The sequence below is a fragment of the Capra hircus genome, chromosome 14 (genome assembly GCF_001704415.2).
Source record: "Capra hircus breed San Clemente chromosome 14, ASM170441v1, whole genome shotgun sequence".
Taxonomy (NCBI): Eukaryota; Metazoa; Chordata; class Mammalia; order Artiodactyla; family Bovidae; genus Capra; species Capra hircus.
The window spans coordinates 81,782,546-81,843,493 of record NC_030821.1 but is presented as its reverse complement, the minus strand read 5'-3'; the positions used below and the strand labels follow the sequence as shown (position 1 = coordinate 81,843,493).

The 60,948-nt window shown below is 44.2% G+C and overlaps 1 protein-coding gene across 1 annotated transcript; it reads right to left on the bottom strand.

Annotated features, from left to right (window-relative positions):
* Positions 1,793-28,146, bottom strand: LOC108637540 (sarcalumenin-like). The gene is made up of 4 exons (XM_018058800.1): positions 26,266-28,146; positions 25,455-25,865; positions 2,051-2,165; positions 1,793-1,893 (listed from the first exon to the last, which is right to left on the bottom strand). The coding sequence occupies exons 1-3, from the start codon at positions 26,618-26,620 to the stop codon at positions 2,056-2,058; spliced, it is 876 nt and encodes a 291-aa protein (XP_017914289.1). The 5' UTR covers positions 26,621-28,146; the 3' UTR covers positions 1,793-1,893; positions 2,051-2,055.

Genomic DNA, 60,948 nt, shown 5'->3' with positions numbered 1-60,948 from the left:
GTGAACAGCAGCAAGATTTCTATTATGCTGTAAAATGCTTTCATTGTGTTTGAATTTTAAGACAAAGTCTACTGAGGCAAATTTTGCTTTACTGTGTTATTTTAAACTGATTACCAAAAAAAAAAAAACTTTAAGTGGGGGAAAATATTTGGAAAATGTTTTACCTTTAACAAGTTGCAGTGTTATCACGAATACCAGCCATAAACACATAAAGGAATGCTTTACTCTCCAATACTTGAGAAATACCATGATTTAAAGTGAAATCTTAAACAATTTCATTCCTTCAGAATACTTTCACTCAGGGAAGGCTGGAGCTTCCAAAGACAGAGAACTGAGCCCACCTGTGAGAGTGGAGGGAGTTCCTGGCCGGGCTGCAGAGGCCGGACTTCACATCCTTCCTGAAAGAGCAGGAGGGGCAGCTCCCCAGGCATAGCTGCAACCCCGCTGAGCAGCTCCCCGGGGCTGAGCGCGGGAGATCCCGAGGTGCACCTGTTGAACCAAGCAGTCACCAGCACAAGTGAACACCCTTGCTGGGTGTCAAACATGACCTGACCCTCCTAGCCGGATCTCAGAACCCGGGGTCCTGGAGGGCTCAGGGCTCCAGGCCTGCTTCCTCCCAGGCCCACTTGCACTCACCCAGCTCCCCCTGCTGGGCACTGGGTCTCCTTCCTCCTCTGCCCACCCCCAGTGGCACACATTCCCTGAGCCCATGTAAACAGCCAGTCCTCCTATCACTTCACTCCCCACAGGCCTTCATTTCCTGTGGGCTCGGAGCCTAACATCCACTCCCACGCACGTTCTAATGGGAAAACCTTCCTTCTGGGGTAGAAGGGTGGCTAGCAGACAGATCTCTGCCCTTTCTGGGGGCACCAACTTTTTTCACCCCCGCCCCCTGACTCGGGTTTGGAATTGTTTTTCCATGGTTACAGGGCCTCATGGACACTATTCATATCAGAGAATGTTTAACAGGAGGATTCCTAGGTACTGGTTCTCACAAGTCCTTTGTTTCTTTTTAAGGGGAACAGCACGCTGCTCCCAGGAACTGGGGTCATCATGTGAGACAGGCTTGAATCTCCTTTAGTAAACATTCTCTTTATGACAAAACTGTTAGTCTCGATCCCCTTTCTTGAGATGTGGATTGTCTCCCGACCTTGTGACCATCATCATCCCTTGTTCCCTTGGTAACGGTTTCTATACCTTTGGTTTTCTGATCCTTATCATTGACCAAAGAAACTTCTTGTACTACTGCCTATATATATATATACTCACAGAAGAATCATTAAAGCACATTTGCTCCATCAGAGCTTGGGTTCCTGTGTCTGTCTTTCTTTCTTTCTTTCTCTCTCTCTCTCTCTCCCCGGCTGATTCCTTGGAGCGCAGAGACCCAACTTGCTCACTCTCCTGCCCAGGCTTCTAAGACTCTCTCGAGAAGGCACCCTATGCCTTCACCCATCCTCGAGAGGGAGCCCGGTGCCTTCATGAGAGACGCAAGTCCTGTCTCAAATACTTTATTGGTTGGTTTTCTGCATAAACCAGGGAGTATCAGCCTCTTTCTTTCTTTCACTTTCTTATCGTCACCTCCGGACCGCCAGGTCCTGGTCCATTAAAGGACCTCAACAATTCAGTTTACCTATTTACATACTGTTGTAAATAAAACACTTGCAGATTAAAAAAAAATGCTTCACAAACATTTGATAAATAAAGCTAGCTGACTGATACCTTGTTCCTGGCTTCTATACAGGCGTTATAGGAAAGCAGCTTTGCTGCGAGTGATAAATCCTGGGAAAAGACAGCGTGGTGGAGAGCGGTGTTCCCACTGGCGTCTGTGACGTTCGGGCCGGCGCCGTGCTTCAGGAGGAGAGTCACACACTTCCCCTCTTGGCATTCTACGGCCTGTCAGTGTTGCACCAAGAAACAGAGTGTAAATTCTAGGAATTCAAAGTAAACGGTCCACAAGCTTCACCAGTTTGCTATATTTCAATGAGATAAATTCACTTTTAGTCTCAGGAAATCACACCCATTCATGTGGCCATGGTTCGCTGCCCCATACCTCGATCAGCGCTGTCCTGTTTTCATTGTCACAGAGGTTAAGCTGGCATTTTCTCTCCAGGAGCAGAGTGACCACCACTGCATGGCCATTGGCACAGGCCAAGTGGAGCGCAGCCCTACAAAAGCAAGAGCAGTTTTGAGGAAACTGTAATGTTGCTGTTGCAAAACAAACAATCGTTCATGTGATTGAAAAAATTCAATAGCATGCTATTCCTATCGCTCTAAAGCAAATATTTTGTTTTCTTCTGCAGAAAGAACAGTCTATATTCACTTTAGCTCCTCTTACCACAGTAATGAAAGAACAATCTACTTGAATAGAACGAGCATGACCTTGAGATTCAGCTCAACTTGGGTTTGTATTTGACTTTCACTCTGTCACTCATTAGCCGTTGCTCAGCCTCTCTGTGCCTCAATTTCCTCATCAACAAAATGGAGAGGTTGTAGCAGTTATCTCATAGGACAGCCCTGCGATGCTTACGTGAGAGCCATGCCAAGGGTTCGGAACCACTCCTGACACAGGTAACAGCTCAGTAACTGTTAGGTCATATTACCATACTTATTACTAGTACTACTAGTTTACAAGGACAACATCTCAATGAAGTCAAAGGATATGACACCTCCTTTGCAGATAAATTTTGAGGATTAGAGACAACATTTTACTTCAATGATTCTAATATGCTCATTTTCTCACATTTTAACGTCTCTGACATTGGACTATAATTTATAATTCACAGTCTTCACAAATTGTAGCATTTTTGCTTGTTCATTTCCCTTTTTTCCTATTGGGCTAATTCCCATGAGGTGTTTTCATCTAAGTTTGTTTTAGAGATGATGTATGTTATATATTATTATATAATACAGACGTACAACATAGTGATCCACAATTGTTAAAGGTTATACTGCATTTAAAGTGACTATAAAATATTAGCTATATTTCCCATGTTGTACAATCTATCTTTATAGCTTGCAGGATTTTAGTTCCCTCACCAGAGATCGAACCCTGGGCCCAGAGCAGTGAGTCTTAACCACTGGACTGCCACGAAATTCCCAAGATTCCCTTGACTTCTGAAAAAGCTGAAAGTTGTCACAGGATAACAATCCTCACAAAAAATTCAAAAATAAATTGAAAGTGACAAATTATTTTTGTCTGTGCCACATTCCTATGGAATACGGAATGAAACAGGGCAAAGGCTAATAGAGTTTTGCCAAGAGAATGCACTGGTCATAGCAAACACCCTCTTCCAACAACACAAGAAAAGACTCTACACATGGACGTAACCAGATGGTCAACACAGAAATCAGACTGATTCTATTCTTCGCAGCCAAAGATGGAAAAGCTCTATATAGTCAGCAAAAACAAGACTGGGAGCTGACTGTGGCTCAGATCATGAACTCCTGATTGCCAAATTCAGACTTAAATTGAAGAAAGTCGGGAAAACCGCTAGACCATTTAGGTCTGAGCTAAATCAAATCCGTTATGATTATACAGTGGAGGTGAGAAATAGATTTAAGGGACTAGATCTGATAGATAGAGTGCCTGATGAACTATGGACTGAGGTTCGTGACACTGTACAGGAGACAGGGATCAAGACCATCCTCATGGAAAAGAAATGCAAAAAAGCAAAATGGCTGTCTGGGGAGGCCTTACAAATAGCTGTGAAAAGAAGAGAGGCAAAAAGCAAAGGAGAAGAGGAAAGATGTAAGCATCTGAATGCAGAGTTCCAAAGAATAGCAAGAAGAGATAAGAAAGCCTTTCTCAGCGATCAATGCAAAGAAATAGAGGAAAACAACAGAATGGGAAAGACTAGAGATCTCTGCAAGAAAATTAGAGATACCAAGGGAACATTTCATGCAAAGATGGGCTCAATAAAGGACAGAAATGGTATGGACCTAACAGAATCAGAAGATATTAAGAAGAGGTGGCAAGAATACGCAGAAGAACTGCACAAAAAAGATATTCACAACAAAATAATCACCATGGAGTGATCACTCACCTAGAGCCAGACATCCTGGAATGTGAAGTTAAGTGGGCCTTAGAAAGCATCACTACAAACAAAGCTAGTGGAGGTGATGGAATTCCAGTTGAGCTGTTTCAAATCCTGAAAGATGATGCTGTGAAAGTGCTGCACTCAATATGCCAGCAAATTTGGAAGACTCAGCAGTGCCCATGGGACTGGAAACGGTCAGTTTTCATTCCAATTCCAAAGAAAGGCAATGCCAAAGAATGCTCAAACTACCACACAATTGCACTCATCTCACATGCTAGTAAAGAAATGCTCAAAATTCTCCAAGCCAGACTTCAGAAATACGTGAACTGTGAACTTCCAGATGTTCAAGCTGGTTTTAGAAAAGGCAGAGGAACCAGATCAAATTGCCAACATCCTCTGGATCATTAAAAAAGCAAGAGAGTTCCAGAAACACATCTACTTCTGCTTTGTTGACTATGCCAAAGCCTTTGACTGTGTGGATCACAATAAACTGTGGAAAGTTCTGAGAGAGATGGGAATACCAGACCACCTGACCTGCCCCTTGAGAAACCTGTATGCAGGTCAGGAAGCAACAGTTAGAACTGGACATGGAACAACAGACTGGTTCCAAATAGGGAAAGGAGCACATCAAGGCTGTATATTGTCGTCATGCTTATTTAACTTCTATGCAGAGTACATCATAAGAAACACTGGGCTGGAAGAAACACAAGCTGGAATCAAGATTGCCAGGAAAAATATCAATAACCTCAGATATGCAGATGATACCACCCTTATGGCAGAAAGTGAAGCGGAACTAAGAAGCCTCTTGATGAAAGTGAAAGAGGAGAGTGAAAAAGTTGGCTTAAAGCTCAACATTCAGAAAACGAAGATCATGGCATCTGGTCCCATTACTTCATGGGAAATAGATGGGGAACAGTGTCAGACTTTATTTTTGAGGGCTCCAAAATCACTGCAGATGGTGATTGCAGCGATGAAATTAAAAGACACTTACTCCTTAGAAGGAAAGTTATGACCAAACTAGACAGCATATTGAAAAGCAGAGACATTATTTTGCCAACTAAGGTCCATCTAGTCAAGGCTATGGTTTCTCCAGTAGTCATGTATGGATGTGAGAACTGGACTGTGAAGAAAGCTGAGCGCTGAAGAATTGATGCTTTTGAACTGTGGTGTTGGAGAAGACTCTTGAGAGTCCCTTGGACTGCAAGGAGATCCAACCAGTCCATCCTAAGGGAAATCAGTCCTGGATTTCTTTGGAAGGACTGATGCTAAAGCTGAAACTCCAGTACTTTGGCCACCTCATGCGAAGTGTTGACTCATTGGAAAAGACTCTGATGCTGGGAGGGATTGAGGGCAGGAAGAGAAGGGGATGACAGAGGATGAGATGGCTGGATGGCATCACCGACTTGATGGACGTGAGTATGAGTGAACTCCAGGAGTTGGTGATGGACAGGGAGGCCTGGCGTGCTGCAGTCCATGGGGTCGCAAAGAGTCAGACATGACTGAGCTCCTGAACTGAACTGAACTGACTGAAATGAACTTTCAGATTTTTTTTCTTTTCTTTTTTTGGTGCCGAAACCCAGGAAACTCCAGAATTGTTGCCTTTGAAATCATTCTTAGAAAGGTCTCTGGGGTGGGACATATGTATACTTACAACTGACTTATAATGTTGTACAGCAGAAACCAACACAACATGGTACAGCAATTACCATCCAATTAAAAAATATTAAGGTTAATGAACAGCAGAACTAGAAAAATAAGGTCTTTGTCAGCACACAAAAAAAATGTATAGATAGGAATTTCAGTTTTCTTCTGGTACTTTTCTCACCCTGTATATTTACAATTTTTGATCCATACTCCATCTGAAACTTTTGGTGAGATAAAAATCTAGTTACTTTTCTCTAAATAGTTACCAGGTTATTTCTCCACCATCTACACATAATGTATCTTTTCTAATAGAAAATGTCATCAAGCAAATTTTTATCTCTAAAAGGTCAAAGCTTTGTCTACTATACAAAACTTTCAATTTCATCACAATTAAAGACAGCAAGTGTAACCCAAAATCTTTAAACCACAATATGTTTATTTGGTTTAAATATGGAAAGACAACAGATCCTAAGAAAACATCCTCTTAGTCAAGGACCTAAGAAAACATCCTCTTAGTCAAGGACACAGCCAGCTTATTTCAGTTCTGTGATTACTGACATTCATTTACATAACTTTAAAACGACCAGTAAAGTGCTCTATAAGGGGAATTATAAGCGGGTCCAAAACCAGCTAAGGCTTTTGCAGCCTATCAAGTCTGTGGGGCGCTGGATCCCACAAAGGTGTCAGCGAGCCTTGGAGGGGAAACTCACAGGGAGGACCCCTGCCAGGCCCTTCCTCCCCACTTACCTGTTCCTCTTGTCCCTGTCATTCAGGCCATTCTCTCCCAGCCACAGAACCTGGTGCACTTTGGCTACATTACCTACGCTGGCAGCTTTGTGGATTTTTCTAAGCCCTCTGTCTCGGATGTGGTACCAGGGCTGGAAGTTGGTCCTATGATGACCTCTGTCTCTCCCCTGGCTGATGGAGGAGCCTAAGAGCGACTCGCCCTTCTTACAGATCTTCTTCATCGCAGAGCCTATGGGCTCCAAACACACCTCACCTCCCCCTAGGCTCTTCACAGTCCCCTAAACCCAACACAAACACTACAGGTAAGCCAGAGCCGTCCAGCCACAACCTCCCAGTTGGGAAGCTCAACGGTTTGGTTTGGAATCTGTCCGGCCACAACCTCCCAGCTGGGAAGCTCAACGGTTTAGAATCTTTGATCCCAGAATGATCGTTGCTAAGCAACAGCGAGCCGAGCGCAGGCGGCTGCGACCGCGACCGCGACCGCGACCGGCGCGCGGAGCGCAGCCGAGAGGAGCTACCCCACGTCCGAGGTCAGTTCGGTTCAGTTCAGTCGCTCAGTCGTGTCCGACTCTTTGCGACTCCATGAATCGCAGCACGCCAGGCCTCCCTGTCCATCACCAACTCCCGGAGTTCACTCAGACTCGCGTCCACCGAGTCGGTGATGCCATCCAGCCATCTCATCCTCTGTCGTCCCCTTCTCTTCCTGCCCCCAACCCCTCCCAGCAGCAGAGTCTTTTCCAATGAGTCAACTCTTCTCATGAGGTGGCCAAAGTACTGGAGTTTCAGCTTTAGCATCATTCCTTTCAAAGAAATCCCAGGGTTGATCTCCTTCAGAATGGACTGTTGGATCTCCTTGCAGTCCAAGGGACACTCAAGAGTCTTCTCCAACACCACAGGTCAAAAGCATCAATTCTTCAGCGCTCAGCCTTCTTCACAGTCCAACTCTCACATCCATACATGAGCAAAGGAAAAACCATAGCCTTGACTAGATGGGCCTTAGTCAGCAAAGTAATTAATTATTATTATTTTTTAATTATGCATTTGGCTGTGCTGGGTCTTAGTTGAGGCACGTGGGATCTTCGGTCTTCATTGTGGCACTCAGGATCTTTAGTTGTGGCATGTGGGATCTAGTTCCCTGACCAGGGATCGAACCTGGGTCCCCTGTATTGGGAGCTCAGAGTCTTAGCCACTAGACCACCTGGGAAGTCCCTACGCGAGAAACTGGCCTCAGAAGTACTTTGGGAAAAGAAGTGCATGGTCTAAGGCACAGGCTGGAGGAATGGCATTTTAAAGGGAGCCGTGCACTGACGGCCACGGGTGTCCCGACTTCTCTGAGCATCTGTGTCCCTAATCGGTGGCCTGTGAGCAACAGCAGGGAAGGTATTTTCTCATCACCTTTACGATGAGAGACACTTTATGTATAACTGATCAGTAGCTGGGCTGGGTCTCCAATGCCGCACGCAGGCTTTCTCTTTGTGGCAACCAAGGGCTACTCTTCACTGCAGGGTGGGGCTGGTCCTGTTGCAGAGCACAGGCTCCGGGTGCGTGGGTCTCAGCAGTTACAGCTCGCGGGCTCAGCTGCCCCTCGGCATGCGGGATCCTCCTGGACCAGGAATCAAACTCGTGTCCCCTGCAATGGCAGGCAGATTCTCACCCACTGTACCACCAGGGAAGTCCAGTGAGAGACAGCTTTCAAAAAAAGAATCATCCCATGGCAAAGATACTTCCCTCTGATTCAGTGGCAGTGCAAACTGGCCTCAAGTAAATCCAGGTGGGTTTGCACGAAAACATGGGTCATGAGGAAAGCCAGGTTAAGACCTCAATCTTTTAAAGAAAAACACAGGCTGTGCACCCCAGATTGTGTGTGCCTGGGTGGAGAAGGGCTGGATGTTTTAGGCCAGAACCTAATGTTCTTTTCATTGGTGCCTATTCTACTTACTCTAAACACACTAAGTTTCCGTTAGTTATTACAGCTTTTATTTCTATAATTAATTCTTTTATAAGCCATTACAACCTTGTAACTATTAATAGTTCAGCTTGCTGACAACATCCTAAGTCAAAACCACACGTTGAGATGAATACAAATGTCGTTTGGTTCCCAAGAAGGCCAATTTCACTCACACACCAGGTGGAGCAGCTAAAACTTTGATAGAAAAAAACAGTTTTGATAGCTTGCCAAGTTTGGGGCAACCACAGCAACTGAAAAATGAGTGAGGAATCCTGAAAAAAAAAAAAAAAAGAGGAGGAAAGACAGAAAGCCCCGAATTCTGCAAATGCTCCCTAATTCACCAGACAACCCAACTATGTGTGTGTGGAGCAGCCTCCAAGCAGCTAAGCCAAGAATAAAAGAACTGACAGACTTCCTTGGTGGTCCAAGAGTTAAGAGTCCTCCTTCTGACGCAGGGGACTTGGGTTCGATCCCTGGTCGGGGAACCGGATCCCACATGCCATGGGCAACTCAGCGTGCGTGCCACAGTGAAAGATCCTGCATGCCACAACTAAGACCAACACAGCCAAATAAATAAATACTTTTTAACAAAAAGAATACAAGAACTGAAATGAGATTTGAGCTGCTACCCAGAGGCAGAGTTTTCAGTATGAAGCCAACAGCACTGCCTACTACAACAAACACAAATGAACACTCTTCAGAGACATAGAACAGAAACTCCCTTCTCCATGATACACCTTCACAATGTCCAGGACATAGTCCAAAATTACTCACAAAAATGAAGAACCAGGAAAGAGTGAGATGTTGGAATTAGCTGCCTTAAAATCCTTTGCCAGATTAATTATACTCAAGGATGTGAAAGAAAAGATTCTCCTAATGAATGCACATATTGAAAACCTCAGCAGAGAAATAGAAACAATAAAACAACCAAGTGGAAATTTGAGAACTAAAATAACCCGTAATATCTGAAATTTTAAAATTCAAATAAAGGGCTTAATAGCAGAATGGATATGATAGAGGGGAAAAGTCAGAGAACTTGAAGACAGATGAATAGAAATCATCCAATCTTAATAGAGAAAAGGAAATTATTTAAAGATTAGCCTCAGGGATTAAAAAGATAATTTTCACAAGTCTAGCATACCTCCTAGGAGAAGAGAGGGAATTAGGCAGAAAAACGGACTGAAGGACAAACGGCAAAGATTCTCCCAAATTTGGTGAAAAACAAAAATGTACAGATTCAAGAAACTCAGTAAACCCCATTTAGCGTAAAAGTGAATAAAACTACACCCAGGCACATCAGAGCCAAACTGATGAAAATCTTGAAAACATCCAGAGAAAAACAACACGTCACATATAAGGACACAATAATTCAAAATAATTGCTGACTTCTCAGAAATAATGGCCTCCAGAGGACTGTGCAACTTCATCTTTCACATGCTTAAAAACAACAACAAGAAGAAAACTCTGTCCAGCTATAATTCTGTACACCAAAAATATCCTTCAAGGGATCTTGTCTTCTTTGAGGCACGCGAACTCTTAGCTGTGGTATGTGAGATGCAGTTCCCTGACCAGGGATGGAACCCAGGCCCCCTGCATTGGGAGCACAGAGCTTCAGACTCTGGAACACCAGGGAGGTCCCCAAACGCATTTTCAATTAAAAACACAAACTGAGAGAAATGCCAATAGCCCTGTGCTAAAAGAAATGCTTTAGTTAAAGAGAAATTATGCCAGATGGAAACATATTTTTAGAAAGGAATAAACAGAATCCAAAAAACAAATATCTGATTAAAATGAGAGAAAAAAGTTGTAAACTTGAAAAAAATACAATTAAAGTTAAAAAAAAAAAGGGAGAGGGAGAGGGTGGGATGATCTGGGAGAATGGCATTGTAACATGTATACTAACATGTAAGAATCAAATCGCCAGTCTATGTCTGACGCAGGATACAGCATGCTTGGGGCTGGTGCATGGGGATGACCCAGAGAGATGTTATGGGGAGCGAGGTGGGAGGGGGGTTCATGTTTGGGAACGCATGTACACCCATGGTGGATTCATGTCAATGTATGGCAAAACCAATACAGTATTGTAAAGTAAAATAAAGTAAAAATAAAAATTAAAAAAATATACCACTGTCTTGTCAAATTTGTAAGATATGTAGATGTAATACATATAACATCTAGACTATCAAAGTGGGTGAGATGGGGGTACACATTTGCAGGATTTCTATATTACATGTGAAGTGGCAGAATATTAATTCCAAATAAATTATGAAAAGTGAAGTCCACAAAAACACCTGCACACAAATGGTTAGAGCAGCTCAATTCATAATTGCCAAAACTTGTTAGTAACCAAAATATCCTCTGATAAGTGAATAGAGGGACTTCTCTGGCAGTACGGTGGTTCAGATTCCATGCTCCTGATGCAAAGTACATGGGTTCAATCCCTGGCTGGGGAACCAAGATCCAGTATGCCACACAGCATGGCCAAAAACAAAAGATAAATTGGAGTACATCCATACAACGGAATATTATCCACCACTTTTTAAAAATGAGCTAGCAAACACGAAAAGGCTTGGAAGAACTTTAAATGCACATTACTAAGTGAAATAAGACAATCTAAAGAGGCCACATAGTATAGAATTTCAAATATATGATATTCTGGAAAAAGCAACACTGTTGAGACAGTAAAAAGGATCAGTGGTTGTCAGGGGTGGGGAGAGGGCATGGATGAACAGACAGAGCACAGGGGATTTAAGGAAATGAAACTTCTCTGCATGATACTGTAAAGGTACAAACATGTTATTCTACATTTCCAAAACCCATAAGGCGTAAAACAGGGAGTGAGCCCTAGTGTAAACTCTGGACTCTGGGTGATCATGGTATCAATGTAGATTTGTCAACTATAACCACAGTGGTGAGGGATGTTGGTGGTGGAAGCTATGGGGTGGGAGAAGTATTGGGTTGGCTAAAAAGTGTGTTTGGGTTTTTCCCGAAGATATTACAGAAAAACATGAACGCACTTGTTGGCTAACCCAATATATGGGAGCTCTCTGCACTGTCTATTCAATTTTTCTGCAAACCTAAAAGTGATCTAAAAAATAAAGTCTTAATTTTTTTTTTTTTTAAGAAAACACAAACAATGGTTGGATAAAATACTGAAACATGCCATAACACTTAGGACCCTTGAGAATATTATACCAAGTGAAAGAAGCCAGTCATAAAAACCACATATAGTATGATTTCATGTATATGAAATGTCTAGAAGAGGCAAATGTATAGAGACAGAAAATAAACTAGTGGCTGCCCTGGGCTCATGGGGGTGGGGTGTCTGAATGAAACGGGGAATGAGTGCTAACGTGGGATTCTTTTGAGATAAGGAAAATGTTCTGAGAGTTGTTGTGGCCATGGTTGCACAACCCTGTGAATCTACTAACCACTGAACTATACATATTAAGTGGGTGAACTGATGCTGTGTGAATTGTATCTCAATAAAACTGTCATTTTCTTAAGTAAAGCTGCAAATTTTTTAAAGTAACTGCTTAGAAGCCATAGCATGCATACTTTAAACATCAGAATGCTGAAGAACACTGAAGAAGTCTCTAGACTTCTAGAGATAGAAGATAGACTTCTCATAGTGATAATTCAGCAGGAAGGCATGTCATAAATATCCACGTGCCTAACAACAGAACCTCAAAACAAACCAAGCAAGAACTGAAGGAACCAAAGCCAGAAACAGATGGAAACTTTAGTTTCTTAACAGGTAACAGAAGTAGATCCAGAGTGTGTGTGTGTGTGTTGGTGGGGGGGAGTGTATTAATACTGTACACAATACCATCAACCACCTCGTCTAAAATAAATATGTTGAGGATTGACACATGTACACTACTGACGTATAAGAGAGGTAACTAACGGGAAAGTACTGTATAGCTCAGGGAACTCTATCCAATGCTCTGTGGTGACTTAAGTAGGAAAAGAAATCTAAAAAAGAGGGAATATGTGTATACATATAACTGATCCACTTTGCTGTACAGCAGAAACTAAAGTAAGATTGCAAAGCAACTCTACTCCAATAAAAATTAATTTTAAAATATGTTGAGTATAACAAGCAGTGATTAAGCATTCACTTCGTAATTTTTTGTCTCGTTGGAACCCCTAAGGATCTTTCAGTGTGATCTTCCTTCCTCTTATCATTTATGTATTTACTCTGGGCTGGGCCAGGTCTCCACGGCCACACATGAGCCTTCTCTGGCTGTGGCAAGGGGCACCGCTCTCTGGTTGCGGTGTGCGGGCTTCTCGGTGCGGGGGCCTCTCTGGCTGCGCAGCACTGGCTCTAGGCTGCATGGGCTTCAGGCGCTGCGGCCTGCAGGCTCTGGAGCACAGGCTCAGAGGTTATGGTACACAGGCTTCGTTGCCCTGCAGCATATGGAATATTCCTGGACCAGGGATGGAACCTGTGTCATTGGCAGATTCTTAACCACTAGATGAACCATCAAGGAGGTCTTCTGAGAGGAGGTGACCAAAGTAATTTGCACAGATGCCTTTTCATTTCTTAACACCCTTTCCAAACACGAAGACTTATTCAAAACCATCCCATTTTCCCCAAGACACAATCCCTGTATTCTTTCCTGTTAGATGTTTTCTCTACTGCCTGGAACCCAGGTGGTTTTGACAAGAAGCCCTGCTCCCCTGCAGAAGTATGCTGGGAGCCAATCACAAGCCATCAGCCAAAGATAGACAGCAGCCAGGCAGGTGGGTTTGGAGTGCTGCAAACGGCGTTTCATCACACAGCAGTGGCACCTGGCAGACACTTGTTCATTTCCTATCAGCAAGCAGCAAAGGCGAGGTGCGAGCTGGAGCCTCCTGCTTTTCCCAGGAGGTGGTTTCACTGCCAACGCCTTGTGATGCTCTCCAGGGTCTTAGGCTCCATAGCACGGTTGCTTTTCAGCACTTACCTGCCAGCTTCTGACTCATGACACCTGTACAACCTCCTTCAACAGATTGTGCTTAGTTACTCAGTTGTGTCCGATTCTTTGCGACCCCATGGACTGTAGCCTGCCAGGCTCCTCTGTCTGTGGGGATTCTCCAGGCAAGAATACTAGAGTGGGTTGCCATTCCCTCCTCCAGGGGATCTTCCTGACCAGGGATCGAAGCTGGGGCTCTTATGTTTCCTGCCTTGGCAAGCAGGTTCTTTACCACCAGCGCCACCTGGGAAGCCCAAGGATAGCAGGGGGAACATGAAAAGAGAGGAGGTACCCGGTGTGGTTATGTACACCATGGGAGGATGTCAGGGACAACTTCTTTTTAAAAAGGAAGAAAAGCAAGTTGCAAAACTGTGTTCTTTCATCCAAGAAATATTTACTGAGGGAATTCCCTGGCAGTCCAGTGGTTAGGACTCCATGCTTTCACTGCTGATGGCTTGGGTTCAATCTCTGGTCAGGGAACTAAGATCCCACAAGCCGTGCAGCAAGGTAAAAAAAAAAAATATATATATATATATATATGTATATATATATATATATACACATTTACTGAGCATGCACCATTCTAGGCACTTCACTTCAGTTCAGTCACTTAGTCGTGTCCGACTCTTTTAGATCCCATGAATCGCAGCACACCAGGCCTCCCTGTCCATCACCATCTCCCAGAGTTCACTCAGACTCACGTCCATCCAGTCAGTGATGCCATCCAGCCATCTCATCCTCTGTCGTCCCCTTCTCCTCCTGCCCCCAATCCCTCCCAGCATCAGAGTCTTTTCCAATGAGTCAACTCTTCGCATGAGGTGGCCAAAGTACTGGAGTTTCAACTTTAGCATCATTCCTTCCAAAGAAATCCCAGGGCTGATCTCCTTCAGAATGGACTGGTTGGATCTCCTTGCAGTCCAAGGGACTCTCAAGAGTCTTCTCCAATACCACAGTTCAAAAGCATCAATTCTTCAGCGCTCAGCTTCCTTCACAGTCCAACTCTCACATCCATACATGACCACTGGAAAAACCACAGCCTTGACTAGACGGACCTTTGTTGGCAAAGGCAACACTAGGCACTTAGGACACTGCAACTAATGAAACAGACAAACCTGGCAAATAAGCAATCCCTGTCTTAAATGGTGATAAGTAACATGAGAGAAACAGAGCAGGAGGAGGTGGGGTATCGTCAACTTACAGCCTTAAATGGGGCAGATGGGGAAGGCCTTCCTGAGAAGGGGACCTTTCTGCGCGTCTGAAGGTCGTGTATCTTGGTCTGCATACATATGCCTGGTGCTTCCCTGGTGGTTCAGTGGTGAAGATCTGCCTTGCAATGCAGAGAACAAAGGTTCGATTCCTGGTTGGGGAACTAAGATCCCACATGCCATGGAGCAACTAAGCCAACAACTAGAGAGTCCACAACGAAGATCCCAGGTGTGGAAACTAGGACCTGATGTAACCAAATAGATAAATAAATATTAAATGTTTCTGAAAAGCCAGCCTGGCCTCAAATGATTTCAAGAGGTCCCTAAACCCCCCAGTATTCCCCTGCCTTCTTCTAAAGCCTGAAATTTCTTTAATGAAGGGGGAAAGAAACCTATTTAATTCCATTTAATTCTATTAAATTCCTATTTAATCCTATACTACCAAAGAGAAACATCTGATGGTTTTGGGAAAACTGGCACACAGCGCTCTCATGTCACCAGGTGACCGTGGAAGTGCATGGCTGAGGCCTGGACTTTGCTCCATCACAAGGGAAGGGGAGCACAAACCTCAAGAAGAAGGTGGGTCACTGAGTCAGAAGGAGCGAAGGCGGCCGTCAGACGGCACTCGTCCCGGCTCAGCTGCCTCTGCCTGTTTGGCGCAGGACAGGGCAGCTCTCTGCCGTGTGGCGAGCATGTCCTGTGACTGAAACCAGGCAATTCCAGTACGCTAACCGTGACGTTCACACAAGGCAATTTAGCAGTGGCCAGGCACCCTGGACACTCACTGATCAGCAGCGCTACGCTGGATCCTCACCTCCTGTACCATCTGCACTAAAGCGAGAAGGGAGCTCTCTAGCAGACCCACTCTGAAAGAAAGGCTGAAGGAAATTCTTCAGATTCAAAGAGAATAATACCAGAGGGAAACAAATTTCCAGAATAAAGGAAGAGCACTAGAAATGGCATGTAGTACTGGAAATAGCTATGTAAGTATGAGACTTGTGGTTTTTCGGTCTGTGCCATCCAACGTGTGGGATCTTGGTTCCCCGACCAGGGGTGGAACCCTTGCCCACGGCAGTGGGAGCTCCTAGTCTTAATCGCTGGACTGCCAGGGCGTCCCTAATTGTAAAGACGTGGCCAAAGCAGCCAGCTTTTTACACTTCTTGTTTAAGAAATATTTATTTTTATGTATTTATGTAGCTGTGCCAGGTCTTAGTTGTGGCACTTGGGACCTTCCATCTTCACTGCAGCAGGTGGGATCTACTTCCCTGACCAGGGATCAAACCCAGGCCCCGAGCACTGGGAGCACAGAGGCCTGGCCACTGGACCACCAGGGAAGTGCCGAGACTATTCTGTATGTATATACGTAAGACAGCAGAAAGCAGAATTTCCAACACTGTCTGAAGCAGTTTCTGATGCACGAAGATGTAGCACTAAGTGGTGGTGTGGCTTCCATGTTACCCTTGATATGGCACAATCTTATTTCCAAGCAGACAGAGAAAAGCTAAATATGAATACTATAATCTCCAGAGCAACCACTAAAATACAGAAATACATGGTGAAAAACATCAATAAAAATGATTAAAATGGAACACTAAGAATATAATCAACAGTACAGTCGATAATAATGTAGGGGAGTATAGTCAGTAATAAAGTAATATCTTTCATGGTGACAGATGGTAACTAGATTTACGGCGATCATTTTGAAATGTACAGAAATGTCCAATCACTATGCTGTGCACCGGGGAACTAACAGAGTGCTGTAGCCAACTATACTTCAAAAATAAACAAGTTCATAAAAAAAGAGATTGGATTTGTCGTTACTGGAAGTATGCAGAGGGGTGTTGGGAGGGGAATTAGAACAATCTGTTCAAAGGGTACAAACTTTCAGAGCACCACCAAGCCGGGTCAGGCGGCCGACCGGGGAGACCCAGCGGCCTCTGCCGCCGGACCCAGATCTAGAAGGAGCCCCGCCACCGGCCTACCAGAGCCGCGAGCCCGAAACACCGAGGGGCACCCGGCCAGCCCGGCTCCCGCCACCCACCAGCCAGCCGGCCCGTGTCCAGGCGCGTCCTCCCGTCCACGGCCTTGCCGGAGACACGCGCTCCAGCAGGTGATCGATCGGAGCGCTCCAGAAGGGCACGCGCCTGCTGCTAAGACAGATCCCCTTCTGCCGCCTGCAACTCTCTCATCCAACCAGCCTCCCATCCCTTCCCCTGCCCTGAGAGACTGTCTCCTCCTCTCCCACCTCCGCCGCCCAGACCAGGAGAGCCGTGCCCGCCGTCTCTAAGCCCCTGGAGCTGACATCAGCCACTAGTTAGGTCCCAAGAGTAAGGACCAGGACTCGCGGACAGTCTATCTTCTCCTGAGTCTCCTTCTCCTCTTCACTCCTCCCCCCATCCCCGCTCCTTCACCGGCAAGAGAAATACCTATTAAATTCACTCGTGGTGTGGACTTCAGTTGGCAAACCCAGGCTCTGTTGGCCCTGAAAGAGGCTGCAGAAGCGTTTCCAGTTTGTCTCTTCCAGGATGCCCGTCTCCTCTCCTTACACGCCGGCTGCATCATGCTCTCCTCAAAGGATGCTCAGCTGGCCTGGAGATCAGAGGCCAGGATAAGAGACTGCCAGGGAAATAGGAAGTACCACCAGAAGACTTTTGATATTGTGTGTGATGAAAATGATTAGTGAGGGTGGATATTAATAATGGTGCAGTCAGCCAACTGAATTCAAACTAAATGGAAGGACCAAGTTCTGTTGTTTGATACATTTTAACCCTTTGGAAAAACCTTTTCCTGTTCTACATCAACTCATTTTTATGTAAACACTGGAATAAACCTTATCTATGAATACATTTTTTAAAAAGGTACAAACTTTCAGTTGTAAGATAAATAAGTGCTAGGGATATAATCTACAACACAATAAATAACAATTAATAAACACTGTTCTATGTTATATATGAAAATTGTTAAAAAGGAGACTGAAAAGGTTGACTTAAAGCTCAGCATTCAGAAAATGAAGATCACGGCATCTGGTCCCATCACTTCATGGGAAACAGATGGGGAACCAGCGGCAACAGTGTCAGATTTTATTTTGGGGGGCTCCAAAATCACTGCAGATGGTGACTGCAGCCATGAAATTAAAAGACGCTTTACTCCTTGGAAGGAAAGTGATGACCAACCTAGATAGCATATTGAAAAGCACAGACATTATTTTGCCAAGAAAGGTCCGTCTAGTCAAGGCTATGGTTTTTCCAGGGGTCACGTATAGATGTGAGAGTTGGACTGTGAAGAAAGCTGAGTGCTGAAGAATTGCTGCTTTTGAACTGTGGTGTTGGAGAAGACTCTTAAGAGTCCCTTGGACTGCAGGGAGACCCAACCAGTCCATTCTGAAGGAGATCAGCCCTGGGATTTCTTTGGAAGGAATGATGCTAAAGCTGAAACGCCTGTATTTTGGCCACCTCATGAGAAGAGCTGACTCATTGGAAAAGACTCTGACGCTGGGAGGGGTTGGGGGCGGGAGGAAGAGGGGACAACAGAGGATGAGATGGCTGGATGGCATCACGGACTCGGTGGACGTGAGTCTGAGTGAACTCCAGGAGTTGGTGATGGACAGGGAGGCCTGGCGTGCTGCGACTCATGGAGTCGCAAAGAGTCGCACACGACTGAGCGACTGAACTGAACTGAACTGAAGACAGTAAATCTCAACAGTTCTAATAAGGAAAAATACTATTTTTCTTTTTTTTCATTTTGCATCTATATGAAATGATAAGTGTTCACTAAACCTACTGTGGTAACCGTTTCAAGATGTATGTAAGTCAAATCATTCTGTAGACCTTAAACTTATACAGTGTTGTATGTCAATTCTATCTCAATAAAACTGGAAGAAAAAAATGAAATAGAAGGAAAAAAAGGAACACTGAGCAATATTCAAGTAATCCAGGAAAGAAAAAAAAATTGAAATAAAAATATAGAGAATAGTTATATGTCAACTATACCTCAATAAACACACACAGGGGACAAACAGAAAACAAATAATAAAATGACAGACTTACACCCAAATATATTAATGGTCACATTAAATATAAATGGTCTCATTATATGGAAATGGTCTAAATGCACAGACTAAAAGAAAGGGACTATCAGACCCAAATCCATGCTCTCGTCAGGAAACCTACTTCATGTTTTAGTAGAAGGATGAGTGAAACAAGCCATAAAAAATATTTCTTTCTGTAGAGTGACTATATTAACACCAGAAGAAGCAGACTTTGGAGGAAGGAAATTACCAGAGATAAAGAAGGGCATTAAATGATTTCAAAATGTCCACTCACCAAGAAGATATAATAAGCCTAAATGTAGATATACCTGTTAGGTATAAGACGACGAGGCACACCAAAAAATGTTTAACGGGCTTTAATGGCAAAGCGCTCCTGGGCGGGGTTCCCGATCCAAACAGGGTAGGTCGAGGAAATCCGCGCGCCCCACCGCGTTGGTATATGCACGTTGCGAGGGATGGCTGGGCTAGTGGATGGAGGTTTGGATAGGCTGCTGGTTCGTGGCGTGGGGAGCTGATAGGTTTCTCTATGCGGCTGGGGCGGGACGGCTTTAGCTGGCGTAGTGTGCTGTCATTGGTCCCTGGCATCTGGGAGGCTCCCTCCGTTAGGGACTGAGGAGGGGGCGGCTCCTCATGGCAACCGGCGAAGTGTGCTGTCATTGGTCCCTGGGATCCTCCGTTAGGGACATTCTTGCTGGCAGGAGGGAGAGGAGGGGCAGCCCACCATGGCCCCCCACGTCCGACCTTACAATACCTAAGGAGTATGTCAAGGCTGTATATTGTCACTCTGCTTATTTAACTTATATGCAAAGTACACTATGCGAAATGCCAGGCTAGATGAAGTACAAGCTGGAATCAAGATTACCAGAAGAAATATAAATAACCTCAGATATGCACATGACACCACCCTTATGGCAGAAAGCAAAGAACTAAAGAGCCTCTTGATGAAAGTGAAAGAGGAGAGTGAAAAAGTTGGATTAAAACTCAACATTCAAAACACTAAGATTATGGCATCTGATCCCATCACTTCATGGCAAATAGATGGGGTTACCATGGAAACAGTGAGAGACTTTATTTTCTTGGGCTCCAAAATCCCTGCAGATCCCAAATCCCATTTGGGCTCCAAAATGACTGCAGCCATGAAATTAAAAGACGCCTCCTCCTTGGAAAAAAAGCTATGACCAACCTAGACAGCATATTAAAAAGCAGAGACATTACTTTACCAACAAAGGTCTATCTAGTCAAAGCTATGATTTTTCCAGTGGTTAGGTATGGATGTGAGAGTTGGAGCATAAAGAAGGCTGAGTGCCAAAGAACTGATACCCTGTGGTGTTGATGTTGATAACTGATATACTGTGGTGCTGGAGAAGACTCTTCAGAGTCTCCTGGACTGCAAGGAGATGTAACCAGTCCATCCATAAAGGAAATCAGTCCTGAATATTTATTGGAAGGACTCATGCTGAAGTTGAAGCTCCAATACTCTGGCCACCTGATGCAAAGAACTGACTCATCGGAAAAGACCCTGATGCTGGGAAAGATAAAAGGCAGGAAGAGAAGGAGTCAACACTGGATGAGATGGTTGGATGGCATCACTGACCCGATGGACATGAGTTTGAGCAGCCTCCAGGAGTTGGTGATGGACAAGGAAGCCTGGCGTGCTGCAGTCCATGGAGTCACAAAGAGTTGGATATGACTGAGTGACTGAATTGAACTGAGATATACCTAAAAATAGTCCAACAAAAAACACGAAGCAAAAATGAACAGAACAACCGCTTTTTCACTTTCACAGCTTTCCTGGGGCAGAATCCTCCAAAAGCCAGTAACTGGTAGAACCACATAAACAGTAGTTGACAAATGCTGGAGGCTAGAGGTGGCAAGATGAAACTTAAAATTCCTGAGCTAGGGGGAGGGAAGGGGGATGACACGCTTACATGAGTTTTATTTCCAGGAGCCCCATGGGGTCTTCATGATAAAGACTTGAGAAAAAAAAGAATTAGACTTTCATTATTTAGACAGGGAAGAGAAGAAAACTAACAGTTTAGAAATGTACCCAGAGAAAAATAACCATTTTCAAAAACATCCACACCAAAGGGTGTTTCTTCCCTCAGAATAAACTATTTTATCAGACAGAGCCTTATCAGACATGGGGGAAGGGCAAAGAGCACCTTGACAATTGGAACCTCTTCTAGCCTTCCTGTCTTACAACTGGGATGAAAAAAAAAAAAAAAAAGGGATGGGTGGGAGCTAAGAAACTTCTGAAGGGCACAGTCCAGGACTTCATGACCACAAAAACAGTCTAACTCATAGGAATGCCTCCCTCACCCAGCATCTCTCCACCACATGCACGGGGCTCTGGTAGAAAAGCCATGCATTATTCCACGGGCGCTGCCAGACACAGACTCCGTTTCAGATAGAGTTTCTGGGAAAACCCAGAAACAACAGGGAGACAACAGAAGACACCTGAAGCCTCTGACATCTACCACAAGTCCAGCTTTCAACACAAAGTTACAAGTCAAACTAAGGGCAAGAAAAAGCAGAGCTTGAGGAGGCATGAGAACTTGGCTCAGGTATGGCAAAGATTTTGCAATTATTAGACTGAGAGTTTAACTATGATTAACGTGCTAGGGGCTGTAAAGGGAAAAAAGTGGACAACCTACCAAAAAACTGATGGGTAATATAAGCAGGGGCTTCATCAGAAGCTCAGTGGTAAAGAATCCACATGCAATGCAGAAGATACAGGTTTGGTCTGGGAAAATCCCATGGACAGAGGAGCCTGGCAGGCTATATAGTCTATGGGGTTGCAGAGTCAGACATGACTGAAGCAACTGAGCATGCATGCAATATAAGCAGAGATATGGGAACTCTTATAAAGAAGCAAAAATAAATGCCAGAAATCAAAAATACAGTAACAGAAATAAAGAATGCCTTTGATACATTCATCACTAGACAGGATATGGCTGAGCAAAGAATTCAGTAAGCATTAATTTATATCATAGAAACATCTCCAACTAAAAAACAAAGAGAAAAACTAACAGGGAGGGGGAGAAAAAGGAATAGAATATCCAAGAATTGTGAGACAATTACAAAAGGTGTAATATATGCATAATTGAAACATGAGACGATGAAACAAAGAAATGAACAGAAGAAACACCTGAAGTCACAATGGCTGAGAATTTTCCAAAATTAATGGCAGATTCCAAAGGACATATCCAGGAATTTCAGAGACCAACCAATCAGGATATATCACCAAAGGACTACACCTAAGCACATCATATTCAAACTGCAGAAAACCAAAGACAAATCCTTAAGGAAAGCCCGAGGGGGGGAAACCACCTCACTCGTAGAGGAACAAAGTAAAGAATCACATCTGTCTTGTCAGAAACCACGAGCAAGAGAATGAAGTAACACGTCTGAAGAGGTGAATGAATAAGCCACCCACCTATGGCTGTATATCCAAAGAAAGAAGAAATAAAGACTTCCTCAGACAAAAACTGAAGGAATGCATTGCCAGGAGACCTGCCTTGCGAAAACTTTGTTCTTCAGAGAAAAGGAAAATCATATATACTAATAGGTCAGAGATTCAGATCAACATTTAAAAAGGGAAAGCGTTAGAGAAAGAATAAATGAAGGTAAAAGAAAGCATTTCATTCTTTTTTCTTTCCTTTTTTGTTTTAGGTGACGCCTCGTGGCTTGTGGGATCCTCGCTCCGGGACCAGGGATTGAATCCACACCCTCGGCATTGAGAGCATGGAGCCCTAACCCCCAGTCCACTGGCAAATTCCCTCGTGTTTTCTATTATTAACTGATTCAATATATAACTGTTCAAAATAAAAACAGCAACAAGGCGCTGGTGATCATAGCGTATGAATGAGTGAAATGAACAACTGCAACGTTATTAGGAACAGGAAGGAGGAACTGAGAACACTCTGTTAAGAGGTACTTGCACTATCTGCAAAGTGAAACAGAGTAATTTGAAAGTGGACATAGATTAGCTGCAAATGTGTATTGCAAACTCCAGGCCAACCATAATTTTTTTTTCAAAAGAAGAATTGATATGCTAAGAGAAGAGAGAAAATGAAATCATATAAAATGCTCATTAAAGGCAGAGAAGACAAGAAAAAAGAGTGGAGTATATTTTTAAAAGGTAACAAAGAATAAGTGCAATGAATGGAAGGTTCCTTTACAAACAGAGTAGATATTAATCCAACTGTATCAATAACCACCTTCAATGTGAATGGTCTAAATACACCAATCAAAAGAGTCTGTTAGAGTGGATTAAAAAAGCATGACCCAACTATATGTAGTCTACAAGAAACACATTTTCATTAAAAAAAAATTAATTACAGCATGCAGGATTTAGTTCCCTGACCAGGGATCAAACGCTGGCCCTCTGCATTGGGAGGAGTGTTAAATGCTGGTCTACCCAGGAAGTCCCCCAGGGGGTTATATTATAGGGCCGAAGGCAGAAGTTTTTAAAAAATGACCTCTCTCTCCCTTTAAAAAAAAAGAAAAAAAAAATGCTTACACAAAAATTGACCCATGTGTACATGCATATATATGGTTCCAAGAGTTTTAACAGGTACAGATGTGTATAACTGTCACCACAATGAGAACACAGAAGAGTTCCATCACCAAAACACACGCTGACCTCAAACAGTCCTAACACTAGCCATGTTTGCTGATTCCACAGTCCTGCCTTTTCCAGAATGGCATACAAATGGATCCTTACAGCACATGGCCTTTCTGAACTGGCTCTCTTTCAGCATCGGCGCAGCTGCACGGATGGTTGTCGTTTCACAGAGGGCAGTGTTCCAGGTGAGGGTTGCCACAGTGGGTCCAGTCATTCACCTGATGGACGATGTTAGGATTGTCTTTCTAAAGACAATCTTTTTGATCTTTCTCAAAAGCCCCCATGCTGCAACTAAAACTCAGTGCAGCCAAATTAAACAAACAACTCCATCCTTTGATTCCAATTTAAAAAAAAAATCCTGGAGGCAAGGGAACACCAAGATCTGGTACCATCTTAGAATGGAAAAAACAGAAGAAATACACATTGAATTTCAATACATTATCCTGCGGCAGGTTTATAAATGCTAAGGCATATACAGCTAGTTTGATCAAACAAAATCACTTCAACTTACTTTGGAGGGTCTGTTATTGACTTCCCAAGGAGTCTCAGCCTTCCTCCCACCTGAGCAACAAAAGCGTGCAATGTGAAGCTGCAATTCCCTTTTGTCCCACATGCAGCCTGTAACAGTTTCTGAAGCACTGGAACGGGACAGGCCCCAGTAAACGGAGGTGGGTGGGTCACCTCCTCCCCGAATGCCACTGTGGAGGACAGATGTGGGTGCAGACACGTTTCCAAAAACAAATGAGTAACCTATATTTCTCTGTCTGAAGTAAGAGGCGAGAGCACGCTGCAGCCAGCAGCGAGGAAGGCAGGGCAGACCCAAGGGTGCAGGTCCCGGGACACTTGTCGTTACAGAAATGTTATCACTGGTCACAGAACCGGCTGGTTTGATCAGCGTTTGATTCTCTACCGAAGCTAGAAATTCCAGAAGAGACTTCACATAAACCTTTTTGTTTCATTTCCAAAATGTCTGAGATCCCAGTGTTAAGTGAGTGGGTATTAGTGTGACGCCTCCTTGCTCACAGGTGAGTACAAGAACAGACCATAAGGTCGGCACAAAGTACCCCTGCTGCTGTCTGCAGGCTTCCACACCTGCCAGAGCAATGGCCTCAGGATACCCAGGAAGACGGGCTGATTCCGACAGGCATGAGCTTGCTTTTCTTCATCAAATAAGTAAACACTTAACAGACACAGTCTTGCTAATGTCAACTTAAAAAATAGTCACAACCTAAAAGTTGAGAGTTACGGTTTTTTGGTGGGAATTTTTAGGACTTCAAGCTTAAAGTAATCTCAAGTAACCCTGGGGAAGGGGGGTAGGGTGTCAGGTTATATATGTTTGCAACAAAGCGCAAGTAGTCTGAACATCAAAAGTTATTTTTGTGAATTAACGAAAACCAGATATCTCAAGGAATTTAGCACTTTTCTACATATGGGAAGATGCAAGAGTCTGGACCCACTAAAATCATTTCTCTCACACGCATCTCAGCTATCTGGGGGTCAGTATCCTACGTTTTTTCACATCCTGAATTTCCTCAGTGCTCACGGTAAGGAATGGTGCAACCTCATGGCTGCCTTATTGCAGGCGCTGTTCTTCCAGGGTGCCCTCGGAGTTCAGAAATCCACATTTGGAGGGCTGGAACTGCTGATGGCTCTGACAGCCTTGTTTACTGATACGGCTGGAAATACTTCATCTCTCACTCATCACTAAAAAAACCGGACTAAAACAACTCAAGCAACAGGTTTCCATTCAGATCTCCTCGGTCCTTCCTCCACAAACCACCGGTCTCCAGGGAGGCACAACACACCAGAAAAGTGAATGGCTAAAAGTTTCACTGCATTTTTCCAGGATACTTAAGAAACAGACCCTTGAAGGGAGGGGGTGAGGGGGGTTGGTCTGAATGAATTAGGTGCGCCCAGCCTTAGGGAAGGAGGTGGAAACCAAGACTATCTGAGGGATGTGAGGAGTCTGGGATCTGCCAGGGTGGGGGGTTGGGAGTTAAACCAATAACCTGGGAAATTCGGGGGGCGGGGGAGACAGAGCCGCGGGAGCCGGCGATACCTACTCGCAGACGCCCTTGGTAAGGGTTTGCTTTGGAAAAGTGGCAGGGGACCCAGTTCCGGGGAGTGGTCGCTGAGGGGTCTCGCGGAGGCTTCGGACAAAGAACAGCGGGGGCAGTAGTCACTGGAAGGTCGGGACCCCGGCGGCCCCTCCCCCCCACCCCGGGTCGAGGGGTGGCTACCTGTTGAGGAAGGCGTTGCCGAAGGCGTTGAGCTTGCGGAAGGGCCGGGTGGACGACGAGCGCGTTGCCGGGCACCACGCCCCTGGTGGGGCCGTGCATGACCGCGATCGTGGGCTCGGGCCCGATGCGCATCCCCGGGAAGTCCTGGCTCCATCAGGTGCTGGATGAAGGTGGTCTTGCCCGTGCTGTACTGGCCCACGAGGAGCACCATGGGCTTGTTGTCGAAATCGGCGTCCTCCAGCGCGGCCGAGTGGAACTCATGGAAGCGGCAGTGCTCCTCCAGGGGCAGCAGCTTCTGCGCGTACAGCTGCCGCAGCCCCTCGGACACCGTCTGGAAGAGCTCCGGCTCCTTCTTGCGGCGGGCATCCTTGCTGGCCCAGCTGAACATGCTGCTGGACACCGGGCTGGCTGCTGCAGGGTAAAGGGGCGGCTGAGAGCCGAGCCAGGACGCGGAGCCGAGGCTGGGCCCGGCGGGCCGGCTGAGGGGGCGGGGGGGGGGGGGGCGGGAAGCGGCCCGCACTGCGCAGGCGCACGGCACGGCCGGCCGAGTGCCCTTCTGCACAGTGGAACGCGCGCCTAGCCGTGCGCTCTTCAGAAGGCCCGGCCGCGCGTTTGAGCGCGCGCGCCGCCGCCACTGGGGGCCGCGGGGAACTGGGAGAGGGAAGGAGGAGCCCCGCCCGCGCGCCCCGCGCCACGTCCTCCCCTCCCCCTCCTCTTATTGGCCGATTGCAAATCTCGCGAGCGCCGCTAGTTCCGTTGCAGTTCCCCCCCCCCAGCCCCCGCCCAGGCCGGGGTGCCGTGGCAACCGCACCTGTTTCGCCCCGCCCCTTGGGGGGCGACTCGCGGAAGTGCTGCGGTCGCGAAGGCGGCTGTCCCGAGTGCGGTGCGCGGAGGTCCCAGGGTCTGCACGTCTTCCTCCCCTGCGAGATTCCCAGTTGGACGCCCCACCGCAGCTCCCTCAGTGGGCGGCCCTCCGCCTCCCACTCAGAATCCCCAGAAGCAGGGGAGAACCGCGGGTGCCGTGCGCCTCCTGTCTGCACTGCCCTTCCTCGCCTCCTCTCGCCCCTGCTTCCCTGACACTGCTTCTCATCCCCTCGTCTTCTGTCTGCTCTGGGAGAGGGAGAGGCAGGAATGAGGTAGTGGAGAAAGCTGAGAGAGTAGACCATCCAAGGCGGGGTGGTGACTGGAGAAATAAAAATGGGAAGGGAGGAGGCTGGTGGGGAAAGTCTGAGCCGTCGCCAAGAGACCTGAGCGCCCCACAGGCCAGGAATTGGGAGCTGGACACTAGCAGTGGAGGACACATGACAGGACACGTGAGGGAGAAGAGAGCGCCTCCCTCAAGAGGCTGCTTCTGAGGGTGGAGAAGTGGGGTGAAGAGGAAGTTAGGCCCTCTGGCACTTCGAGTTTTGAGGAAGTTAATCAGAAATTCCCTATGTAGGGTGGAGGGGAAACGTGGGGCAACAGTGAAATCTTGTGGGAACTCGGGGAATTAAAAAACCCAAATCCTTCCGCCTTCCTCTCTGGGTCACCACCAGTTACCATGCTGTACTCTGACCTGTGCCCCCTGCCCTTACCGGTGCCTGGCTCTTCCGTTAGGCTCATTCCCCCGCCATCATCCCGGGCCACACATAGGTCCCCTTGGCTGTCCAGGCTGGTGAGAATCTTCAGCGGGTGATGTCAGAGCTCGGGACTGTGGTGGTTATGTAACCGGTATCAGGACACCAAAGTGGCGGGGGTGGTGGTGAGGGGGGCGCTCCTGGATAGATCTAAAACGCACCTGGGAGCGTGAAGGCCTCCCGTCCAACTTTCTGGCTGCTGGGAAATGTGGGAACCTGGAGGGCTGGGTGCCCATTATCAGGCACCTGTTATCAGGGAAGAGAGCAGGCTGGCAGGCTTAAAGGACAGATGCAGGAACTCACATCTGAGAATCAGCAGAATATCAGGGGAACTGAGTCAAGTGGGAACCAGAGGGGGGCCAGATGGGAGGTTTGCTCACCCACCCCTTGTAGGATCAGGTCTCAGTGTCTTCTGAGGGAATAAACCACATTAAATTGATTGCCTTCCCTCCACCCCCCACCTCACCCCATTAGAGAGCAGCTGAGTAATTCCAGCCCTGTCTGCAGTCTTAGCTCTCTGACTTAACTGCTTTTATTGGGTACTTCATTAGCATTCTTTTCATCAATCACAGTCAAACACAGAAACCACGAGACTCTGGCTTTCTCCTCAAAAGAGAATATTGAGACTCCTAGGCAGGGCTGTCACCTGTCCAGACTTCCGGGGCCAGCCTTAGAAGCCAAAAGGACTTGCTTCCTCCATAGTACTTTGAGGGGTCCGACCCAGAGATGCAACTTCTGGGGTGTTCCAGGGAAGGGCCTGAGGCGGAGGATCCTGAAAGAGGGAGGTGAGCTGGCTCCACCTCCCTGGCCTGGGGCAGAGATGGGGAGGAGAGGGCTGACACTCCCACCCACCTCCCAGGGAGGGGCCACTGAGGTTGTTCTGGTCAGAGACTCCACTGCACACCCATCCCACCAGCCACATAAAGGAGCAGTGGCGGGACTGGAAGAAAAAACCAAGGGGAGAAAGACAAGAGGAAGCCGAAAAGTTTTCATAGAATGCTATGTGAAAGTTCCTAGAAAAAACTAGAAGCCTAACCAGAGGGAACAACTCAGCACACCAGGTGTTTTTTTTTTTTTTTTTTTTTTTTGGCTGTACAGCCTGGCAGGAAGGATCTTAGTTCCTTAACCAGGCAGGGACGGCACCCATGCCCCCTGCATTGGAAGCAGCGTCTTAACCACTGGACCGCCAGGGAAGTCACCAGGTGTATGCTTTCAACAGCAATGAAAACGGACAGACCTGTAAACTGCATCATCACACAAATCTCATTAAAAAAAAAAAAAAAAAACTGCAGAAACAGCAGAACAAAGCAGAAATCGAGCACACTTTTCGACTCCACTGAAAGGTTGTTGTTGAATTACGACGCAGGGATTCTTGGCCCCCGGAGGAGAAGAATTCAATCTGGGGCCAGAGACGACGCTTGATCGCTCAGAGCTTTTGTGTAATAAAGTTTTATTAAAGTATAAAGGAGACAGAGAAAGCTTCTCACATAGGCATCAGAAGGGAGCAGAAAGAGTACCCCCTGCTAGTCTTTAGCTGGATGTTATACAGTCACCAGCAGTCTGCTAATAAAAGAAAGGAATGTCTCAGAACTTAGAATGGCACCAGGCCCCTCACCCATAGGATGTATTTTGGGATAATCTTGGCTCCAAATGGTTCATCTTGGGCCATAAAAGGATTAACTTGCATCTTGAAGAAGGGCAGAGCACCATACAAATAGTTTCATTTACATAGATTAGAGGAACAATATCTGAGTATAACATACTGGTTTATCAAGTAGGCTCTGAGCCCAAAAGGCGGAACCGGAACCGACTTGAAGACAGAGTTTGGGGTAAATGCATAGTACATTAGCATAGCTTAAAATAAACATTTCCATAAGAAAAAGGCATTGGTTAACTTTAGGTGAAACCAGGTATCATTATGACAACACAGAATTTTAAGAGAAACCTCCTTTTAAATTTGTATAGAGAAGGAAAAAATATCCCTAGTTTGTTTCCTCCTGCCGCCTAAGAGAGAGAAAATGTCTGACACTTGCAGGCTATTCCCTCCATTTGGAGACCCCTGGCCTTCCTGCCTGTTACCCTCTCATCCACATGCTGCTTTCCTCCACAGCAGAGGCAAGGACAGAGTCTGCAGAGTAATGAGAGCATCCGGGTGAATATACTGCTAAGTCACTTCAGTCGTGTCCAACTCTGTGCGACCCCATAGACGGCAGCCCACCAGGCTCCCTGGTCCCCGGGATTCTCCAGGCAAGAACACTGGAGTGGGGTGCCACTTCCTTCTCCAATGCATGAAAGTGAAAAGTGAAAGTGAAGTCGCTCAGTCGTGTCCAACCCTCAGCGACCCCATGGACTGCAGCCCATCAGGCTCCTCCATCCATGGGATTGTCCAGGCAAGAGTAATGGAGTGGGGTGCCATTGCCTTCTCTGGTGAATATATTCTTTCCTTAAAGTTAACCTGTGTTTATCATTTTTTGAAACGTTTGCATATTTTGCCATTCTGAGTAGTTTCTCTTTGTAGGATAATTGTTGCAATTTATTTTTATTTCAGTCCAGTGACCTTAAAGGTTGAGAGAGAAAAAGTAAAATGGGCTCCAGGAGATTTTCTTAAAGCCCTGCTCCCAGCAGTGCAGGCACTGGGGTCTACTTTCTGCGCACAGTCAGAGCCACAAGAGAGATGTCTCGACCTTTGACACCTCCACAGGATGCTCGCTCTTGCTAAATAAACTTTTGATAATACAAAACTAGTATTTCTTGAGCACTCATCTTTTAATGGGCACATTCCTAAAACTGAGGAATTTAGCCTTGTGAGGGAGGTGCTGTTATCATCCATATATATATATGTATGTATATATATTATCATCTTTATATTAAAAGCAAGGAAACCGAGGCATAGAGAGGTTAGGTAATTTGCTCAAAGTCACAGAGTTGGTAAGTGAACACATATTGAGGTCTAACTACACAGAATTACCAACCTTTACATCCTGTCTCATGCCTACTGATAGAATATAAACCCACAAAGCAGTTTTAAATACCAAAAAAAAAAGTTTTGCCATGAATAAGTTCAGGAATCTGAAATCCAGAATATAGGAAAAAACGTCCTTCTAGCTCTAAACCAAACCAAGAACGTCCTAATATACACAAGAATTTTATATTAGGAAACCTAATTATAAGGAAAGAACATTAACGTGGATAGTCCCCCAAATTAAAAGCATTACTTTAACCAAACACTCTGTGTCCCAGTCCATTTCTATTCATCTGTTAAGAAACTTTCCCTTTGCCAGAACCTTTCTCATTTTGTGTTGGCAATAAAGAACACAAGAGAATAAAATAACAAAGAGTACAAAATCTATTTAGAAAACCCTAGGAACAATTTGCCCCTGCTCAGTGTTATCCAACTTTCTTATCTTAAATTCCAGCCAAGTCGTTAGGAGCCTAAAGGCAAATCACACAAAATTGCTGGGTTGTCTTTGTTTTCTTTGTTGTCTAAGTACTAGTCGCTCAGTCATGCCCAACTCTTTGCGACCCCATGGACTGCAGCTCAACAGGTTCCTCTGTCCATGAGATTTTCCAGGCAATGATACTGGAGTGGGTTGCCATTTCCTTCTCCAGGGGATCTTCCCAACCCAGGGATCAAACCCAGGTCTCCTGCACTGCAGGCAGATTCTTTACCGCCTGAGCTACAAGGGAAGCCCTCTTTGTTCTCTACACATATTTAAAAGTCCGCAGAATTCAGCAAAACTCAGAAACCCTGGGTTTCTCCTTCTGAAGAATGAGCCTGCTGTGAAGGTCACTGTCAACACCAACAACTCAGTGGCCCAGCAGCAGACTCAGAGATGCCAAGAAGTGGGCTTCCCTGGCGGCTCAGCAGTAAAAAGTCCACTAGCAACATGGGTTCCATCCCTGATTCAGGAAGACCCCACATGTGGAAGAACAACTAAGCCCGCCCACAAACCGGAACCACTGAAGCCTGCAGGCCCTAGAGCCCGTGCACACGAGAAGTCACCGCAATGAGAAGCCTGCACACTGCAGCTAGAGCAAAAGGCCACACAGCAACAAAGACCCAGCACAGCCAGAAACAAGCAAAGAAGTACAATTCTTGTACAAAAAGTGCCAAGAAGTAATCACCCAAAATGTAGACAAAACACAGCAGTGAAGAAACCAGGCCATGGGGAAATCACCATATGGTTATGCCTTCCCCTGTGATTGTGGGTCCCCTACCATCGCCCCAGATCAGAGTCCCCTACCACAGCCCCTGAGAAAAGACCTCCAAGAAGCGCTTTTCCCACAGGTTGGAAAGCAGAGTATGCAGGATGCGGGGAAAGCCAGCCTCCTTCGGGGAAGAAGAGGCAGCAACCGGAGTGTGTTTGCAAGCCTGAAGGAACGAGTTAGCTTCTACAACGGGAGACCTCCAGATCTGCTCAGAGGATCGAAACTCGGGGCCAGGGCCGAGCTCACAGGCAGGGCCAAGCATCTCGCATCCCATTTGCGAACCTTGCAAAGACATTCCTAGGTTACAGCGGCATTGCCCATGAAGGAGCATGCTGCGGCAGCGTGTCAGACATGTCTGGGCGCCTTTACTGGGGTCAGCTCCACTACTGCCTTTCATGCGGATTTTGGTCCCTAGGCCTGGTATCGAGGGGCGCACACAGGGTGTTTTCCCCGCAGGATCCAAGAATGTTGACCTAGGCTCACTAGCTGTTGCTAGGCCACACATTATGCTATATTTATTGCTAACAGTAAAAATACTATTGGAGCTCTAATTAATTTTTTTTTTTTTACTTGCAATGCTAGTGATAGAACAAAGGCTGATATCTACATCAAACAGGAGAAACATAATGGAAACTAAACAATTTAATGTAATAACGTTGCCGTGCTCCTATACAGTCAAACGGACATTCAAAAGGACATGATTTTTCTGAATGTTAGAACTGGATGTCTGCAAACAATAAAACTAATAATATATTAATACATCATGTTAATAATATACAGTTGGTCATTCTTTTTCCTATTCTACCACAGCTAACTGACTGGAAGTCAGTTTTAGTAACTACTACTAACATAAGACCCTCATCAATAAGTGAAGATATATAGGAAAATCCATAATATATCTAAGAAACATCAAAGGTAAAATGATGATTAAAAACATACAGTGATATCTTAGCTGGTGTAAGAAACAGGATGATTATGAAAGCAAAGCCCACGATCACGTACAGGCCATGGAAGCCTCTGACTGTCACAAGTGTTGACTTCTCCTTCATCTGAGGTTGTAAAAAGTGCTTTGTAAAATCCTGAGGTTTGCAGTAGTTGTAACCTCCTAAAGAGATGGCAATCAAAAGGGTTTCTAGAATATCCTGATGATTTCCATCTACCAGGCTGTGGTGAGCTCAAGCAATACATACTCCAGAGGACAGAAGACAGACATGTTGGGAGTGGGAATGACTTCTGCTGCACTTAGGGAGAAAGGGGATGTTGCTACTCAGCCTAGTACAAGTGTAGAAGCAACACCTCAGTGATTCAACCTTCAAAGACTCTACACAAATGACAATGAGTGGTAGGAATAAACCTTCAGAAGTGCCTTCTCAGACCTCCCATAATAAGCACAAGCATAAAAAGCACTGAGTTTTCATGGTCTCACACAAAATTGGACTCACTTATGACAACGGCCAGAGAGGCTCCTATAAGACATCGGGGCTGGGATTTACTGTAGGATGCACACCGGTTTAGTGCATCACTATGTGTTATGGAAATATGTGTTGTTGACAGGGTGAAGGCATATTCTTGAATAACACAGCAAATAACACTACAAATTCAAGGAACATGGCTACAATGACAAAAGCTAACTTCATGAGGGCTACTGCTTGGTAGAGCTAGGATTGCCTCTCCCATGAAGTACTTCAATGGCCAGCTGGGATATTAGCCATTAGTTTCTCACTGTAATTCTCACTTAGAAACCTAATCTTATACTTTCTATGTCTACTAGCACAAGAACAGTGAAAGATGCTTGTAGAAGAAAGTCAGACAGACATGCTTCTGTTTTATCACAGAAACTGCTTAGGACCGGTCCTGCTCACAGACAGATTGCTAATTCCAAATTTATCGACAGGTATGCAGATATTCTTTACCAACTGAGCCACCAGGGAAGCCCTGATAGCTCAGTTGGTAAAGAATCCGCCTGCAATGCAGGAGGCCCCGGTTTGATTCCTGGGTCAGGAAGATTCCCTGGAGAAGGGATAGGCTACCCACTGCAGTATTCTGGCCTAGAGAATGCCATGGAGTCCATGGGGTCACAAAGAGTCAGGCACGACTAGGCCACTTTCACATGCGGATTTTTTTTTTTTTTTAATGTGGTAACAGATCTAGTACCTCTGTCAAGCTAACGAAATATAAATATGAATAATCAACTTCGTCCTTCGTCCTTCACAGTTATTACTGTCCGGTATTTGCTTTGAGAGGAGTTGAACTACTCATTGTCAAAGAGAAATGATCCTTTCCTCTCTGAAACGTTTGTGAACCATTCAGTTGGCTGTGGTGAATAAAATACTTAAGGATCTAATACATAAAAATGCAACAGGCAAAGCACATTATTTTCTCGCTCCCTTTCTCCAAGGATGGTATATTTTGTATTTGCCCTGATTTTATGTCTTGACTTCATGTACAATTGTATATTGATATTTTTAGTTGAAATAGAGTAGGACTAAAAATATTGATATAATACTAATAAATCATGTTGGTACGTGTGGTTGTCACATAGGATTCACAGGAGATTTAAATGTAAAGGATTAATGCTATTTAGCTTCTTCATGAATCTATACCATGAATGAAGAACTTGTCTCAACATATTTCACTGAGGGAACTACAAGGATGATAGGCACAATACTATGCTTCAACTCAGGGATTTCTAAGCATTGCTCACAATGCAGATCTGATTTTCAACATCAGGGTTCTTTCAGTGTCCTTGAACAGCATTTGTTTTGCTGTTCAGTTCAATTCAGTTCAGTTGCTCGGTCGTGTCCAACTCTGTGACCCCATTGTACCTCAGCATGCCAGGCCTCCCTGTCCATCACCAACTCCCAGAGTTTACCCAAACTCGTGTCCATTGAGTCGTTGATGCCATCTAACCATCTCATCCTCTGTCGTCCCCTTCTCCTTCTGCCTTCAATCTTTCCTAACACCATGAGTCAGCTCTTTGCATCAGGTGGCCAAAATGTTGGAGTTTCAGCTTCAACATCATCAGTCCATCCGATGAACACCCAGAACTGATTTCCTTTAGGATGGACTGGCTGGATCTCCTTGCAGTCCAAGGGACTCTCGAGAGTCTTCTCCAACACCACAGTTCAAAAGCATCCATTCTTTTGTGCTCAGCTTTCTTTATAGTCCACCTATCTATTCTGTATACAGAAGAAAAACACTCATAAGTATAAAACTTGTTCACATAAAACGAGTGTATGAATTGTTATCTTCCCGACCCAGGCATCAAACCCACATCACTTCTATCTCCTGCACTGGTAGGCAGATTATTTACCCACTGTGCCACCTAGGAATCGATATACATTTCAAGAACCACTGCCATCAGCTTCTCCTGTTCATGACCGAAGTAGGAGAAAGAACACTGGAAGAACTACTCGTAAGCGTGTTATTTAGCCAAGGAACTGTTATGCCGGGTACTCCAGTTATTACTGGGACAAGTCAGTTCCTCCAATGATGATAGGTGTACCTGAAAAATTCTGACAAATCCATGGGATGTGATGTCTACATGATAAACGTGTTCATCTTATGCTACTGCTTCAGGTATGCTGCTTCAGCATGAAGGACTGCACTTAAACGGATGCCTACTATTCCAGCTCAAGCAACAGATACTCAAGTGCAGATCATTGTCCTTTGTTGAAAACGATCAGCGGTTTGTCAACATATTTAACATACCAGAGCAAGCCTTGGGATGCAACTCTAACAACAGGTCAGGCCCTCTTTTTGCCAAGCCCTGCGATAAAATACAAATCAAAAAAAGAAAAATAGCAACGATTTTGTCAGGACTTCCTCACGTTTTCTTTCTGGATGGCAGAAAGCAGACACTGAGGCCAGATGACAACAGCATTTAATTGTGAGCTAACATTGGTTGGGGTGGAAGCTCATCACTCTAGTAAGAACGTGGCTCAATTAAACCGTTTGACTTTCATTCACTTCATGTACATAGAGTTCTATAATTCTTCGTTAAGAAATTCAGTAAGTTATACTTCCTTACACCTTCACAATCTCTTGGTTTACACCAATGTCAATTCCTAGTCCAGCACTTATACAATGAGTGTTACAGGTAGTAATAATGCTTAAATGATGATGAGCAATGACAGGAAGTTTATTTCTTTTCTGTTTGACTTCTTTATTTTTATATAATCAAGCAGTGAAATACACTTACGGATGTGAATATTTTAGTGGCGTGTATAAATACATGTTGACTAGTGCTATGATAACTCATAGTGTTGGCACAATAATTATCATGGTATTATGTCTTTTTCATATATTCCTTTTGAGATTCTGTTCCATTATACGTTATCATAAGATATTCAATACAGTTTCCTAAACTATACAGTAGGTCCTTGTGGTTTCTTTCATATATAGTACTATGTAGTTGTTAATAATTCAAACAAAAATTGGTACACAAATATTCATAGCGACCTTATTCACAATAGCCCAAAGGTAGAACCCATTCAAGTGTCCATCGGTGGGTGAATGAATATGCAACACAGGGTATATTCAAAAGCTTGAACAGTATTCTACCATACAAAAAGATAAACTGAAATGGTTCTGCCACTGCACAAGACATTACAGAAATTACCCCAAAACTAACACACGGAATTAACAGATATTTCAATTCCAATTCATGCTATGTACCCAAAAGGTTTGGAAAAGGGGCTGAAAAAATGCATCTTTCTGCAGTCATAGTCACAACAGCATGATTCACACTGGCCAACAAACAGAAGCAATCTCAGTGTCCATGGACAGCCAATTCCATAAACAAACTGTGGTATGAACACAATGGAATCTGATTCGGCCCTTCAAAGTCGGTAATTCTGACAATGCTACAATGTGGACGAACCTTATGGTCATTATATTAAGTGAAATAAACCAGGCCAAAAAAGGACAAACGTTCTGTAATTCCACTCGTATGAGATATCCAAACAAGTCAAATCCAAAGCCAGAAGAAGCAGAAAGTGATTCCCAGGGATCGAAGACATTTCATGTTTCATGGAACCCACCCAGTTTCCCTTGGGGAAAATGACTTCCCGTGACATCTCCAAAACCAATTATACAAATAATTGGAAGTAATATCCAGTCAAATGAATGTAGACATAATTTTACAATTTACACCAACCTCACTCAAACTTCTCAATAGACAAAAAGCAAAACTGTATCTATGGTACCTAAGTTTTGCTTAAAGGTACCTTAGTTTTGTGTATGAAATTTAACAAACAAACAAACAAAAAAACCCCACTAAATTCTATCCAAAAAAGGACATAAAATTTATAACATGAACTTTAAAAAATTATAAATTTAAACTGAAAAGTCTTATTCACAAAACTTAAACACAAGCCACAGAAAAATATATTTACAAAATACATATTTAATAAAGGATTGTACTCCCAACTATACCAAAAAATCTGGAACAAACAACCTCATTTAAAATGTTTAAATCTGAACGCCTGGCCAAAGAAAAGATACAGATAGTAAATTAGCATATCAAAAATACTCAAAATCATATATCATTAGGAAATTACAAATTAAAACAATAGTGAAGTAGCAATGCACACCTATTAGATACAGTAAACTCAAAATAGTGGGGGTTGGGGGGGAGTGGGGGATTGAGGGGGAGTGGGGAGGTGGGGCTTCTCTGGTGGCTCAGTGGTAAAGGATCTGCCTGACTATGCAAGACACTCAAGTTCAATCCCTTACCCAGGAAGATCCCACATGCCAGAGAAACTTAGCTGGATTTTTCCACAGCTAAACAAGGCTCACCTGTGACCTGAACACTACACGTCTGCTGCTGCTGTTGCTAAGTCGCTTCAGTCGTGTCCGACTCTGTGCGACCCCATAGACGGCAGCCCACCAGGCTCCCCCGTCCCTGGGATTCTCCAGGCAAGAACACTGGAGTGGGTTGCCATTTCTTTCTCCAATGCATGAAAGTAAAAAGTGAAAGTGAAGTTGCTCAGTCATGTCCGATTTAGTGACCCCATGGACTGCAGCCTACCAGGCTCCTCCATCCATGGGATTTTCCAGGCAAGAGTACTGGAGTGGGGTGCCATTGCTAAACAGCTTTGAAAAAGTGTCCAGACAAAAAGTATCACACAATTATACACAGTAGCTCTACTTGTAACAGCTAAAAACTTTCAAATATCAGGATGTCTTCAGTAGATGATTGTGTAAGCAAATTGGGATACATCCAAAGTGAAGGGGAACAAATGCTACCCCCAAATATACCTCTTCAGCATGAGAATTAGTGGGACTTAATTAACTTTTTTAAGAGGACACATGATCATCTCTGACACCCAAGTTCAAGATGGCTCTTCTGTGAGTCATGTTTACAAGGGAAATCTCATTTCAAGGGAATCCTCGGTATATACCAGATAGAAGGATGACAGTCTTGTGAAACTTTTTTTTATCAATAGGGAAAGCTAAGACGTAATTCTGTACAACAACCATACCCTTCCTTTCCTTTGGTTTTATTTTTTTTAATATTTATTTTTTTATTTGGCTGCGCCAGGTCGACCTTCGTTGAGGCAAGCCAGATATTTAGCTACAGCATGCAAACTCTTCGTTGTGGCATGGGAGATCTAGTTCTCGGATCTCAGAAGGAGGCTAGGAACCTGGGCCTTCTTCTTTGGGAGTGTCCAGTCTTAGCCACTGGACCACCAGAAAGCCCCTGTTTTGTTTTTAGATGAAGATGGTATCTAAGGTGATATCTTGGGGCATTTCAGTCACTGACTCAGTTTCCTGAGTTTCTCCAAAGCACGCACAAGGTACATATTATTAAACTGGTTTGCAAAACATGTAAAGGTAGTTCATACTACAACACTGTATGCTAACAAATATTTAAATGGTGAATGGCATGTTATTTATTTTTAATTACTATGGGGGAAAAAAGAATGCAGGATTCATACATATTACAACATGAATAAACATGAAAACCATCTTTAGTGAAAAAAATCCATATAGAAAAGGCCACACAGATCCCATATTCACCAAGAGTACCCCCTGCTGGTCTTTCAGTTCAGTTCAGTCGCTCAGTCATGTCTGCTTTAAATCCATCAAGTTTGTCCAAATAACTGAGAATCTCAGTAACACTCTTAAAACAAACAAAAAAAAAGGATGAGGAAAACCATGGGAAGAAAAGATATATTCATACAATTGAACAATTGCTGAAAGGGAAGTGGGGCTGTGGATTACATTATAATGTAAAAACCATATGATTTCCTGATTTTGGAGGTTATGTGCTGGTTCTGCAGGAGAAGGCGCCCATTTTGGATAAAACACATAGAGTATTTCAGTCTGAAATGAAGATCCAATATGACTTGATCACTCAGAGCTTTTGTGTCATAAAGTTTTATTGAAGTATAAAAGAGATAGAGAGAGCTGATGACATAGACTTCAGAAGGGGGCAGGAAGAGTACCCCCTGCTGGTCTTTCAGTTCAGTTCAGTCGCTCAGTCATGTCCGACTCTTTGCGACCCCATGAATCACAGCACGCCAGGCCTCCCTGTCCATCACCAACTCCCGGACTTCACTCAGACTCATGTCCATCAAGTCAGTGATGCCATCCAGCCATCTCATCCTTGGTTGTCCCCTTCTCCTCCTGCCCCCAATCCCTCCCAGCATCAGAGTCTTTTCCAATGAGTCAACTCTTTGCATGAGGTGGCCAAAGTACTGGAGATTCAGCTTTAGCATCATTCCTTCCAAAGAAATCCCAGGGCTGATCTCCTTAGCCAGATGTTATACAGCCACCAGCAGTCTGCTAAGGAAAGAAAGGCAATGTCTCAGAGAATGGCACCAGGCCCCTCACCCACAACATGCATTGAGATAACATTGGCAGCGGGTGAGTCATCCTGGGCCATAAAATGACTGACATGAACCTTGAAGAAAGGCAGATTTCCAGGCAAATATATCATTTCATTAACATAGATTAGGAGAACAAGGTATGAGTAAGACATACTGGTTTGTCAAGTCAGTTCTGAGCCTTTAGGGAGAACCGACCTGAAGACAGAGCCTAGTGAAAATACACAGTATATCAACATAGCTTAAGACAAACCTTTCCTTACGAAAAAATGCATTGCTTAGCTTAAGGTTTGAGAAAAGTTAAGTTTAGGCAGAGCCAGGAGTTGTCATGGCAACACAGAATTTTCAGAGAAACCTCCTTTTAAATTTGTATCGAGAAAGGGAAAAAAGGTAACCCTAGTTTGTTTCCTCCTGCTGCTTGAGAGAGAAAAAATGTCTGACACTTGCAGCCTATTCCCTCTGTCTGGAGAACCCCCGGCCTTCCTGCCTGTTACCCTCTCTGGGCCTTTAGGAAGCAATACACAAGCTGACCCTAACATACACGTGGAATGACAAGGGACTCCAAAGAGCCAGAACAATCACGTGAGTCTGCAGTTCTAAGGTCCTCTGGTGTGCTGTGTTAAGTTGCTTCAGTCACGTCTGTCAGAGCCCGCCAGGCTCCTCTGTCCATGGGAATTTTCCAGGCAAGAACACTGGAGTGGGTTGCCGTGCCCTCCTCCAGGGGGTCTTCCCAACCCAGGGATCGGATTCCTGCACTGGCAGGGAGGTTCCTTACCACTAGCACCACCAGGGGCAAAAGTGCCTAAACGGAGATCAGGGAAACCCAGTTAAGAGAAGGGACTCAGGGGAAAGGAAGTGAGGGAAGGAGACTCAGTCACACTCAGAGAAGCCCGGCAGGGCAGGTAGTTCTGCAGGTGGAAGAGGGGAGGGAGCAGGCTGGAGCTGCGTAGAAAATGAAAGAGGGAGCTAACGCAGGGGCCCCCAACCTCGAGGATCTAATGCCTGAGGATCTGAGGTGGAGCTGATGAAATCATACTAGAAATAAGTTTTCGGTCACTCAGCTGTGTCCAACCCTTTGTAGCCCACCAGGCTCCTCAGTCCTTTGAATTCTTCAGGCAAGAATACTGGAGTGGGCTGTCATTTCCTTCTCCAGGAGATCTTTCCAACCCAGGGACTGAACCCGGGTCTTCCGCACTGCAGGCAGACTCTTTACCAACAGAGCCACCAGGGAACAGAAATACAAACAGAGGCACAATAAATGGACTGCACTGGAAACATCCCCAAACCTTCCCCCACCCATCTGTCAAAAATTTGTCTTCCAAAACAACTCCCGAGGTCAAGGAAGGAACGTCAAGTGTACTCGACTGTCCCAGGTTGCTGGCTTAGGGAGATGCTGAAGCAGGGGTGTCCCAAGAGGTAGAACCTCCCTTGCGTGGGGTCCTCAACAGACCTCTGATAGCCTTGGTGATGAAGGGAGAGATTTGTTTTATTTTTTTAAAATATCCTTGTGGGATAAACTTAGCAATTCTCTTACAGTCTTCCTAATAAAATGTTTTCTTTCTTTACTGATCTGTGAAGAACCAACTGTGACAATCACTGTTCTAATATACCTCACAGTTTTGCTGATGCTATGGATATAATTATGTGGAGTTGAAGTTATTCAGTAAGAATGATGAAGCATCTGCCCTGTGCCCAGCACTTTCCCAGGGTTGGGGAGCACAATGAAAATACTCCATAAGATGCACAGCTGGTAGGCACACTCTTTAAAAGAGCCTTTTACATTTCCACCAATAGTTTATTCTCAATGTCCACACTTGCCAATTAATGACCATGCTAGCTGGGAAGCTCATTAAAAACCCAGGAGCCAGGGTTCCTGGAAGGATATCCCATCCTCCCTTGGACAGTCCTCCACCCTCCGTGGCTCTCAGTTTCCTCATCGGCAAAATCATGGACAACTGACTATAATTCATCCCTGGAACCCAAGCCTATTGAGGGGGAGGAGACATATTACTCCAAGGCCTGGATGAGAGACCAGATTGAAAGAAAAATATGTCATTGCTGGTTTTTAGTCAGACAGACACAATGAAGGAAGGAGCCCCTGGCCCTGCAGGGTTTGCCTAGGGGTCTAGTCTGGGAAATTCTTACACATCAGGAGATGGCTCCGAGCTGGATTTCCACCAACAAGAACATCCATGCAAAGGACAAGCCTGCAGAGCTCTGTGCCCATCAGCCACAGGAAGAGACTGCCTCGTGACAGCCAGCAGCATTTACAAGTGACCTTGTAAGGCCTTCGCCAAACTACAGGGGCACCTCCGGGTTTTCTGTTTCCCTTACTTTTCTGACTCTTTTCTTAAAAAAAAACACACATTTCTTCATAGAATGCCACAGTGGAAGGAAAATAGGCCTTCAATTTTTAGACCTCAATTTGCAAAAAACTTGTAGCTTGTGTTTTGTTTTTTTTTTAATTAAAGCACCACATAATTTAAAATTTTTACACGTTCTAATTATTCAGTTCCAAAACACCAAACTTACTGCACAGGGTCCCCATGGAAAGGCCCCCTTTCAGCAGGACAGCCACAGATTCCACCATGAAAGGGCAGCAAGGTGCCCTCTTCCCTTCTTTTCTGCCTGGGTGGCCACCAGGTGTTTAAATCCATGCACCCTACTAAGTTTCTAGGGTGCAACTCGTGGACCCTTCCCTTTCCCATCCCAGCAGGTGGTAAAGGGCCCGCCGGGCTGCAAAGTGCCAGAAGCAGGGCTGGGCCAGCCGGCCAGAGTAAAGGTTATGAAGTCCCCGCAGGTGAAACCACCAGGCAGGATAAATCCCTTGGACTTCCAGCAGGCACTAGGGTGCTTGGGAAAACCCGCAGGGGTCTGAGCTTTATGCGAAGGGGTAAAGCGGTAAAGGCCTTGACCCCAAAGGCGAGGCCTTTCCTCGACCGCCAGGTTAGGGGCTCCGAGACTGTGCCAACAGAGAGGGCGGAAAACGTGGTTCCCTGCTCCACCGAGTCCCAGTTCCCTTACCTGTGGCCCGCACCCCTCTGCTCCGCTGACTGGATGCCAATCGATGGGGACCCAGGAAATGGGCGTTCCCAGCCGCAATGGCGACCCCTGAGAGCACAACTGGGACTTCCCGCCCCCGACGCACTCCCGATGCGCCCCCGCTCCCCCCGAGCCACGCGCTCTGTGTGCCGCGGGCCTCGCTACTGCCGCCAGGTGAAACACAAGGACAAGCAAATCCACCCCACAGAGACAATCCAAGCTTTTTATCAGCTGATCTGTCTATGATTCAGGGATAAACCTATGACTACAGAAAGGAAAGACGACCCGACATAGGACGGCCATGATATTCTATAGAACCAGACAAAATTGGTTACAAGGAAACTTCTTTTTTTCTTGGAAACCCTAAAGCTGGTTCTTTTGCATATGCAATTAAAAACAATTAGCTTGTTACAAAGGCCTGCCTAGGGCAAGGCTTGAAATTAACCCTTGCCTGAAAGATGATGCTGTGAAAGTGCTGCACTCAATATGCCAGCAAATTTGGAAAACAGCAGTGGCCACAGGACTGGAAAAGGTCAGTTTTCATTACAATTCCAAAGAAAGGCAATGCCAAAGAATGCTCAAACTACCGCACAATTGCACTCATCTCACATGCTACTAAAGTAATGCTCAAAATTCTCCAAGCCAGGCTTCAGCAATATGTGAACTGTGAACTCCCTGATGTTCGAGCTGGTTTTAGAAAAGGCAGAGGAACCAGAGATCAAATTGCCAACATCCGCTGGATCATGGAAAAAGCAAGAGAGTTCCAGAAAAACATCTATTTCTGCTTTATTGACTATGGCAAAGCCTTTGACTGTGTGGATCACAATCAACTGTGGAAAATTCTGAAAGAGATGGGAATACCAGACCACCTAACCTGCCTCTTGAGAAATCTGTATACAGGTCAGGAAACAACAGTTAGAACTGGACATGGAACCACAGACTGGTTCCAAATAGAAAAAGGAGTACGTCAAGGCTGTATATTGTCACCCTGCTTATTTAACTTATAGGCAGAGTACATCATGAGAAATGCTGGGTTGGAAGAAACACAAGCTGGAATCAAGATTGCTGGGAGAAATATCAATAACCTCAGATATGCAGATGATACCACCCTTATGGCAGAAAGTGAAGAGGAGCTAAAAAGCCTCTTGATGAAAGTGAAAGAGGAGAGTGAAAAAGTTGGCTTAAAGCTCAACATTCAGAAAACGAAGATCATGGCATCCGGTCCCATCACTTCATGGGGAATAGATGGGGAAACAGTAGAAACATTGTCAGACTTTATTTGGGGGGGCTCCAAAATCACTGCAGATGGTGACTGCAGCCATGAAATTAAAAGATGCTTACTCCTTGGAAGAAAATTTATGACCAATCTAGATAGTATATTCAAAAGCAGAGACATTACTTTGCCGACTAACGTCCGTCTAGTCAACGCTATGGTTTTTCCTGTGGTCATGAATGGATGTGAGAGTTGGACTGTGAAGAAGGCTGAGCGCCGAAGAATTGCTGCTTTTGAACTGTGGTGTTGGAGAAGACTCTTGAGAGTCCCTTGGACGGCAAGGAGATCCAACCAGTCCATTCTGAAGGAGATCAACCCTGGGATTTCTTTGGAAGGAATGATGCTAAAGCTGAAGCTCCACTTTAGCCACCTCATGCAAAGAGTTGACTCATTGGAAAAGACTCTGATGCTGGGAGGGATTGGGGGCAGGAGGAGAAGGGGACAACCAAGGATGAGATGGCTGGATGGCATCACGGACTCGACGGACGTGAATCTGAGTGAACTCTGGGAGATGGTGATGGACAGGGAGGCCTGGCGTGCTGCGATTCATGGGGTCGCAAAGAGTCGGACATGACTGAGCGACTGAACTGAACTGAACTGAACAGAATTCAACAACTTCCCTGGTGGCTCAGATGGTAAAGCGTCTGCCTACAATGCGGGAGACCTGGGTCCAATCCCTGGGTCGGGAAGATCTCCTGGAGAAGGGAATGGCAACCCACTCCAGTATTCTTGCCCCCACCTGACCCCGCCCGCCCAAATAAAGCGGCTCAAAGAAATATTTTAAATCTCTGGCGGAAAACTAGAAGATCCCTTGTCTGTCTGTCTGGATTTATGTCTATGTCTCAGTGTGAGTCTTCTGTTTTTTGATAATTTTGCTCAAGTTCTGAGTTCTTATTTAAATGGTCTCAAGAAAAGGAAGCCCTTACATCAAACAGTTGGAAATACAAGAAAACATTGACCTAAATGAATTTCAGATTCACGTGAACTGGGAAATAGTCAATATTAAATATCTAGTTGAACTGGGAAATAGTCAATATTAAATATCTAGTATTTTTTTTTCACTACTCTACTATAGACATGTCTAAGAGTCATTAACATTAAGCACAAAATTTTCATAGTACCTAGGTTTATTATAAGTTAAAATTTGCTATATTGTTATATCTGTCACAAGCTTGTCAACAAGAAAGTACCTCTAAGCAACAACAAAAACTAAAAAATGTAAATGTGATATGAGCTTTTAGATAAACTACTAACAATAATTACACTCTAAAAAATCTCTGTCTATAATAGTCTTGAGTGAAGGCAGAGGAGAAGGGGACGACAGAGGAGAAGATGGTTGGATGGCATCACTGACTCGATGGACATGAGTTTGAGCAAGCCCCTGGAGTTGGTGATGGACAGGGAAGCCTGGCGTCCTGCAGCCCACAGGGTCACAAAGAGTCAGACACGAGTGAGCAACTGAACTGAACTGAACTGAACAATAGTTTCTCCAGATTTTGGTTACCTGAGTTTCTATCGTTGTGCTAAACTAAGTGACGACAGTGTATTGAATAGCTAGGTCATTTCCAAATGAATTAAGGTTCTGAAACATTCACTACTTGAAAGGACCTCCCTCTTACACAGAAACAAAAGAGATTTTTTACTATCCATGAATAGTGTCTGGTGCCATCCTGACATGTTCAGTGTAAGAAAGCAGTTTTTTGGGGGGTGGGTATTATCACTGATACGTATGTTCACCAATCTATAGAATGCCAATATAAAAGTCAATTCTTGGTTGCTTAAGGGAAATGTATGACTTGTTATTAAAGAAGGTATGAGGAATGAAATCACATATGAAGGAAAACAAAGTAGTTCTGTCTTACAGGTAGTAGTTTCAGGATGGGAGAAGCAAAGGACTGGGTACAGAATGAGATAAGGAGGTTTTATGGAAAGTGGACCCACAGAAAAGAGTTTTGTGCCTAGTACAAGTTTTCTTGAGATGCTGAACTGCCTTCGCTAATGGATTTTAAGTTTCTTTACCTCTTAAGTAATCTGTTCTAGATTTACCTTTGAAATCTTTTGTTAACTTTGGCTAAGTGGAGAAGTATTCTTTCACAGTGACTTATGTGATCCTACCTGACTGTTATAAACCCTTTTGATATCTATGAACAAGCCTGCCTAAATAACTGACTTCTAGCTAACTTTGGGATGTTTCAGAGGGCCCCTGAGACCTCTCAAAGAGAGATATTAAACAACCAGAGTTCATTTGGCATGTTAAACTACATGGGAAGTGCTGTCAGAAAGAGTGATGAATCTTCTCAAGTTATATTATATGGTGGAAGTTACTGTAAGGTATAGTTTGGGCTGAGGCAGAAAAGAAGGAGAGATGGCATTTGTAGTTGGGGAGGGGGTGATAAGTCCCAGATAGATACAACCGGCCTGGAGCCTCAGGGTGGGACCTAAAGTTCGGTTTTGTTTTCTCCGAAGTTAGATGATTCAGCAAGGGCCTTTGAGACTGTTGTTTTCTTTTCTAGCCCCAAGGACTCCTTCAGTTACTAATATGGGTATCCTAGAAATTATGTGACATCCATGAAAATCTGATACGTCCTGGTAAAATGCTGTCAGTTATAATTCTAGTTATCATATTCAAGTGTTTCAAGTCACAGCAGTGACCAGACTACTTTGTCAATTTCTGTCTAATCAGGTTTTAAACATGCCTTCTATGGTTTCACGCCAATGCCTCTGCAAAAATACTGCTACTTCAAATTATATGTGGAAAAGACTTTTCTAAGCTTACCCGTAAACAATTTTGTTTGTTCGTTTGTTTGTTACCTGGTAAGCTGGTACCAGACTGGAATTTAGTCTCCTCTCTAGGTTAAGAGAACAAAGTTTCCTTAGAATGCAACTTCCGATCACAGATGATGAATTTCTTTACCTTTCAGTGATTTATATTTGTTTCTATCAGCTGTTTTTTTCACTTTAGTAAAGAAAATAAGCATTATTTAAGATTATGGTACACGTAGAACGGACCAAGCTTTCCCCACTCCTGCAAATTCCCTTAAGCCTTCAGATTTTTCTCATGGGACCAAGATCTCACTTCCCTCCAGAGGGACAATCCAAGCTTTTGATCAGGTGATCTGCCCCTGATACCAGAGTCAATTTAAGCATGAGTTGGTCTATAATTTAGGCATTAAACTATGACTACATAAAGGAAAGATGACTTTCTGATACAGGATGGCCATGATATTCCTTGGACTTCTGAGAAAATTGGTTAAAATGAACCTTTTTTCCCTTGGAAACTGCAAAGCCAGTTCTTTTAGCATATGCAATTGAAAACATCTAGGTTGTTAGGTCAGGTTCCTTTCCCGTCCCAAAGAAAGGCAACAACAAAGCATGTTCAAACTGCCGCACAATTGGACTCATTCACACGCTAGTAAAGTAATGCTCAAAATTCTCCAAGCCAGGCTTCAGGAATACATCAACCATGAACTTCCAGACGTTCAAGCAGGTTTTAGAAAAGGCAGAGGAACCAGAGATCAAATTGCCAACATCCGCTGGATCATCAAAAAAGCAAGAAAGTTCCAGAAAAACATCTATTTCTGCTTTATTGACTATGGCAAAGCCTTTGACTGTGTGGATCACAATCAACTGTGGAAAATTCTGAAAGAGATGGGAATATCAGACCACCTAACCTGTCTCTTGAGAACCTATATGCAGGTCAGGAAGCAACAGTTAGAACTGGACATGGAACAACAGACTGGTTCCAAATAGGAAAAGGAGTACATCAAGGCTGTATATTGTCACCCTGCTTATTTAACTTCTATGCAGAGTACATCATGAGAAACGCTGGGCTAGAAGAAGCACAAGCTGGAATCAAGATTGCCAGGAGAAATATCAATAACTGCAGATATGCAGATGACACGACCCTTATGACAGAAAGTGAAGAGGAACTAAAAAGCCTCTTGAGGAAAGTGAAAGAGGAGAGTGAAAAAGTTGGCTTAAAGTTCAACATTCAGAAAACGAAGATCATGGCATCTGGTCCCATCACTTCATGGGAAATAGATGGGGAAACAGTGGAAACAGTGTCAGACTTTATTTTTGGGGGCTCCAAAATCACTACAGATGGTGATTGCAGCCATGAAATTAAAAGACGCTTACTCCTTGGAAGAAAAGTTATGACCAACCTAGATAGCATATTGAAAAGCAGAGACGGGGGGCGGTCCTAAGACGGCGGAGGAATAGGACAGGGAGACCACTTTCTCCCTGACAAATTCATCAAAAGAACATTTAAACGCTGAGTAAATTCCACAAAACAACTTCTGAATGCTGGCAGAGGATATCAGGCACCCAGAAAAGCAGCCCATTGTCTTCGAAAGGAGGTAGGAAAAAATATAAAAGACAAAAAAAGAGACCAAAGGGGTAGGGACGGAGCTGCATCCCAGGAAGGGAGTCTTAAAAAGAGAGAAGTTTCCAAACACCAGGAAACAGTCTCACTGCCAAGTCTGTGGTGAGTCTTGGAAGCACAGAGGGCAACATAACAGGGAGGGAAAATAAATAAATAATTAAAACCCACAGATTACAAGCCCAATGGTACCCCCAGCGGAGAAGCAGCGCAGACGCCTGCACCCGCCACTAGCAAGTGGGGGCTGGGCAGGGAGGCGCGGGCTGCATTGCTTCGAGTAAGGACCGGGCCTGAATGCCCCAAAAGCAATCTGAGCGAACTAACTTGGGCTAGCAAACCAGACTGTGGGATAGCTACCACGCGAAAAGCCCTAACCTAAGACACCGACATGCCCGCACACAGAACAAAGGACTGAACAGAACTAGCCGGCTGCAGACCATCCCCCTCCAGTGACAGGCAGCCAGAGCCAGAAGGCGGCAATCGCAGCCCCAGAGAGGCATTATCTACCAAACTGCAAGCAGGCTTCTTCGCTAACTAAGACTTCTTGGGGTTCTGGACAGTCAACATCTGCCTGAGAAGTTGCGGCGGTTGTACACCCAGGAAACCAAGCGGCAGGGACGGGAGAGGCGATAAGTCGCAGCGACCGTGTCCGGCAAACACCTCATCACCTGAGTTGCTCAGACCTGGGAAGGGCACAAAACGCAGGCCCAACCGAGTGTGCACCTCTGAGGACTACCCAAGTGCCTGAACCTAAGCGGCTTAGACCTGGGAAGTTCGTGCAGCCCGGGGCTGGCCTCAGACGGTTCCCGGTGGAGCAACCTAGAGCCTGAGCAGTGTGGGCAGGGAGGGCACATGTGCCGTGAGCGGGGGCAGGCCCAGTGTGGCTGAGGCACTGCGAGCACATGCCAGTGTTGTTTGCAGCATCCCTTCCTCCCCACAGCACAACTGAACAAGTGAGCCTAAAAAAAAAGTGTCTACCACCATCCCCTTTGTGTCAGGGTGGAAATCAGACACTGAAGAGACCAGCAAACAGAAGAAGCTAAAACAGAGGGAACCGCCTTGGAAGTGACAGGTGCAATAGAATAAAACCCTGTCATTAGTACCGACTACACAGGGAGGGACCTATAGATCTTGAGAAATATAAGCCGGACCAAGGAACTATCCGAAAATGAACTGACCCCACAATACCCACAACAACAGAGAAAGTCCTAGATATATTTTTACTATTTTTATGATCACTTTTTTCTTTCAATTTTTAAGTCCTCTATTACTCCTTTAATTTTCACTTTTATAACCTACTATTACTTTCCAAAAAAAAACCCTATTTTTTAAAGCAAACTTCATATATATATATATATATAATTTTTATAATTTTTGTGACTTTGTGTTTTTTTCTTTTTTTTTCTTCTTTTCTTTAATATTGTATTTTTGAAATTCCAACTTCTACTCTAGATTTTTAATCTTTGCTTTTTGGTATTTGTTATCAATTTTGTACCTTTAAGAACCAAATCTTCAGTACCCATTTTTACTTGGGAGCAAGATTACTAGCTTGACTGCTGTCTCGCCCTTTGGACTTTCCTTTTTCTCCACCAGGTCGCCTCTGTCTCCTCCCTCCCCGTTCTCTTCTCTACCCAACTCTGTGAATCTCTGTGTGTCCCAGACAGTGGAGAACACTTAGGGAACTGCTTACTGGCTGGATCTGTCTCTCTTCTTTTGATTCTCCCCTTTTATCCTCCTGGCCACTTCTGTCTCCTTCCTCCCTCTTCTCTTCTCTGTATAACTCCGTGAACATCTCTGAGCAGTCCAGTTGTGGAGTGTACAGAAGGAAGTGATTACTGGCTAGCTTGCTCTCTCCTCTTTTGATTCCACCTCATCTCATTTGGGTCACCTCCAACTCCCTCCTCCCTCTTCTCTTCTCCATGTAACACTCTGAACCTCTCTGGGTGTCCCTCACTGTGGAGAAACTTTTCATCTTTAATCTAGATGTTTTATCAACGGTGCTGTATAGAGGAGAATTCTTGAGACTACTGTAAAAATAAGACTGAAAACCAGAAGCAGGAGGCTTAAGTCCAAATCCCGAGAACACCAAAGAACTCCTGACTCCAGGGAACATTAATTGACAGGAGCTCATCAAATGTCTCCATACCTACACTGAAACCAAGCACCACCCAAGGGCCAACAGTTCCATAGCAAGACATACCACGCAAATTCTCCAGCAACACAGGAACACACCCCTGAGCTTCAATATACAGGCTGCCCAAAGATACTCCAAAACCATGACAACTGATAACTCATTACTGGACACTTCATTGCATTCCAGAGAGAAGAAATCCAGCTCCACCCACCAGAACACCGACACAAGCTTCTCTAACCAAGAAACCTTGACAAGCCACCCGTACAACGCCACCCACTGCGAGGAAACTCCACAATAAAGAGAACTCCACAAACTGCCAGAATACAGAAAGGCCTCCCCAAACTGAGCAATATAAATCAGGTGAAGAGACAGAGGAATACCCAGCACGTAAAGGAACAGGATAAATGCCCACCAAACCAAACAAAAGAGGAAGAGATAGGGAATCTACCTGAGAAAGAATTCTGAATAATGATAGTGAAAATGATCCCAAATCTTGAAATCAAAATGGAATCACAGATAAATAGCCTGGAGACAAGGATTGAGAAGATGCAAGAAAGGTTTAACAAGGATCTAGAAGAAATAAAAAAGAGTCAATATATAATGAATAATGTAATAAATGAGATCAAAAACACTTGGAGGCAACAAATAGTAGAATAATGGAGGCAGAAGATAGGATTAGTGAAGTAGAAGATAGAATGGTAGAAATAAATGAATCAGAGAGGAAAAAAGAAAAATGAATTAAAAGAAATGAGGACAATCTCAGAGACCTCCAGGACAGTGTTAAACGCCCCAACATTCAAATCATAGGAGTCCCAGAAGAAGAAGACAAAAAGAAAGACCATGAGAAAATACTTGAGAAGTTAACAGTTGAAAACTTCCCTAAAATGGGGAAGGAAATAATCACCCAAGTCCAAGAAACCCAGAGAGTCCCAAACAGGATAAACCCAAGGCGAAACACCCCAAGACACATAGTAATCAAATTAACAAAGGTCAAACACAAAGAACAAATATTAAAAGCATCAAGGGAAAAACAACAACACACAAAGGGATTCCCATAAGGATAACAGCTGATCTTTCAATAGAAACTCTTCAGGCCAGGAGGGAATGGCAAGACATACTTAAAGTGATGAAAGAAAATAACCTACAGCCCAGATTACTGTACCCAGCAAGGATCTCATTCAAATATGAAGGAGAAATCAAAAGCTTTACAGACAAGCAAAAGCTGAGAGAATTCAGCACCACCAAACCAGCTCTTCAACAAATGCTAAAGGATCTTCTCTAGACAGGAAACAAAAAAGTTTGTTCGAACCCCAAACAATAAAGTAAATGGCAATGGGATCATACTTATCAATAATTACCTTAAACATAAATGGGTTGAATGCCCCAACCAAAAGACAAAGACTGGCTGAAAGGATACAAAAACAAGACCCCTATATATGTTGTCTACAAGAGACCCACCTCAAAACAAGGGACACATACGGACTGAAAGGGAAGGGTTGGAAAAAGATATTCCATGGAAATAGAGATCAAAAGAAAGCAGGAGTAGCAATACTCAGATAAAATAGACTTTAAAACAAAGGCTGTGAAAAGAGACAAAGAAGGCCACTACATAATGATCAAAGGATCAATCTAAGAAGAAGATATAACAATTATAAATATATATGCACCCAACATAGGAACACCTCAATAAGTAAGACAAATGCTAACAAGTATGAAAGGGGAAATTAACAATAACACAATAATAGTGGGAGACTTTAATACCTCACTCACACCTATGGATAGATCAACTACACAGAAAATTAAGAAGGAAACACAAACTTTAAATGATACAATAGGCCAGTTAGACCTAATTGATATCTATAGGACATTTTACCCCAAAAAATGAATTTCACCTTTTTCTCAAGCACACATGGAACCTCCTCCAGGATAGATCACATCCTGGGCCATAAATCTAGCCTTGGTAAATTCAAAAACACTGAAATCATTCCAAGCATCTTTTCTGACCACAATGCAGTAAAATTAGATCTCAATTATGGGGGAAAAACTATTAAAAATTCCAACATATGGAGGCTGAAAAACACGCTTCTGAATAACCAACAAATCACAGAAGAAATCAAAAAAGGAAATCAAAATATGCAGAGAAACAAATGAAAATGAAAACACAACAACCCAAAACCTGTGGGACACTGTAAAAACAGTGCTAAGGGAAAAGTTCATAGCAATTCAGGCATACCTCAAGGAACAAGAAACAAGTCCAATAAATAACCTAATTCTATTCCTAAAGCAACTAGAAAAGGAAGAAATGAAGAACCCCAGGGTTAGTAGAAGGAAAGAAATCTTAATAATTAGGGCAGAAATAAATGCAAAAGAAACAAAAGAGACCATAGCAAAAATCAACAAAGCCAAAAGCTGGTTCTTTGAAAGGATAAATAAAATTGACAAACCATTAGCCAGACTCATCAAGAAACAAAGGGAGAGAAATCAAATCAATAAAATTAGAAATGAAAATGGAGAGATCACAACAGACAACACAGAAATACAAAGGATCATAAGAGACTACTATCAGCAATTATATGCCAATAAAATGGACAATGTGGAAGAAATGGACAAATTCTTGGAAAAGTACAACTTTCCAAAACTGAACCAGGAAGAAATAGAAAATCTTAACAGACCCATCACAAGCACAAAAATTGAAACTGTAATCAGAAATCTTCCAGCAAACAAAAGCCCAGGTCCAGATGGCTTCACAGCTGAATTCTACCAAAAATTTAGAGAAGAGCCAACACCTATCCTACTCAAACTCTTCCAGAAAATTTCAGAGGAAGGTAAACTTCCAAACTCATTCTATGAGGTCACCATCACCCTAATACCAAAATCTGACACAGATGCCACAAAAAAAGAAAACTACAGGCCAATATCACTGATGAACATAGATGCAAAAATCCTTAACAAAATACTAGCAATCAGAATCCAACAACACATTAAAAAGATCATACATCAAGACCAAGTGGGCTTTATTTAGCCCAGGGATGCAAGGATTCTTCAATATCTGCAAATCAATCTGTAATACACCACTTTTTCAATTTTAACAAATTGAAAAATAAAAACCATATGATTATCTCAATAGATGCAGAGAAAGCCTTTGACAAAATTCAACATCCATTTATGATAAAAACTCTCCAGAAAGCAGGCATAGAAGGATCATACCTCAACATAATAAAAGCTATACATGACAAAACCACAGCAAACATTATCCTCAATGGTGAAAAATTGAAAGCATTTCCCCTAAAGTCAGGAACAAGACAAGGGTGCCCACTCTCACCACTACTATTCAACATAGTTCTGGAAGTTTTGGCCACAGCAATCAGAGCAGAAAAAGAAATAAAAGGAATCCAAATTGGAAAAGAAGAAGTAAAACTCTCACTGTTTGCAGATGACATGATCCTCTACATAGAAAACTCTAAAGACTCCACCAGAAAATTACTAGAGCTAATCAATGAATATAGTAAAGCTGCAGGATATAAAATCAACACACAGAAACCCCTTGCATTCCTATACACTAATAATGAGAAAAAAGAAAGAGAAATTAAGGAAACAATTCCATTCACCATTGCAACAAAAAGAATAAAATACTTAGGAATATATCTACCTAAAGAAACTAAAGACCTATATATAGAAAACTATAAAACACTGGTGAAAGAAATCAAAGAAGACACTAATAGATGGAGAAATATACCATGTTCATGGATCAGAAGAATCAATATAGCGAAAATGAGTATACTACCCAAAGCAATCTATAGATTCAATGCAATCGCTATCAAGCTACCAACGGTATTTTTCACAGAGTTAGAACAAATAATTTCACAATTTGTATGGAAATACAAAAAACCTTGAATAGCCAAAGCAATCTGGAGAAAGAAGAATGGAACTGAAGGAATCAACTTGCCTGACTTCAGGCTCTACTACAAAGCCACAGTCATCAAGACAGTATGGTCTATAGACCAATGGAACAAAATAGAAAGCCCAGAGATAAATCCACACAGCTATGGATACCTTATCTTTGACAAAGGAGGCAAGAATATACAACGGAGAAAAGACAATCTCTTTAACAGTGGTGCTGGGAAAACTGGTCAACCACTTGTAAAAGAATGAAACTAGAACACTTTCTAACACCATACATAAAAATAAACTCAAAATGGATTAAAGATCTAAACATAAGACCAGAAACTATAAAACTCCTAGAGGAGAACATAGGCAAAACACTCTCCGACATAAATCACAGCAGGATCCTCTATGACCCACCTCCCAGAATACTGGAAATAAAAGCAAAAATAAATAAATGGGACCTAATTAAAATTAAAAGCTTCTGCACAACAAAGGAAACTATAAGCAAGGTGAAAAGACAGCCTTTGGAATGCGAGAAAATAATAGCAAATGAAGCAACTGACAACTAATCTCAAAAATATACAAGCAACTCCTGCAGCTCAATTCCAGAAAAAGAAACGACCCAATCAAAAAATGGGCCAAAGAACTAAACAGACATTTCTCCAAAGAAGACATACAGATGGCTAACAAACACATGAAAAGATGCTCAACATCACTCATTACCAGAGAAATACAAATCAAGACCACAATGAGGTACCATTTCACGCCAGTCAGAATGGCAATGATCCAAAAGTCTACAAGCAATAAATGCTGGAGAGGGTGTGGAGAAAAGGGAACCCCCTTACACTGTTGGTGGGAATGCAAAATAGTACAGCCACTATGGAGAACAGTGTGGAGATTCCTTAGAAAACTGGAACTAGAACTGCCATATGACCCAGCAATCCCACTGCTGGGCATACACACCAAGGAAACCAGAATTGAAAGAGACATGTGTACCCCAATGTTCATCGCAACACTGTTTATAATAGCCAGGACATGGAAGCAACCTAGATGTCCATCAGCAGATGAATGGATAAGAAAGCTGTGGTACATATACACAATGGAGTATTACTCAGCCATTAAAAAGAATACATTTGAATCAGTTCTAATGAGGCGGATGAAACTGGAGCCAATTATACAGAGTGAAGTAAGCCAGAAAGAAAAACACCAATACAGTATACTAACGCACATATATGGAATTTAGAAAGATGGTAATGATAACCCAGTATGCGAGACAGCAAAAGAGACACAGATGTAAAGAACAGTCTTTTGGACTCTGTGGGAGAGGGAAAGGGTGGGATGATTTGGGAGAATGGCATTTAAACATGTATAATATCATATAAGAGATGAATCACCAGTCCAGGTTCGATGCAGGATACAGAATGCTTGGAGCTGGTGCACTGGGGTGACCCAGAGGGATGGTATGGGGAGGGAGGTGGGGGGGTGTTCAGGATTGGGAACACGTGTTACCCATGGCAGATTCATGTTGATGTATGGCAAAACCAATACAATATTGTAAAGTAATTAACCTTCAATTAAAATAAATAAATTTATATTAAAAAATTAAAATAATAAAAATAAATACAAAGCAGAGACATTATTTTGCCAACAAAGGTCCATCTAGTCAAGGCTATGGTTTTTCCAGTGGTCATGTATGGATGTGAGAGTTGGACTCTGAGGAAAGCTGAGTGCCAAAGAATTGATGCTTTTGAACTGTGATGTTGGAGAAGACTCTTGGACTGCAAGGAGATCCAACCAGTCCATCCTACAGGAGATCAGTCCTGGGTGTTCACTGGAAGGACTGACGCTAAAGCTGAAACTCCAATACTTTGGCCACCTCATGTGAAGAGCTGACTCATTGGAAAAGACCCTGATGCTAGGAGGGATTGGGGGAAGGAGGAGTAGGGGACGACAGAGGATGAGATGGCTGGATGGCATCACCAACTCGATGGACATGAGTTTGGGTAAACTCAGGAAGTTGGTGATGGACAGGGAGGCCTGGCATGCTGCAATTCATGATGTCGCAGAGTAAGACACGACTGAGCAACTGAACTGAACTGAATAAATTCAATAAAGTAAATTCAATAAATTTAGCTTTACTAAAAACTCAGTAACTTGCCTTTGCTTATTTAAGTGTGGTCTGATGAAATCTCCATTCTATCTACAAACTGTTATTCAGGAACCACTGAGACATAGAATTTCTTTAGAGATGACTATGAGAATCATGTAGAAACATATAGTCCATTCAAAGTAAGTAAAAAAGGAAGAAATAGAAATGGTTAATACACAGAGATAGCAGTTTTATAAAATTGTGCTTATGAGCTGGAAGGAAGCCACAGAATTGGGAAATATTTAATTTATCAGTTTTTTTGAGGTTTTTTTTTTTTTGCTAATTTGTGTTCCTACTGATGTTTCAATCAGTCAGTTCAGTCGCTCAGTCGTGTCCGCCTTGACTGTGAGCCCCCTGCACTGCAGGACCGCCGGGGCTCTGCTCAGTCTTGTCTCTGGGAAGAGGGTGGCGCCTTCACGTGCAGGAGTCCCTAAACCCGGGAGACAGAGCCCTCCTCCGAGGACAGGGCACCCCATACGTCTGCAGAGCAGCCAGGGCCAACCACCAGCTCAGCCTGCTTGGGGGCACATGCTGCTCTGCTCGACGGTTTTGTGAGGAAAACTGTGCTGCACAGGAGCTGAAAGTCTGGAATCTCCCCGATCCACACCTGTCTTCCCTCCCATCTCCCCTCCCTCCTGACAGAATGGCTCCTTTCTCTGCTCCACTTCTACCCAAGGGCCTGGGGCCAGAGCACACTTGGGAATTGGGCAGGGGGCGGGTATGACACAGTCCTGACGTGGACTGCAGACCCTTGAGGGTCTCTGAGGGCCACAAAGGCCTCTGGGTTGGTCGCCCCTCAACCATCACCTCCCTGTCCCCTCATGGAGTACAGCCTTCATCTCTCTCACCCAAGGATCTTTCCTTCGGAAGAAGGTCTCAGAGACAAGGTGACCAACTCCTCTGGGAGGTCCTGCTCCCAGGATGCTCAGTAATCTGCTCATCTCATTTACAAGCCAGGTGATTCCTCCCATTGTATCCAGAGGTAAGTCATGTCTCAGTCTCCATTCATGTAAAAAAGACTACAGGTTATTAACCTTCCGCAACTCTTAAGAAACATCAGTGTCACAGTCTGTCAGGCCCCTCAAATGAATATATCCAAATATCAACTGGTCGGACCCCCACTCCAAACCTCTGCCTGTGGTTTTGAGTTTTGTCAATACTGTGACCACCACTCTCCCTGGTACCAAGTTCGACTCTAAGGAACGATGCTTGTCTCTTCCTTCTCACTGGCCACGAAGCTACAGGCTCCTTGAGGTGCGACCATGAGTGACACCCAGTCATACTGTCCACACACCAGACAGGCCTTTGTCACACTTGACAGCGCTGAGGGGAGCTGCCCGGGGAGCGGTCTACCCGTGGTGGAGGGGAGCCCCTCGCAGTCTCGTCTGGTCCAGTTCGGCTCTCAGGGTTTCCAGGTTTAGAATCATCTGGTCCTACGAAACAGCAAATGACACAGCCTGCACCTCTTGCTTTCCGGGTGTAAAATGACTTGCACCAAAATGTGCATAACAGGTTACATAAGTAGTTATTAACTCTGAACATTTTAATTCTGAGAAAATGTTCTCTAAGAGTCCCATAGCAAATATAAACACTCAGAACAATATTAACCCTTATAAACCATAATGAATAGGAAGTTCCATCTCGGGTGTAGAAAAGCTTCTGGAGGAAGCATGGCAAGCCATTAACAATGATGAAGTCTGTGGAGAGAAACTGGACTTGGGGTGGGGGTTCAGGTTGGGGGGGGGTCATGGACAGGACTCACTCTATTGCCCTTGCTCCTCTCATTGCTTTAAACTGTCTCCATGGTGCTCACCTGCCTTCCTTGACATTCCTCACATTCGTTCCTCTACACCCCACTTCACTTCCTCAAGGGGTAAAACAAGTCAAACGGGCCAAGTTTCCGAGTCACTCAGCTCAACCTGGCAGCTCTGTGCTGTCAGCCAGGGCGGTCACTCGCCTCATGCAGCCCCTGAGTACATGAGACAGGCCAGTGCAAAAGCTCAATGTGGAAATTACACAGAAGATTTTAAGTCTTGCAGTGAAAATGTAACTCGACTTCTGCTAAGCATCTGTAGTGACTGTAACAACAAACCCAGCTCAATTCAGCTCTTAACAAATTTCTAAACGATTTAGAGATTTAAGAACCTTGTTGTTTTGTATTTCTTCTAATTGCTTTTGCACATTTTCAACTTCCCATAGGAGAGAATTCTGAAAAAGATACAAACAGTGCTTTAGCATCAGCTCCTATAGACGTTGCATGGACTGCAAGATGGCTACACCTCTGTCTGAAGGCATAAAGCACCTTGGGATGAATGGTGGACCTCACGCCCAGAGTGAAGTGCCGGCACGAGGCCGGCTGACAGCTTTTAACACTAACTTGTACACAATCTCCTCCTTCCTCGACTGATCTAGATACAAGGAGGCCAGGTCCTTGGGGTAAGTGAAACTGCTCTATACTTGCTTTCAGCTTTTGCAGTTTGGTGGTCACTCAGGGAACTGGCACAGGTTTCACATGCCAAATTCAAACCTGAGACAAAACTATCCCCACCTCAGGGCCAGCCCACAGGTCAGGATGAAGTGAGGGGACTGCCCTGTGTGGTCTCTAGTGAGGTGCGTGTTTCATCCTGGGTTTTGTGGGGGGAAACGTGCCACAGTACTTGTAGTGACCACTAGTCCCTCTCAGACAAGCGTTGTCCAAGCGCTGACCTCGGGGAAGGTTCTGGGCCTCATCTTTAGTCCACTGGTGCTGTGGACTGTTGCCCACTGAGCTGGTCTGATGGAGGTTCTCAGACATTTTCCAAAGCAAATGAAAAGAGAGAAGGCTGGAGTTGGAATATGAGAATGCTTGCTTTTAGTTGATTCAATCTTTTCTATCACATTATGTAAAAGATCCTGAACTAAACTTATTGATTTGACTGCATCAGGCCTTAGCTGCATCATGCAGGATTCCTTTGTCGTGGTTGCCACGTGGCATGTGGGATCTTGGCTCCCCAACCAGCGATCGAACCTGCGTCCCTGACCTTGCAAGGCAGACTCTCAGCCACTGGACTGCCAGTAAAGCCCCAGAAATGAACTTCTAAGAAAGAAACGAAGGGGTGAGGGTGGACCTAGAAGAAAGTTCTAGCACAACGGCTGGTAACACCGGGGCCATCAGTGGATCCGGCTCACTGCTGCTTTCTGTAAGGGTTGCGAGCACAGATCTGTTTGTTCCTTTACACATTGCCTGTGGATACTGTCACACTTATTGACTAGCATGAAATGTTGCTATTTAATTATTCATAACCAGTAAAAACATTCACTCTGGGGCCCTCTATGGGAACATTTTTCCAACTCCTGTCCTGGAGATTTCCCCCACACACAGACTGGGCCGGGCCAGACCAGGCCAGGCCAGGCCAGGAGGCCAGATGCACCTCTTTCTAAAGAGGCCATGGGGCTAGCTCACCTTATCCTCCAGAGCAGCCATTCTCTCCTTCATGAAGCTGAAGCCTCTCATCTGATTCTGATAGAAGCTTATCCACGGTATCTGATAAACGTTTATTGTATTCTTCATTCGTTTTTTCTCTCTGCTTTGCCTAAAACAGGAAAAACAAAAACTCATAAACTTCAAGAGCAAGTACGGTCTTTCTTTTAAAAGCACCGAGGAGCAGCGACGTGAGTGGCCTGTGCCCTGGTTCCCGAGGCTGTCCCCTCCCATGGCCACCTCTGGGGGCTCTTGAGCATCACCAGAGCAGATGGGCAGGTGCAGAGGGAGGCAAGGACTTCACTTGTCAAAGGTCACTCTCAGGTGGCCAAAGTATTGAAGCTTCAGCTTCAGTATCAGTGAATACTGATACTGATCCAATGAATATTCAGGACTGATTTCTTTTAGGATTGATTGGTTTGATCTCCATGCAGTCCAGGGGACTCTCAAGAGTCTTTTCCAACACCTCAGTTCAAATGCATCAATTCTTTGGTGCTTGGCCTTCTTTATCATCCAACTCTCACATGCATACGTGACTACTGGAAAATCCATTTCCTTAAGCAGATGGACCTTTGACGGCAAAATAATGATCTCAGGTTTTTTTTAATGTTCAGTTCAAGCCATCTTTTTCACTCTCTTTCACCTTCATCAAGAGGCTCTTCATCAAGGTCCTTGTCACTTTCTGCATTAAGGGTGGTGTCATCTGCATATCTGAAGTTATTGATATTTATCCTGATAATCTTGATTCCAGCTTTTGCTTCATCCAGTCCAACACTTCTCATGATATACTATGGATATAAGTTAAACAAGGAGGATGATAATATACAGTCTTGATTTACTCCTTTCCCGATTTTGAACTAGTCTGCTGTTCCATGTCCAGTTCTAACTGTTGCTTCTTGACCTGCATACAGATTTCTCAGGAGGCAGGGCAGGTGGTCTGGTATTCCCATCTCTCAATGAATTTTCCAGTTTTTTCTGATACACACAGTCAAAGGCTCTGGTGTAGTCAATTAAGCAGAAGTAGATGCTTTTCTGGAACTCTCTTGCTTTTTCAACGATTCAGCATATGTTGGCAATTTGATCTCTGATTTCTCTGCCTTTTCTAAAACCAGGCTGAACATCTGGAAGTTCACAGTTCACATACTATTGAAACCTGCCTTGGAGAATTTTGAGCATTGCTTTGCTACTGTGTGAGATGAGTGCAATTGTGCGATAGTTTGAGCATTCTTTGGCATTGCCTTTCTTTGGGATTGGAATGAAAACTGACCTTTTCCAGTTCTGTGGCCACTGCTGAGTTTTCCAAATTTGCTGGCATATGGAGAACAGCACTTTCACAGCATCATCTTTTAGGATTTGAAATAGCTCAACTGGAATTCCATCACCTCCACTAGCTTTGTTCGTAGTGATGCTTCCTAAGGCCCTCTTGACTTCACATTCCAGGATGTTTGGCTCTAGCTGAGTGTGAGTGGTCACACCATTGTGATTATCTGGGTTATGAAGATCTTTGTTGCAT

Bases quoted from the DNA above. Each gene is read 5' to 3' on its own strand.
- LOC108637540 (XM_018058800.1), bottom strand. From the start codon at position 26,620: ATGGTCTACTCTCTCAGCTTTCTCCACTACCTCATTCCTGCCTCTCCC. The intron at 25,866-26,265 runs GTGCGGTTGCCA...TTTACCCTGCAG, and splicing joins CAAGGGGCGGGGCGAAACAG to CAGCCAGCCCGGTGTCCAGC. The intron at 2,166-25,454 runs GTAGCCACCCCT...TTGCTTTTGTAG, and splicing joins GGCAACGCCTTCCTCAACAG to GGCTGCGCTCCACTTGGCCT.